Genomic DNA, 72,089 nt, shown 5'->3' with positions numbered 1-72,089 from the left:
TAAGAGGAAAGAGTCGGAGATGGAAATGGAAATGGAGTCGAAGTCGGATATGGATTGCTAAAAACCACTTTTAACAATTGTTAAAATATTTATCAAGTGCTAATTGAATGTACTTAGCATATTGTGCCTAATAAATCTGGTCCCATTACGTAACCCAGTTTACATGCCGTGTTTGTAGGAGATTCAAAGTCAAATGAATAAGATGAATCAGTTCGGATCTCGTATCAAAAAACTCTTCCTACATACCTACCCACAAGGCATTACAGCCGTGCATTGAGAATATTTCACTTGTTATTCATGGGAGATGTTCTCAATACACAGCGATAGTGTCCTGTGAATAAGGATGTGGTAGAACTTGTGGATATATAGGAGATCCGGAGTGAAAATGAATGTCTACTTTAATTTGCCAAGTAATAGCTGGTATAGGGTAGGAGTAAATCCTGTTTGGCTGGTAGGGTAGGAGTAAATTCCGTTTAGGTAGAGGTTTGGGAAGGCCTGAGCTTGCAACTTTATTTGGTTGTAACCAATGATTCATATTTGATGGTGTTGATGCTCGGATTGGCCGAGGACAACATTGTCAATTCGCTCCTAAGTCTGATTAAGACCGAGGTACCCGAGGTCTTAGGATTGAGGTAATCAAGGACTAGTGACCAAGGTGGTGAAGATCCGAGGTCCGTTGCGTCTTGTGTCTGAGGTGGTCGAGGACCAAGGGGTCGATTCTACAAGAGAGAAAGTGTCAGAGGCCTCAGGTGAAGACCCAAGGCGAGGACTCCGACGGTCAAGTTAGTACCGAGGCGTGGAATAGATGAGGTCTGAGGTGCGAGCACCCAGATGAGGTCATTGGAGAGCAATAGATCTCAAGTGCTAGTGAGAGAGCTCCAGTATTTGATCCTTTACCTAGAGGGGGGTCACCTCATATTTATTCTTGGAACTGCCTGGAGGTAGGTGAGCTCGGATGGTGGGGATTGAGTCCATACCCGGGGAGCATGGCCATCCTAGGCCGCCAGGTGACTCCGCACTATTGGCTCCCTGAAATCCACCAAGCGGGCAACGCGTGTCCGCTGATTAGTGAGCTCTGACCCGCACCGCCAGACACGTGTGAGTCCTATGATTGGACAGGGCCATCTGCCCTACATCATTTGCCCCCCACAACTGAGGCTATAGTGAAGGTCCGAGCTAGGAGGGCCTCAGCTTCGGCCGAAGGGAGTGCGTTGGTCTATGTCAGGAAGCGTTGATGGGCCTCCTGTGCACGTCGTGGCCAGTAGTGGCATCGGCTTGGCTTGCCTTCGTTCTTTGCTGGTGACTACCGAGGCTTTGTGGGACCTCGGCTTCGGCTCTGGGGCTACCATTGCGTGTGGACGAGGGGGAGACTTGCCCCCAGCCTTGTGTGAATGCTGGGTATGTCCTCCGATGCCTTGCCGGTGAGATGGAGATTCCGTTGAGGCCTCGGCCCCAGCTGGGGGTGCCGAGGAAGAAATGCTAGGGTGCCCAAGCTGGTAACTTTGCTGTTTTGTGAAGAAATTTCTTTTCCGCAATGTTGAGGGCCGTGAAGGAAGTGGATCCCGATGTTGGGTTTGGATCGCGTGGGTTGTGGGTCCCCAAATTGGTGAGTTGGGGGCCGTGTCCACGACAGGTTACGGAGTCACTTCCATAGAAGGGATGGAATGCGGGTGAACCGGGTCGTGCCCCTACTGAGTTAGTGCAATTGGGTGGACTAACGAGTTGTAGTGAGGAGGCAAGTTGGTTCACCCGACGTCGTTTCGTCTTCCCAAGGCAGGTGATGCGTGTCAGTCAGCGGACGGGGTAGTAGAGGTGGTTGCTCGATAATCGTTGAATCTAGCATGATCTGGGTCATCCATTCTCCTTTAAAAAGGGGCCTTAGTCGCGCATTTTCCCACCATTTGCTTTCAAGTGCCTGCGCTTCCAAGAGTCTTTTGCTCTCCAGAGTCTTCGACTTTATCTCTTGCCTTTAGAACTCCTCGTCCTCATCTTAGGTATGCCTCGCCATGTCTTATTCCGATTCCGACCCTGAGTGCTATGAACTCTCAGACCCCTCAGAAGCAAGCTCTGATAGAGGCGCATCGGTCACCAAGATCCCAGCCCCGTGTCGAGTTGTCGAGGTGCTGAGGGAGAGGGCTGCCCCCGGGAACGTTGAGTGCAACTGAGGGGGTGAGGACTCACTCTATGCAAGCATTGAGTCTGTGGCACCAAGGGAGGCCGAAGGGTCCCCCTTAGTGGCAGAGAGGGAACCAGTTGCCGAGGTCAGCCCGAGGATGGTGGCCAAATACACTGCTCGAGGGGTGAACGTAGAGCGCCTTCCCCGCTCGGAGTGTGAGAGTGTCCTTGACTATGACTAGGTTATGTCCCTGGCTAAGAAGTATCATTATCCCTCAATCTTATCATTTGAGGGTCCCCGACATTGGTGATCAGCCATGGACGCCAGAAGAGGGGGAGATCTGTGTGTACCAACATTTTCTTGACTTCGGCCTCAGGTTTCCCCTTCATCCGTTGATCAATAAAACTATTGAAATGGTACGGGGTCACTCTTAGCTAATTAGCCCCCAACGCCCTCAGAACCATCATCATGCTGGTGGTGGCTCGACTTTGAGACGTAGACCTGACGTCAAAGATGTTCCGAGCCATGTCTGTGTCGAGGAAGAACTCCTCCGAGGCCGGCGTTCAACCCTCGCCGAGGACGACTCGTAGACAACCCCTCGTCCATCCATGGCTGGAAGGAAAAGTTTTTCTTCGTCTCCTGTCCTAAGGGTTGGCCGTTCAAGTCGGGCTAGGGGGAGATGTATTTAGCTACCAAGAAGCCCATGCCAATGCTTTAGGATGATGAAGCCGCCATAGTAACCCACCTCCTTGAGTTGGGAATGCTTCGGGCCAAGCCTTTGGTGGAGGCCGAGCTCCCTTTGGTTTTTGTGGGGCTCAATTCTGCTTTTCTCGGTAGGAGAAGTCCCAGTGTTGGCTATTTCCCACGTCGGGTGTTGCTATACTTTAGGTACTGATCTTTTGTTTCTTTTTTGTAGAGATGACATTGGACGCCAATTGAATGCTGTTGGAGAGCGCCCTAGTACGGAAGAAGGGCCAAGCCAAGGGCACGTTGAGAGGGTAGACACAAGTGCCTCCTACAAGAGTGGAGAGGGGGTCTACACCTGCTAGGGGGACCCCTTCAGCCATAGGCCCCCGCTAGAGGAGGGGGCGATAGAGGAAAGAAGCCGGCCAAGGGAGAGTGGCAAGAAGAGGCCGTTTGAGGTGCCTCCTGCACCTTTGGCCAAGAAATTGGCGTAGAAGAGCCGTCTTGCTAAGGGTGATGAACAGAGAGGATCTCTAGTGGCTCCAAGGAAGACATCTGCCAAGGGGCCCGCCATCGGGCCTTCATCTGTCCCCCTCCTCATCAGAGCCATCCAAGGAGGGGCAGCATCTGAGCCTCCTCTTCTGCCCCAAGTGGAATGTCCGCGAAGGGGACTCGATTGATGCCGTAGGTGTTAGCAGAGCCCTCTCATCAAGGGGATGATTCCCCCAGGGAACCGCTTTGCGATGATGTAGATTGACCCCCTCGTCATCTAGGACAAAGGGATGGACTTCTTGGTTGAGGTGAGTTTCCTTCCCCTTTTGACTTGCTATTTGTTGGCTTTTGTTTGTCTTGCTAATGATGCGCTTGGTGCAGGTCTGCCATCACTACGTCGGCTTGGGAGACCGAGTCAGCCTCCTCCTCGACCGTGTGAAGTGGATCGAGAAGAAGAACAAGGAGCTCCAGGTGCAGGTGGCCTCCACAGAGAGTAACCGAGACAAGACCCTCTTGGCATTGAGCGAGGAGAAGCAACTTTGGAAAACATTGGAGGACGATCTAAAGGCCGAGTAGGCTTGGCTCACCCGGGCCCAGGACCAACTGATGAAGTCTAAGGAGGACCGAGCTAGTCTTGATGGGATTGCGCTTGAAGACCGGAGGGAGGCAGTAGATGCCAAGGCTCGAGCAACGGAGGCCGAGGCCAACTACCAGAATGTTTTCCTTGTTTGGTAGCAGACTCTAGAGTATTAGAGGTACCTGGTACTCTACGGGTCCAAGGCCTACCTGGAGGGGATCGAGGACATTAAGAAGGCACTTCTGAAGCTGGTGCCGGATTTCCAAATTGACAAGCTGAAGGTGCTTTTTGACTCCCTTCCCCCCGAGGATGCCCCCGAGGTTCCTGTTGATGCAGTTGGCGCTGGCGCCGAAGACTTCATTGTTTCTCCCACCGAGGGTGACATGTAGTTGGTCTTCTAGGGTTCCTTTTTGTTTTTTGTTTTTTCTTGTAAATGGGATCAACCTCCCCAATTGAGGCCGAAATTTTTGTAAATGCTAAACAAAATGAATATCAAATGGAGCCTTTTTGCATATCTCGTGCCTTTATATACTTCTTTCTTTCTCTTTTTTTTTACCGAGGGATCTATGCCCCTCCCCTTCAAAAGGTCACAAGTAGGCAAAAATAGATTGAGGTGGCCCGTTGCTTAGACACTCGCTTTAGGAAGTTAGAGGGCAATGGCTGAGGCCAAGAAGCTATACCACCAAGGTGTAGCTTGCCTGGCTTACTTTTATTCCCTTAAGCTTAAACTGGATATGGCTAAAGCTTACGACCGGCTGAATTGGGACTTCCTCTTCAAAGTCCTGAGACGGTTCGGTTTTAGTGAAACTTGGATTGACTTGATTAGAAACATGGTTGTGAATTGTTGGTTCTCAATTCTTTGGAATGGAGGAGTCACAGGGTTTTTTCAGTCCACCAGAGGCTTGTGGCAAGGGGATCCCCTTTCGCCGTATTTGTTTATCATTGCAAAAGAGGTACTCAGCAGAAACCTGTCCAAGCTGGGCAAAAAGTATCCTGTAGATGCTTATGTGACTCACAAGGGCTGCCCTCCTATCACCCACATTCTATATGCTGATGACACCATTATCTTCACAAGAGGGTCCAAGCAGGTGTTAGAGAAAGTAATGTCAATAATCCAAAGGTACAAGCAATGTTCGGGTCAATTGGTGAACAAGCCTCTCGCAACAGAATCCAAATCATAACTTCAGTCACGGGATACATGCATAAGCCTCTTCCCTTCACCTACCTTGGGATCCCAGTTGGTAAGGGCCGCATGAAGGCAGAAGCATTTGGTGAGATTGTGCAAAAAGTGGCAACAAATATTTCTAGCTAGAAAGGGAAAATGATTTCAACTAGAGGTAAGTTGGTCCTAATTAGACATGTGTTGAGCAGTATTCCGATATACTTGATGTCGGCAGTTGCAACTCCCAAGAAGGTTATCAAGCGCCTGGATCAGTTGATGAAAGGATTCCTTTGATCTAATTCAAAGACTAGCTTGGAGGAAAATTGTGAGACCTTTTTCTGAAAGTGGGCTGCACATTAAAAGCTTATCTGATGTCCAAAAAGCATTCAGGTTGAAAGCTTGGTGGCGAGTGCTATTTCAAAATTCCTTGTGGACTGAATTTTTCAGAGCCAAGGTGTTGAAGGGTGATCATTTCTATACAGCCATCCCTTCGTGCTATACTTCTCATACCTAGAAGGTGAACATGGAACTAAGAGGTGATTTAGTCCTTCTCTTGAGGTGGTTAGTGGGAAGGGGAGAAATCAGCTTCTGGTTGGATAATTGGACCATGGATGGTCCTTTAATTGAAAAAGCCATTCAGCTAGATGGTCTTAATTTGCAGTTGAGAGTTTGTGATGTTGTTGATGAAGCAGGAATTTGGAGTCTGGATCGGGTTAGGGGGTTTCTTGAGGATGAGGCTCTCCGACATATTCAGAGGTCAGGTGTGAAGCTCTCTAATGGCCAAGACAAGATAGTTTGGTTTCCTTAAATGAAAGCAGAGTTCTCTGTTAAAACAGCTTGGTCCTTTTATAGGGAGGCTCATCCTACGGTGGAATGGTACAAGGTAGTTTGGAATGCTCTGTTAAAACAGCTTGATCCCCAACTCCTTTTGTATCGAGATGTGTCTGCTGTCGTGATCATTCATAGGAGAATGTTAATCATTTGTTGGTGCATGGCTGTCTAGCTCGAAAAGTTTGACTTTTCTTTAGCAGATTGTTTAGGCTCCCCTTCAGGGGTAACGAGAGTATTAAGAAGCTTCTCTCTATTTGGTTTTCAGCACCCTCAAGAAAAAACCAATGGGCTGTTACAGTAGGGCTGATTGCTTGTTTTGCAGTCTAGGAAATCTGGAAGGAAAGAAATAGGCGCATAATGGAAAATAAATTTAGATGCTCTAATATGGTGATTTGGGTAATTGTGCAATGGATCCATGAGGTATCCTCTCCTCTAAATCTCACCCATAAAGTGAGTTTTACTCAACAACTCTCTTTACAGGGTTTGGGGTTGCGAATTCACCCAGTTAAGAATAGGTACATCAAGGTGGTGCATTTATTAGCAGTTCTAGAGGGTTACTTTAGGTTGAATGTTGATGGTGCTTCTAGAGGAAATCCTGGCCCATGTGGTGGAGGGGTATCATCATAGATGGAAGAAATGGTTATATTAGTGTTTTCTCTAACACTTATGGTTCAGACTTCAATTTAGTCACAAAGGCTATGGCTTTGCTGGATGGCTTACACCTGGCGGTTGCACTTAATTTAGAGAAGATAATGGTGGAATCAGACTCCAAACTTTTGATTGATATTCTCAGTGATACTTGTACAGTCCCTTGGAAACTTTGGTTTTGGTTGTCTCAAGTTCAGGAGATTAGAAATAGATTAGATTTCTTTTGTGTTCATATTTACAGAGGCTAACCAACCAACAAATGTGCTTGCGAAGCTTGGTTGCTTAGAGTCTTAGAAAACTATTTATGATTGCACAGCTACACTTCCTTCACACGTACACCACTTGATTACAGCAGATGGTTTAGGTCTTCCTTTGTTGAGAATTCGTTGATTTTAGGTTGCCTAGACGCTTAATGTTTATATGAGCCAGGCTCCCTTTTGTATAGAGCGAGGGGTAAGGCTTCACATCCCCCCTCCACGGTTTTCTGCATATTAATAAAATTTTGGTGGCCACCCCTCCACTGGGAGTAAATTTTGGGGCTAAAAAAAATATACTATTATCATTCTCCAATAAATACTTCATTCAGTGAAAGTTAAATTATAAAACTTTCAATTATTCAATATTGTTAAACTTAAAGAATTATAAAAGAAAATATTATTCTATTAATTAACTAAAAATCGTAATTATAACAAATTAGTTACTTAATAATAATAATAATAATAATAATAATAATAATAATAATAATAATAATAATAATAGTAGTAGTAGTAGTAGTAATACTTTAATATTACTGATTTCAAAACCAATACACACATAATAAGAATATACTATTAGTTAATAATAATACTAATATACTTATTATTATTACTGATTTCATAATTATTAATATATTATTAATCTATTAATAATACTGATTATTATTAAAAAATGTTAATAGAAAATTTTAATTACTTAAAATTATTTTCTGAAATTACCCGTTTTATTTCAGACAGATAATTAATTATTAATTTTAATTTCTTAAAATTATTATTTACTGAATAATATTAATTACTCTTTGATTTAATGACTTATTTTTGAATAATTGTTTTTTTATGTTCAATATTTTTTTTTTGCAAAAATCCAAATAATTTTCATTTGCAATGATAACCATTTAATTTTTCTCTTATTCAGTTTTCCAAAAGATAAAAAATTAATAAATTAATGATATTTACCTATTTTTATCAAATTATGTATTCATCAAGTTGTTGTCATTAATGATGACAATGGTGATGAGTCAACTTTTTGAAAGAGAAGGGTACTAATAATAATTAATGACTTCTAATTATTAATTTTAGCTATTAAATACTAATAATAATAACTCACTGATAATACTTTCTTATAATAATTATTGCTAATACTTAATTATTGATATTAACTAATTACTGAAAATTTTTCTCATTATTATTTCGGAATGATAATTAGTAATGACTTTCATAATGGTAATTAATAATTCAGAAATAATCATTTTATGTTTATATTAACTCATATTAATTATTTTGAAAATAAATATCTAATTTTAATTATTTATATTAGAATTATTATCATAAATTATAATTCGTGCATGTATATGAAATAATTAATTATATTATTATTATCAATAATTATAATTAATACTTATATTAATTAATATAATTATATTATTATTATCAATAATTATAATTAATTATTACTAATAATAATGATTTCTGATAAAAATTAATTAATGATAATTAATAATTATTTTAATAATGTTAATTATTAATTAGGATATAATTATTTTATATTTATATTAATTCATCATCATCATCATCATCATCATCATCATATAATTAATACTATTATTATTCTCCAATAAATATTTCATTTAATGAAAGTTAAATTATAAACATTCAATTATTCATTATTGTTAAACTAAAAGAATTGTAAAAGCAATTACTATTTCAGTAATTAACTAAAAGTCATAATTATAACAAATTAATTACTTCATAATAAAAATAAAAATAAATAATAAATAATAATAATTTAATATTACTTATTTCAAAATCAATACACACATAATAAGAATATAATATTAGTAAATAATAGTAATAATAATATACTTATTATTTTTACTGATTTCATAATTATAATATATTATTAATCTATATTACTCAATAAAGACATGAAATAAAAAAAAAATATTCAAAGTACCACTAAATGAATGAACTAAAAATCTATGAGTGTTCTTATTGACTTGAATTTGACACATCAACATTTCCAAAATTATAATTTCAACCTACATTTCCTATTTCCATCTCCCAATTCCCATAATTCAAGCATACCATTAGGTTATGTGTAGGTTTCTCTACCTTTTCCCTAAAGATAAATTCTAGCTAGTCTACATGCACCGTGGGGAGCTTAGACTTAAAATCAATAATCATGATTGGCCAAAAGAAGTGTTGCCACCTAACTTGGAGGTGACTTCCATACTCAGGATGGTCCCATTATTCTCCTTTCTTTCATGTTTCTTCTGTTGGATGGGCTTTGGAGTCCTGATTATATTATCAGTTGATTATAGCTATACATGATGATGATTTGATTGCAGTCATATATTTTTCATCTCTTACTTCAAATGATGGATGCTCTACAAATATTGTTTGGCATGGATTGTTTTTCTTAGCAGCTCTTTGAATGATTTTCTTCCTTCTTTGCCTTTTTGAATGGATATCATTTAAATGCTTTTTATCCATTCATATGTCCCTAAATAATAAGCAATATTGGTGATATTGTTTGTAAACATCCATCTAATTTTACTATTTTATAAATAGATTAATGATTTCAAAGTTATTGATACTTTTTTGGGGGTGGATTGCTAAACAGGACATTGATTTTTTATTGTTAAATAGTAAATTTCAAATTAAATGATATTGTAGTTGTCCCTTACTTAGTATGGGGTCATTGTCTAGATAAAACATGGTAAGTCTCTTAAATCAAATAAAGAACCTACCCTAAATTTCTATTATAAATAATTAAAAAATGAAATAATTCAAATTAAATCAAATAATTACTTGCTGAAAATTATTGGATTAAGTAAATAATAATAGCAATCACTTATTTATAGAAATTATTAATAATAATAACAATCATCAAGTACTTAATTAAGTAAATAATAAAAAATGAAATAACAATCATCAGTTATCATTACTTCGAAGATGTTTAGGGAGAATGACGGTTCAGCCCAGGGTCAAAATTTGTAGGCTCAAAGTACATTTGGGGTAGGTGCCAGCTCGGAATTGATGCCAATTCACAGGCGGGTATAAGTGCATAGAGTGTGGGTTTTGGACCTTTTGAATGCTTATAGCTCTGTAGTGGAAGTCAGAAATCTTCATTGAGCCTTCCGTACTTCTCGGATGTTTATTCAAAGCATTTCCCATAATAATTACCGAATATAGTAATTAAACCTTAAATAAGAATCAATATTTATTAACAATCATTAAAATTATTAAGCCAAATCATTAATGTTTATTCTTAAATGCAAAATATGAATTAACAAATCTATAATATGATAATTATACTCGGTTGGAAAAATTATTTTAAGTAAATATTTAAATAATTAAAAATTTAGTTATTATTATTACTATATAACAAAAAATTTAAATTAAATACCAAAATAAATTAATAATAATAATAAAAATGGTTAAATTAAAGTAATGAATAGTTCAAGTTGAATTTAATGACCCGTATAATTTTATGGGTTTGACATATAAGGGTCAATTTACATGAACCCATAAACTGTATAAATGTCTTAAAAAATGACAGTTTATAAATAGTAATAAAAAATTGTGATAAAATTCATTAATGTTTATTCATATATATATAACTTCCCCGTACTTAGTATAGGGTCATTCACTAGTTATCAACAATAGTACGCTTTAGTATGCATTGTTTCTGGTGTTCTGCAACCCGTTTTTCAAACTCAGTATAGAAGATAGCCTTTTCGGGTGTTAATGGACCCATTTTCGATCATACTGGTGGACATTGGTTTTTTTCCGTGCATCATGCATCATAAAGGCTCTATTAGATTTAATTATTAATCTTTATGAACTAGGGCCCTACTAGAAACCTCCCATTATACTTTCTCCAAAAAAAAAAAAAAACAAACAAACAAAAGAAAGAAAACCCATTGAAATGGAAAAAACCAATCTTCGAAAGTTAAAAACAAAACTGGGTAATGCAACAACCTTTGTGTATTAGTATGATGGTTCTGTAAATTTCTGAAATACATTATCTTTTTCCAAAAACACTATATTCTTGGTTTACATTAAGTCAAAATACGTTATTCTCAGCTTACACTACTTTTTTGGTAAACTGTTGAAACCTTTCCTCAAGTTTCTAATTGTTTCTGAAACCTCCCTAAAGTTTGTTAGTTGCAAGTAGACCCTTCGATAGAATCCTCTAAACAAAGGCATGAAAATGTCCAAAATACCCATGCAGTTACTTTGACTAAAATGTTTATTTTTCAAGTTTTACTTTGATTGAAATGTTTATTTTCCAAGTTTTTTCCACATAAGAATCAATCTCCCAAACCCTTCAATCTCTTGTATGAAATTGATAAATTGTCCTTCATATCAATCACTGCAATTTTAAATTCTTTTTTTGGTTTTCATAAAATTTGTATTGTTTTTTTTTCTGTAGAAACCAACCTCAATAGTAACTGCATGGGTATTTTAGACATTTTTATGCCTCTTTTTAGAAGATTCTAATAGAGGGGTCTATTTGCAACTGTCATAAAGTTTAGGGGTGGTGATTGCAATTACCAAACTTTAGGGGAGGTTTTAGCAATGTCCAAAACTTTAGGGGAGGGTCCAAAAATTTACCCTCTTTCTTTGGGGAAAATGATGAATTTTTTATTCATTTTTAATCCCATGCATCTATCATTATATTGAAATATAGGATTTTCCATGCATTGCACAGGCCCCCACTAGTAACTAAAGCATCGCTTTCCAACATTCATTAAGAGGTATTACCGGTATTGGTGAAGTTTTCTTTCCTCTGATCTCTAAATGTAGAGAATGTTATTTTGAATTCTAAAAATTGTCAAATGTCCATTTTAACTCCATATATGAGAATTTTTGTTGGTCTATTTAATTAATTAATTATTAATTAATACTAACATAAGAGTTAATAATTAATTAACAACTAATAAGTCATAATTAATTAAAATTCAATTTATACTAATGCTAATTATTATAATAATTAATTCAAAATTTTACATTAATAATTATTATAATAATTAATTAATATTAATTCATAGTTAATTATTAATTAATATTAATAATGATTAGTTATTATAATAAGAAGAATTAATTAATTCTTATTTAAATCTTAATTATTATAATTAATAATTAAAAATAGTTATTATTGCATATGAGGCCCTTGAGTTATAAGGAAGGTGAAGTGTTTTGTGTTTTGGGGGTGTTATTGGAAAACAAAAAAAATGTAAGATTCCCCTTTAAGAGATAATAGATAAGAGGAAACGAACGGTCATTTTCCTCTTAAAGTTGGAAGATTCCTCTTAAGAGGTAAAAGTTAATAAAAAACGAATGGTCATTTTGCTCTTAAGGCTCAGGGAGTACAAATACAAATTTGTAGAGTGCAAAACTATGTATTTTATATTATTTTGTATGGATTTGTACTATACATATTTGTATTTGTACTCCTTCCAAACTGAGCCTAAAGTTGTAAGATTCCTCTTAAGAGATAAGAGTTAAAAGAAAACGAAAAGACCCTTACACAGTTACACTCACTATTAGCATGATATTATAAAAACACACAAATAAAGACAAAATGAGAAGTAATCCAAAAACTTCCTTAAAAGAATTTATAAAAAGGGAAGCAAATCTCGAAAACCAACAAAACAAAAGAAATTGAACAACAAGGGCTCATCTCCATTTTTTTTCCTTTACTCCGAGGAGAAATCAGATCTCTCCTTATCTGGTTCTCAGCTTAGCGACAAACCCTAACTCCCAAGATCACCAGATCAGGAGCCTCATTTTCATCTTCCATCCCCCATCTTAATCATTGCTTTAACTTTCAAGAACCAGATAACTAGAGCCTCACCTTCATCCCACACTTAAATTCTCTCACTTTACATGCCATTGAGTAGTTTCTCAAAATTTCTTTTTGTTTCTAAATTTAAGTGACCCATATCACTCAGTTTTCTTTTAAGGTGGGTAAGAATTTCTTTACACATTTTCCAACTCTTGTGAGGGCCTGCTAGGGAAGATCTCAGAAGAGCTAGAGAGACATGACTTGCATGGGTTCTAATCCAATCCAGCTTATCTCATCTCAACCATCTAGAAAGAACTTGTTGACCATATGAAGACATCAACATCTTAGGGTCCGTTTGATTCGCTTCCGGAATCAGAATCAGAATGATCTATTCCTATATCCTGTTTGGTTCAGACCAAAATCAGAATCAAAATTGAAAACAGCTGGAATTCGACCTCATTCCCAAGGGAGGGGGTGGGAATGGCCATACCCTCAAATGGGGAATGTCATTCCACCAGGAATGGGAATAGGATTTTGATTCCTCCCAACCAAATGGATAGAATCAAAAAGAACCATTCTGATTTTGATTCTAGACCCCTATTCCCACGAACTGAACGAGCCCTTCGACTCTTGTCCCAAATTCCCAATTAACCTCGAGAGGAACCCTGGCTAGTGAGCCAAAACTCAATCACATCCATCTCCGTATATCAAGCATCAAAATCACAAACACCAACCAATTTAAAATTTGTCATCATACGTCACCCATAACCTTGGAATTAGGGATGGCAATTTCCCCCATTTCCCCGATCCCCATGGGGATCCGCCCCGGGGCAAGGATGGGAATCCCCACTAATATATATGTATATATGTATGCATACATTATATATGTAAATATATAAACATATATCTATGTATTAATATTTTTAAAAATATGGTTGAATATATTTGAATATTTTTTAATACGATTGTAAATGTTAATTATTTTATTTTTATTTTTTTAAAATAAAATAAAAAACAAAAACAAAATGGTTAGCATTATAAAGAATCACAAGGAATGGGAATCCCCGTGGGGATGGGGATGGGGATAACCTTGTCCCCGTTAGCAGGGATGGGAACTCCCCATCCCCACCCCGCCCCGTTGCCATTCCTACTTGGAATCCTCCATTCTCTCCACATGTGTAGGTGTCAATAGGTGATTCACTATAACAGATAGTGCTTTCATGACCCATTCAGCGCCTTGATTCACTTAGATTGAAACAGTTTCATCAAGGTCCCTACCAACACATGAAACCAAGTTTCTGTCACATTTTCAGAAATAATGACACCATCAACAAAACTTCCGACTCAGGATCTCCTGCCCACGTCTACCACAATACACTACCCCTCGTGAATTGAGAACATCTCCCCCTGCATAATACTATGCAGGAGGATTAAATGTTCTCCATGTATGGCTTCGATGTTACGTGGGTAGACGTGGGCAGAGTTTGTGTGGGCGATTCAAAACTTCCTCCTTTAAGTATCAAAATGAACCATCTCTTGAAAATCTCCCAAACGTAACTTACGATTTTGGGATGAAATTTAGCAAGCAGACACAAATAGAAGCAAAAAACAAAAAAAAAATTCTTCTAAGGATCTTTTATTTCCTGCTTCTAATGCCAAAGGAACCAATCACAAAATCATTATTCTGGACATCAATTGAGAAGAAAAGGTTACACAAACTCAAATGGTATTGGAAAAGAAAAATAAGACCATGTGATGGGAATAAGGAAAAACCAATCAATCATGTTAATACTAAAAAAATAATGTTAGTATTTTTGGTCAGTGATGTATACAGATCCGTAAGTGAGTGCTGCCTGGCGTCTTCTATAGCACTATAGAGGAGAGATCTTGGAATATCGTTCTCATATCTGGTCTCTCAGAAGCAGGAAGAACACATCTTAGAGCCACCCGTAGGATATCCTGCAAACCTCTTGCTGTATTTTCAACATTATCATTATCTATAATCAGCCTGTCGAAGCACTCTTCTGAACGATTTTCAGCTGCCAAGAATCTAACCCAATCTGTCAGATCAACTGCTCCAGGGTGCCCAGAGACTATCTCTCCAGCACTTTTCGCAGTAACAAGCTCCAGCAAGATCACCCCAAAAGCATAGACGTCACTTTTCAATGATGGGCATGGCTTACTTGAATTAGCAAATTCAGGTGGACGATATCCAAGTGCGCCTGCATTCAGAACCTGCTCAGTTGTACCAGCTGGAGACATTATCCGGTGGAGACTATAATCAGTAAGCAGTGCATTCAGATTAGGAGATTCTAACAAAATGTTTCTTGATTTTATGTTGCCATGAGGGATTGCTCTTTCATTGTGAAGGTAGTTTAGACAGGAGGCAACATCTATGGCAACGTTGAGTCTCTGATTAAGAGATAAAGGTGGAAACTTTCTCAGCTCATTCTCTGCAAAAGGCATAAAAAGCCAGCAATAAGTTATCTGAAAAAAACAAATAAAAATTCAGGTAAGGAATACTAATCTCACATTAGGACATCTCTATAACCAACAATTTCTAAGACATAACAATCCTAGACAACTGTAATGTCACATTCTTAATTGTTATAAAAAAGAAGAAACTCTAATAAAATAGATCATAACCAACAATTTCCAAGACATAACAATCTCACATTAGGACATCTCTATAACCAACAATTTCTAAGACATAACAATCCTAGACAACTGTAATGTCGCATTCTTAATTGTTATAAAAAAGAAGAAGAAACTCTAATAAAATAGATCATAACCAACAATTTCTAGGACATAACAATCTCACATTAGGACATCTCTATAACCAACAATTTCTAAGACATAACAATCCTAGACAACTGTAATGTCACATTCTTAATTGTTATAAAAAAGAAGAAGAAACTCTAATAAAATAGATCACATGGTTATGATCATGATGTTGGTTTTAGTTCGACAAAGAAGACAGCCTTGGTGGGAAATGTCAGATCATGAAACAAAAAATAAATTAACTTGCTACAGTATTCTTGTTGACAAGGGCGTATAGGTGCTTGAAACTGCTACAAACATTAATAACTATGCTAATCACAATTCTTTTCCAACACAAGACATCAAAAATGAAAGAAAACTCCAAAATTTTAGTCACACCTGGAAAGTTCACTCAATCAAGATGTAAGAAAGACAACTCAAAGTGGAAACCAGGGTATTAGCAACTAGAATATGTAGAAAGAAGATGAAGAAGACAAGGGGGGAAATTCAAATAGCCATACATGCAGCCTATTCCTTTCTCTTTTCATAGTCAATACCCAACTCTCCCAAAAGTTATCTCAACCACAATAATTCTGACACTCCATATGCCATTGCCCTGTACTCTGCTTCAGCTGAGGATCTGGCAACTACAGACAATTTCTTCTTCATGAGACAATGTTCCCTGCCACCAAGGCACACTATCTTGAGATGGATCTCCTATCATCAATACATCCAACCCAATCAGCATCAATGTATGCCTCTAGCTTCATGTGTCCATGCTTGGAAAATAGAATACCTTTCCCTAGAGTACCTTTCAAGTAGCACAAAACTCTTTTGAAATTGCTAAATGTGTATCTCTGGGAGAATGCATAAACTAACTAATAATGCTTACTGCATAAGAAGTGTCTGGCCGAGTCATGCAAAGATAATAACAACTTCCTGAGAATTCTCTGGAACACCCCTATCAGTCAATAGTTCATCATCAATAACAAGAAAGCTTATGGTTTAGGTCCATAGGGGTAGAAGTCACTTTAGCACCAAGTTTACCAGTCTCTGCAAGGAGATCAAGAACATACTTGCATTGAGAAATGAAGATATCATCCTTAGATCTAGCAACTTCAATTCCCAAAAACTATCTGAGATCCCCCAGATCTTTTATCTCAAATTCAGTGTTAAGAAATCTTTTGAGCTTAATCACTTCTCGAGTGTCATTACCTGTAACCACAATGTCATCAACATAAACAATCATAAAAGTCACCAAAGAGTTACTTTTCTTCACAAACAAAGTATGGTCAGATTGAATCTGTGTATAACCAAAAGAAACAAGGGCAGCTCTGAATCTCTCAAACCAAGCTCTAGGGAACTGTTTGAGACCATAAAGAGACTTCTTCAATTTACACACATTCCCTTGCATTTGCTTTCTGTAGAGAACATTGATGTGGGCCCCACAGTTGTGGTCCCACTCTGTTCGTAGGGTAGAATGTATTTAGTCACAGCTGTGGTTATTTTGCTATTCTGTTATTTCTAGTTTCAGTTTTATATTGTTTGATTATTTGTTAGCAGTTATGATGTAAACACCAATGGCAGATATGTCCTTTCATGTAACTAGCATAACCTATATACATTAACTTAAAGTGGCGGCGGCAGAATATTGACATTCTGTTCTTCTCCTCAAAATCTGTGTTCTACTGCTCTTTCACCACTCTTTCTTCTACTTCTTCTTCACTTTCTCTTCTCATCGAACCTGAAATCTCTTAGTGGTCAAGACTGAATAGCAGTCTTGAAAACCTACATGGTATCAGAGCCAAGTTAGGGTTTTTCATGTGAGTCTAATACCAGCCGACCACATGAGAATTCCCTAGGACTGAAAGCTGAAAAGGAGTTCGTAGACTGATTCTTGGAAATCGCCAGAGGTGCTAGCAGCTGTTGGAAACTTGCTAGGGTTGCAGAGTATTGGTGGTCAGGAAGGATCAGAGAAGACTAGGGTTCAGGTAACCCTAGAAGGCAGCGAACTAATTTTTCCTTGTAAGTTGTTTATTTTTTAAGAGAAGTTCTATCAGAGAAGATAGGTTGGACCTATCTAGAGGGGAAGGCCGAACCATTCTAGTTCTTTCTCTCTTCGATTCACTAGGGTTTTACAGCAAACCCTGGCCGAACTGTGTTTCTCTCTACTCTAGGGTTTGAAAGTGATCTGCGGCAAGCCCTAGTGTTTGATTGAACCCTGTGATCTACCTAGAGCTACTCTTAAGTTTATTGGTAGGTCCGATCAGATTCTAGGGTTTCTTATCAACCCTACTGCAAGCTCATCTATACAGTTTGGACTATGCGACTGAATTGCTTCCTTTCAGAACTGATTAAAACCCTACTGTAAGCTCATCTATATAGTTTGGACTGTGCGACTGAATTGCTTCCTTTCAGAACTGATTAAAACCCTAACTTTCCCTAGCATATCAGTTTTTTTAAAGCTGTTCTCAGAGTTCTAAGGGAGTTAGAGATCTATGGAAAAGCTACTGCTGTGTTGGCTAGTTGGTTTCAGATCAGAATTATTTCGGTTTTGTGCACATACACTGAGAATACAGATCAGGCCTATACTGTTTTGATTGTGATTGGTGATTCAAGTGCTATTTTGAGACTTGACAGAAATGGAGTCTAAAATTCAGGCAGAAGGCAGTCTTGGGAACATCAGTTATGGTGGTATTTCTGAGATGGGTGGTCAGATTACGACCGTAAAGTTTGATGGATCAAACTATTTGGAATGGGCCCAATCAGCCATGATGGCTATTGGTGGAAGAGGTAAATTAGGGTACCTCCTGGGAGATATGAAAGAACCTTCCAAGGGAGACCCGACATATACCAAGTGGATGCAAGAAACTACTTGGTTATGACATGGCTGTGTAATTCTATGCAGTCTCATATTAGCTGGAATTATTTGTGGGCAAAGACAGCTAAGGAGATATGGGATGCTATGAAAGAAACTTACTCCCAACCCCTTAATGTTGCCAGAGCATATGAATTGAAATGTGAAGTGAACACCCTTAAACAAGGAGAGAAACCGGTGTCGGTCTACTTCTCTACCTTGAAGTCCCTGTGGCACGAGATTGATCACTTAGAGACTCTTGAGTGGGAGAGTCCCAAAGATGCTCGGACCCATAGAAAGCACATCGAGACAAACAGAGTGTTTGAGTTCCTGGCGGGACTGAACTCAGAATATGATATTGTGAGGCAGCAGATTTTGACTAGAGACAGTGTGACTCTCTCCCAGGCTTACTCATTTGTACACAGTGAAGAGACCAGAAGGAAGGTTATGATGCAACCCACATCAGCCTTTGTAGCGGCTACACCAAAATCAGGGGGTGATTCAGAGAAGGACAGGAGGAAGGAAGACAAGAAGGATGTAGTATGTGAACATTGTAAGAAACCCAAACATACAAAAGAGACATGTTGGAAACTACACCCCCACTTGGTTCCTGCGAAGTTAAGAAACAAGAAGGGCACTGCTCATGTAGCCATGAACACTGATTCAACATCCTCATCTGGCACAAAAGGAACATCTTTGGAGACCTTAGCTGCAGTTCGGGCTGCCCTAATACAGCTAGAAAAGGAGGTTGGAAATTCAGCTCAGCCTCCAATCAGCCCCTGTCACATCTGCCTTCGCCCATTCAGGTACTCGAGCTTCAGCCTATCATGCCTTAGCTCTAGGTACTACTGAACCTTGTTGGGTAATAGACTCAGGTGCATCTGATCACATGACTAGCTTGCCTTCATTGTTTACTACTTACCATTTGTCTTCTGGTAGGGATAAGGTATCTATTGCTGATGGCACCCTGGTTCCTATTTCTGGGAAGGGTGACATCAAGCTTTCAGATACTATCTCCCTATCATCTGTTTTGCATGTTCCTAATCTTGATACTAACCTTCTTTCAGTCAGTAGTATTACCAAGCATATGAACTGCTCAGTAACCTTCTTCCCTGACCGATGTGTTTTTCAGGTCTTGGAGACGCAGAAGGTGATTGGGACTAGCCATGAGACGAATGGGATCTATCTACTCGGGGAGAGGTTCCGTCAGGGAGAGTCAGTAGAGAAGTTGTCTTTTGTTTCTCAGAGTGTTGAGTCCGGTTATAACCGATTAGGTCATTTGTCTTTTCGATCTTTACAGAGTCTGTTTCCTACTTTATTTGAGTCTATTGAGTTGTCTCAGCTACAGTGTGAAAGTTGTGAGTTTGCTAAGCATTGTAGAAAGCCTTATTTATTGAGTAATAAAAGGAGTGATAATTCTTTTGATATTGTGCATACTGACGTTTGGGGGCCTTATCATATCCCTTCCATGGGTGGGTACAGATATTTTTTGTTATTTGTTGATGACCATACCCGTTTTTCTTGGGTTTATCTCATGCGTTCACGAGATGAGGTACCTTCCTTGACCCAAAATTTTCACCAAATGATCCTAACCCAGTTTGATGCCAAGATCAAAGTTCTCAGATCTGATAACGCAAAGGAATACTTTGCTAAATCATTGACCTCTTATCTTCTTCATCATGGGGTTATCCACCAGAGCTCTTGCCCTCATACACCTCAGCAGAATGGAGTTGCCGAGAGGAAGAATAGGCACATTTTGGAAGTGGCTAGAAGCCTCATGTTTACTTCCAATGTCCCTATTCGCTTCTGGGGGGATGCTATCCTCACGGCAGTATACCTTATTAATCGGGTCCCTTCCAGGGTCCTTGATATGCGATCTCCTTTTTCGCTTCTACACCCACGTGAGGACTTGTTTTCTATTCCCCTTAAGACATTCGGTTGCACTTGCTTTGTTCAGCTTCTCGGACCCCATCCCTCCAAGTTCGAACCCAAAGCCTCCAAATGCATCTTTCTTGGTTATGCACAAACTCAAAAGGGTTATTGCTGTTATGATCCCGTCTCCGGGAGGAAGTTTGTCTCCATGGATGTCACTTTCTTTGAGGGGACACCCTATTATCCTCGGGTTGCCCCTCAGGGGGAGAGTAGTGAGAGTGGGGGTTTGAGTTCTTGTCTTCAGGGGGAGAGCAGTGAGCGTGGGGCAGTTCCTTTACCTATTCCATTGGGTGATGAGAGCTGCAATGGTGAGGGTGGTCAGAGGGATCAGGAGTTGAGGGAAGGCTGCAATGGTGAGGGTGGTCAGAGGGATTAGGAGTTGAGGGTTTATCACAGGCGGTGGTGCAGGCAGGTTGATCCCGATCATCACCAGTCCAGACCAGCTCCAATCTCATCTGCAGCTCCAGGTCCAGATACTTCAGTCCCAGAGCCCATAGAGACTTCCCCTACAGATGATCTTGACCTTCCAATTGCAGTCCGTAAAGGGAAACGACATTGTACCACATCCACAGCCCACTATATTTCCCATTTTTTATCCTATGATCGCCTATCTCCTACCTACAGGTCCTACCTTAGCTCCATTTCCAATGTCCCTATTCCAAGAACAGTGCAAGAAGCCCTACCCGTCCCTGAATGGAAAGATGCAATGCAAGTTGAGATGGATGCCCTGTTGAAAAACAACACCTGGGAGGTAGTTGATTTGCCAAAAGGAAAGAAACCAGTTGGATGCAGATGGGTATTTACGGTGAAGCATAATGCAGATGGATCTATTGAGAGGTATAAAGCTCGGTTAGTTGCAAGAGGGTTTACACAGACTTATGGCATAGATTACTTGGAGACATTTGCACCGGTAGCCAAGATGACTATTATTCGAGTTCTATTGTCCCTTGCAGCAAGTCACACTTGGCCTTTATACCAAATGGACGTGAAAAATGCCTTTCTGAATGGAGATCTGCAGGAAGAAGTTTACATGCGTTTGCCTCCTGGATTCTATGATGCAGAAATAGGTAAGAAGGTCTGCCGGCTCAACAAGGCTTTGTATGGTTTGAAACAGTTACCTAGGGCTTGGTTCGATAGATTCAGACTAGCACTTGTGAAGTTTGGATATGTACAGGCCCAGTCAGATCATACCCTATTCATCAAGAGGGTGGAGTCCTCTTTGACACTACTGCCTGTATATGTTGATGATATTGTGGTCACAGGGAATGATAGCCATGAGATTGAGTCTCTTAAACAGCTTATTCACCAAGAATTTGAGGTGAAGGACCTTGGTGTACTCCGGTATTTTTTGGGTATTGAGGTTGCTAGATCCAAACAGGGGATCTTTATATCTCAGAGGAAATATGTCCTAGACCTGTTGGCAGAAACTGGAAAGTTAGGTGTCAAGCCTGCAGATACACCAATTGAACAGAATCACAGGATTAGTGCCGAGAGTGGGGAGCTTCTTGAAGACAAAGTTATGTTCCAGCAACTGGTAGGAAAGCTCCTATATCTTTGCCTCACTCGGCCAGATATTACTTATGTTGTTAGTGTTGTCAGCCAGTACATGCATTCTCCTAGAACCACACATCTTCTTGCGGCAGAAAGAATCCTAGCCTACTTGAAGAGATGCCCAGGTAAGGGTATACTTTTCAAGAACAACAATCACATGAAGGTGGAGGTCTATACTGATGCAGATTGGGCTGGGAGTGTTGATGACAGAAGGTCTACCTCAGGATATTGTGCCCTTGTGGGAGGAAACCTTGTCTCCTGGAGAAGTAAGAAACAAAGTGTTGTCTCCTGGTCAAGTGCGGAAGCAGAATACAGGTCCATGGCCAATAGAGTGGCTGAAATCCTATGGCTAAGATCTCTACTTGAGGAGTTGGGTATTGAGTATGAGAAGCCCCTGATGTTGTACTGTGATAATCAAGCCACCATTAATATAGCACATAATCCAATACAGCATGACAGAACCAAATACATTGAAGTTGACCGCCATTTTGTGCGAGAGAGGGTCTCATCTCAAGAAGTATGCCTCCCTTACATCACATCCAGTATGCAACTAGCAGACATCCTCACTAAAGCCGTATCAAGGAAGAAGCTAGAGGCGGATCTATCCAAGTTGGGAATGATGAACATATACTCCCAACTTGAGGGGGAGTGTAGAGAACAGTGATGTGGGCCCCACAGCTGTGGTCCCACTCTGTTCGTAGGGTAGAATGTATTTAGTCACAGCTGTAGTTATTTTTCTATTCTATTATTTCTAGTTTCAATTTTATATTGTTTGATTATTTGTTAGCAGTTATGATGTAAACACCAAGGGCAGATATGTCCTTTCATGTTACTAACATAACCTATATACATTAATTTAAAGTGGCGGCGACAGAATATTGACATTCTGTTCTTCTCCTCAAAATTTGTGTTCTACTACTCTTTCACCACTCTTTCTTCTACTTCTTCACTTTCTCTTCTCATCGAACCTGAAATCTCTTAGTGGTCAAGACTGAATAGCAGTCTTGAAAACCTACACTTTCCATACGCCCCCGGAGGTAAAAGACATATAGACCTCTTCATGCAGGTCTCCATTCAAGAAGGCATTTTTAATATCAAACTAGTGAAGGGGTCAATCAAAAGTAGCAGCTAGAAACAACAAAACTCGAACTGAAGTCATTTTAGCCACAAGAGCAAAAGTCTCAAGGTAATCAATACCAAACATATGAGTGTAACCCTTAAAAACCAATCGAGCCTTAAACCTCTCAATAGTGCCATCAGAATGACATTTGATGGGGAATACCCATTTACAACCCACTGGTTTCTTCCCTTCAGGCAAGTGCACAATATCCCAAGTATAGTTCTTATGCAAAGCATCTTGCTCAGTCATCACAACATCCCTTCATTCAGATTTAGACAAGGCTTCTGGTACAGACCTGAGAATCACATGGGTAGAAACAGAGGTAAAAAAAGAATAATAGGTAGGGATAGTAGGTTGTAGGACAAATGTTTAGAGATACAATGTGTTGTATGCTTCCGCTTGCCTTTGCGAAGGGCAATAGGAAGGTCAAGGTCTAGGAAGGTAGTAGGTGGGTCAGAGGAAGGCTAACCTGTTGCCTCAGTAGTGATGGGAGGTGCAAGAAGCTCTAATAAAGGAGTGGAAACAACTTTCCTATGCCTGAATCTTTGTCTTTGGCACCACCTTTGGAGAATAGGATGTGAGGAAAATATAGGAGGATGATCTGGGGGAGGGGGAGCAGGAACATGTGAGGTAGACACAGTGGAAGGAGGGGAAACAAAAGAATATGACTCAATAAAAGACTTAAAAGAACTGGAAGAGGAATAATTGGAGACATAGCAAATGGTTCCTCAAAATGCTCCCCTCAAGAAGAATACCAAAGAAAGGAATATGACTCAGCAAAAGTGGCATCTCTAGACACAAAGCGGGTGACACAAACTAGATCAAAACAGCAATATCCCTTCTGTGTGGAGACATATCCTAGAAAAATACACTTATGTGCCTTAGGCTCAAATTTGTGACTCTGATGATTATGAACATGTGCATAGAAGGTGCACCCAAAAACTCGAAGAGGATGAGAAAAGAGATTCTCATCCGGAAAGAGAAGGCTAAACGAGGTCTTGAAACCCAAAAACCGGGAAGGCATTGTTAGACAGTTGTATGCCCTTATCTTCAATCAGAATTATGTACATTATGAATTTATTGTAAATGAATAAAGTACTCATTTGATTCATGTTCCTGTGGTGTGTTTCTGTGTAATAACATCAAACTGGACACTTAATGAGACGTGTGTTAGTTTAGAATGTTCACAGCCATTGGGTAAGTCTGGGGAGATTTATCCTGCCAAGGCTGACACTGGTGTGCGGCCAACTGTTGGGGTGGCTTGTCTCAGCTACCAGGGTAGACCCGAAGCACATGCAGTGTAGGATTAATAGAACCTTTGAATCAGACCAGATTTCCAGTATTGCCCTGGACCTTGGAGATAGATGGGCAAAACTGGAAAGTTACACCTAACCCCTAGACTCGATTATGATACTACACTAGGTGTCGGATTTGGCTGTCTTTGATGTACCAATCAGTGAGATCCTTAGTGGGGGTCAAAACCTGGGTATGTTGGGACAGTCCAAAAATTCATCTGAGTGGGTGATCATAGTGACAGGATCAGCCCCTTTGTCAGACAAAGGTAATGATTGGGGATGCACTCTCTCTGATGGAAACCAAGACTGCCGGCAGCCGATTTCAATTGTTGAGATTTTGTTTTGCAAAATATATTTTATATATATATATATATATATATATATGTTATGGTTTCAAAATGATTTGCAAAAGGTTTTAATTCCCGGGGTCCATGTAAGCGGAGAGTGCAACACTGTTCCTTGCAGTCGAGGGAGAGGTCCTCCCTTGTCGGACAGTGTTTGATCATTATGGGCTGAGAGGTTAAGTGTAAGACCATTGAGGATAATACCTGATGGGCTAATCTTGCATCTGCCCACAGTCCCTGGGTGTTACAAGGTGGCTTGGCCCAATGACCACTTAGGGTAAGTGTTGGGCCCATAGAGCCCATAAGATGGGTTTCAGGGGGTGCACTGTCCATAACAGTGTATTCGGCCAGGCCTTGTAACAAAGGCTGAGCTGAACCCATGTGGCTGATGTGTAGATCAATGTTTGGGTCCCACGCCATACAAAGAAGCCCAACTAGGCAGCAGTTTGGAAGGCTAAGTGAGTACATAACCTTAAATGGGCCTTAAGCCCATTTTGAACTGGGCTGATTTGATCAGTCAATTAAAAGGGGCGAATTCTAATATGGATCAGCTAATAGGATTGGGCCTAGACCCTATCCACTTAGAGAGTCCAAGATCTAAATGAGATTTAGAGATTTAGATTTGAAAGCCTCCTAATTAGATTAGGAGATGGCTGATCTGATCTGCAGATAAGATAAGGGTTATCCCTTATCACTTAAAGGGACTTTTAATCCAAATATGATTTGGATTAGCAACTCCTAATGGGATTAGAAGCTGATTCCTTTAAGATTATGAAAGGAGAAAGGGGCGGCAACTGTTAGTGGTTGATATTCAATTTTCTTCAAAGCTGAAAATCACAAGAAGAGAGATTTCTGCACCCTACGAATTCTCTCTTGCCGCCTCCTTCCTGCCGCCGCCATCACCTTCAGTTTGATCTTCAGTTCTTGGGAGAAATCAAGATCTGATCTTGATTCCAATCTTTTGGGAAAAGATTGGTTGGAGCTGTATTCACAAGCCATCCAGTTGATTTTTGCGAAGGGTCAAGTTCTTTTGGAAGAACATTGCTGATTCTGCTTCATCCTGCACTGCGCCATCTTCAGTGGGAGCAGATTTTGGATCCTTCCTTGGGCGTTAACACCTCCATTGGGAGATATTGTTTCTCCGTATCAGGTACATCCTCCCTCCTACTCCTTTTGGTTCAGATCTGGTTTGGTTCTTGATTCAAGATTGATCATTGAAAAACATGTTTTTCTAAATATAGGGAATTCGATTCCCTGCAAAGATGGGAGAAATTTTTGAAATTCGCCCAATCCATTCCACAAGACTTGGGCGTCCATGTGATCGATATCTCATCCCTTCAGTGGTATCAGAGCCTTGGTTCAAATCTTGAATCAATTTAATTCAGATCTGAAGCTGCGCAAATGGGCAGAAGGTGTTCTACCCGATTTGCACAGATATGGGTTTTGGGAAATTTGTTCCCAAAATTAATGGGCGAATAATCTAAAATTAATTTTATATAAATATGATTATTGTTTAGAATAGTTCTTTATGATTTTCTTGATTTATGGGCTGTTCGTACAAGAGGAGATCGAATTCTTGGTTTGCGCAGGGAACCTGCAAGATTTGCAGTTTCTTGATTTATTCATTACATTTGGTCTGTAAATAATTTTTTTTTATTTTTAGACTCAATGTATTAGGTATTCGATCTGATGTCATTATAATAGAAATTAGGTTTTCTATTTATTTTATTTTTTGGATCGAAGATGGCGGCGCAAGGAAGGAGATTTCGCAGATGGGACATTCGCTACCTGCGATTTGTAGTTTATGAAACTGCATTCTGTGATCTAACCTCTGCTTTGCAGGATGGATTGTACGAACAGCCCTGGATTGACTGATTCTTGTTTTCTTTTATCAGTTCTTTAATTTCAGATTATTTTCTTGAATTAAAGATTTAATTAAAAATCAAACCCTAGACCCATTTGAACCAAGATTTGTTCAAATTGTTTGGACCAAATCTGGGGTTCGATTAAGGCCGTATATCATCCCTAATTTTTGTTTAATGGGCTTAAGGATTGATAATTAATTGGATATTTAATTCGGCCCAACCTGTAAGGCCCAGTTTTAAATTGTTAAAACTGCCAAAAGCCCACTTCAAAAGAACAAGCTATATGGGCCGAACTGGGTAACCCTAATTCAGCCCATATACCTAGATGATATTAATTGTTAATATTATGGACTAAAATGGGCTTCAAATGGGCTTTTACAGATAATTTAATTGATTGGATCAATTCCTCCCTGCATGTGATGTATGGATGTGTAATGTGCTACGTTCATGGGCCATAAGTGCTTAGCCCATGCAGATTCGATAGTGGCTCTTGCGCACACCATGGCTGAATGCACATCATTGCCATGGTTCCCTCTTGGTCATTGGATGACCTTTCTCAATGGTGGGCCCCACACCTCCTGAAGAGGTTACGTGCGGAACCCTAGCCGATTTAGGCCCACCGAAATCTGGCTTTATGAAAGTCAGTGGGAGCCACTTTGGTTTGACCTAAAATAAACTAGGGCGTAATTCTTGTTCCCTCCAGTAAATATGAGTGCACGTGATAGGGAGATTCATGTGATGAACACTTTAAAGGCCTTCCATCGTTAGCATGAGGATGGGTCCTTCAGTAAGGAGGAAACACACCAGAAAATGGGCTATCCATTTGCTGTTGGGCTTGTCTAAGTGTTTCATAAGATGATAGGGGTGTCATAGACCGATGTGAGTGAGGCTTCACCAGAAAATGGGAACTCTCTCACGGTACCTTGGCGTTCACGAATATGATGGGTGAGCACTCACTGGACAGAAAGGTTTACCTGAAAACGGCTCTGAACCTTGTCTGACAGAGGCCAAAGGGAAAACTCCTATGATGAGTGGATATGATCCTTCACAGAAAGGTGGTGGGGTTTTGCAGCTAAAACAGTTGGCTCCATGCACCCTACGTGGTTTCCCACATTTCCAGAGACAAGTCGCTGTCTCCGTCCCTGAGCAGGAGGGAAAACTCAGAGATGAACAAATGGGAATGGAACATAGATTAAAATCCATGTCTATGATTTGAACATGAATTAAGTAAGGTTGTGGACTGATATTTGTTGTTTTATCAGAAAATGGCAAACGGACAATTTGCAAAGCTTCTTGACGACAACAAGCTTAAGGGCCCAAACTATGCCGACTGGTACCGTAACCTAATGCTGGTTTTAACATCTGAAAAATTGGACAAGGTGGTCAAGTCTCCTGCCCCGGAACGTCCGGGTGATAGGGCTTCTAAAGCCCGTAGGAGAGAATTCCAAGATTGGGAGGATAAAAACTCCCTAGCCCGTTGCTATGTCGTTGCTTCTTTGGACAACTCAATACAGAGGCAGTTCGATCAGATCGAACTCGCTAAGGACATATTGGACAGTCTGAAAACAATGTACGAAGAGCAGAACCGTTCTACTCGGCAGAAGGTCTTGAAAATGTTCATGACCGCTCAGATGTCCAAGGGGCAGAAAGTTCACGACCATTGTCTTCGGATGATGGGATACATTAACGAGCTGGAAGCCCTTGGATCCGGGCTAGATCTTGGCACTCAAGTAGATGCCATTCTGAACTCCTTGCCCTCTTCCTTCAATGGGTTCATATTAAACTACAATATGAACAAGCTGAATGTCAGCGTCCAAGAGCTGAGCAATATGTTGCAAAGGGCCGAAGACTTACTTAAGAAGGATGAGCCTGTGGTGATGCTTGTTGAAGCTAACAAAACGGGCAAGAAAAAGAGGAAGGCAAAGAAGCCTCAGAAGAAGACTACCAAGCCCAAGAAGCAGAAGAAGGACAGGACAGTAGATGCATGTCACTTCTGCAAACAAGCCGGCCACTGGAAGAGGAACTGTCCTCAGTACCTAGAATCCAAGAAAGGTAATTTCGAATCTTGTGTCATAGAAACTAACTTATTGGTGGCTTCTGCGTCCTGGTGTATTGACTCCGGGGCTTCAACTCATGCGTGTAACTCACTGCAGGGGTTCAAGGTAAGCAGAAGGCTAAATGATGGAGAAGTGATGCTCCTTGGGGACTTCTGCAAGCGTTGTAGCTACGGCAATAGGCACCGTAGAATTAAAATTTAGAGAAGGAAATAATGTACTTAAAGATTGTCTTTTTGTGCAAAATCTAAGAAGAAATTTGATTTCTGTCTCAAAACTATGTGCGGATGGATATTCTGTCTTTTTCAGTAATGCGATTACTATTAAAAGAAACAATAAATTCATCGCATATGGGGAACTGGAGAACGGTCTCTATGTTCTACATCCTTCTCTAGAAACTAACATAGCCGAAACGTCGGTCGAAATCCCCAAGAAAAGAGCACGTGATACAGTTAATCCCACGTGCCTGTGGCATTACCGACTTGGCCATATCGGTATTGACCGAATCACAAGACTGGTAAAGGATGGTCCTTTGGATTTTCTAACTATAGAAGATCTTCCCACTTGTGAGCCTTGCCTTCAGGGTAAGATGACAAAAAGGCCATTTATCGGTAAGCCTGAAAGATGTACAGGCACGTTTGACCTTATACATACTGATGTATGTGGTCCCCTGAGTGTTAGGACCCATAACCAACACGTGTATTTCATTACATTCACCGATGACTATTCTCGGTATGGTTACGTGTACCTAATGAGACATAAGTCTGAATCCTTTGAAAAGTTCAAAGAGTTCAGACAAGGTCGAGAAACAGTTAGGGAGAGAAATTAAGTCTCTTCGATCAGATCGAGGCGGCGAATATCTCTCTAACGAATTCAGGGACTAGTTAAAGGTAAACGGGATAGTATCACAGTTAGCTCCTCCTGCTACACCACAACTTAACGGTGTTTCAGATAGGAGGAATAGGACCCTATTAGATATGGTCCGATCACTCCTCATCCATTCAGAGTTACCCACATCCTTTTGGGGATACGCATTAGAGATTGCGATATACGTGCTGAACCGGGTTCCAACCAAATCGGTTCCTAAGACTCCCTATGAGCTTTGGACCAGAAAGAAACCAAGTGACGACACTTGATGATTTGGGGTTGTCCGGCTCACATTAAAAGAACGAATCCGGACAAATTGGAATCCAAGACCAGTCGTTGCCTATTCGTAGGCTACCCAAAGGGCTCAGTGGGCTACCTATTCTATGGTCCAAGTGAGCAGAAGGTGTTCTGCAGTCGGAATGCACAATTCTTGGAAAATGACTACATCCTAGACAATCTTCGTCAGGAAATTGTTCTTGATGAAGAGATCTCAAATGCAGTGGGAGGTGTCCCACAAGTTCCAGGTAGTGACCAACCTAGAAGATCTACCCGGGTGTCCAGGCCACCGGTCCGTTTTGGTTACGATCAAGATAGTTACCTGGTCGAAACCTTGACTAGTGAAGAGGATCCCGTAACTTATACGGAAGCTATGTTGGACATAGACTCCCTTAAATGGGTAAATGCCACGAGAACTGAGATGGACTCAATGAAGACCAATGGAGTCTGGACTCTAGTGGATCCGCCCTCTGGGGTAAAAGCAATTGGTTGCAAATGGATCTACAAGAGGAAGAAGGGCCCCGATGGCAGGGTTGAGACCTACAAAGCTCGTCTGGTGGCGAAAAGATACACTCAGAAAGAAGGCATCGATTATGAGGAAACTTTTTCGCCCGTGGCCATGCTTAAATCCATTAGGATCCTGCTAGCTGTAGCAGCTTACTATGACTATGAGATTTGGCAGATGGATGTCAAAACTGCATTCCTGAATGGAGATCTTACTGAAGATATCTATATGCAGCAACCGCAAGGTTTTGTAGCTGCGGGTCAGGAACACATGGTCTGTAAGTTGAATAGATCCATATATGGACTCAAGCAAGCTTCTAGAAGTTGGAACATCCGATTTGACTCTACGGTCAAAAAGTTTGATTTTGAGCAAAATCCGGATGAACCCTGTGTTTACAGGAAGACCAGTGGTGACAAGGTTACGTTTCTGGTTCTGTATGTAGATGACATTCTGCTCATTGGGAATGATGTAGGAATGTTAACTACGATAAAAGTATGGTTATCACAGCAATTCTCCATGAAAGACCTTGGAGAAGCCTCCTATATACTAGGTCTTCGACTCTATAGAGATAGATCGAAGCGGATAATAGGATTATCCCAATCTGCTTATATTGACAAAATAGTCAAGAGATACAGCATGGAAAACTCCAAGAAAAGAAATGTTCCTTTCAGGCATGGAGACAATCTCTCCAAGAAGATGTCTCCAAAGACCTCTGAGGAGATCGAGAGCATGAAAGATGTTCCCTATGCCTTAGCCGTAGGGAGCATCATGTATGCCATGTTGTGCACTCGTCCTGACATCGCCCAGGCAGTGAGTGTAGTAAGCAAATTCTAGGCCAACCCAGGGCAGGAGCATTAGACTGTTGTGAAATGCATACTTAAGTACCTTCGAAGGACAAAAGAGTTTTGTCTGGTATTCGATGGTAGTTCACTACAGATCCAAGGGTATACAGATGCAGATTTCCAGTCGGATCCAGATGATAGAAAGTCTACATCTGGATATGTTTTCACGATAGAATCGTGTGTTGTTTGCTGGAAAAGCAGCAAACAGGGGTCCACAGCAGACTCCACAACCGAGGCCGAATACATTGCTGCAAGTGAAGCTGCCAAGGAAGCCGTGTGGATGAAGAAGTTCGTTCACGAATTGGAAGTAGTTTCGTCCAGCACATCACCCATCCCATTGTTGTGTGACAACAATGGAGCGATTGCTCAGGCTAAGGAGCCACGAGCCCACTCGAAGTCGAAGCACATCGAGAGGAAGTACCACGTACTCCGGGAGATTGTTGGTAGAGGGGATATCTTGATTCAGAAGGTAGCATCAGCAGAGAATGTAGCAGACCCATTGACTAAGCCACTTACATAGAAAATGTTCGAGAAACACATGGAAAGTATGGGACTCCGGCTTATACCAGATTGGACCTAAGTGCAAGTGGGAGTTGTTAGACAGTTGTATGCCCTTAGCTTCAATCAGAATTATGTACATTATGAATTTATTGTAAATGAATAAAGTACTCATTTGATTCATGTTCCTGTGGTGTGTTTCTGTGTAATAACATCAAACTGGACACTTAATGAGACTTGTGTTAGTTTAGAATGTTCACAGCCATTGGGTAATCATTTTATGATTACCTGAAATCATAGAATGATTTGCAAAAGCATGAGTACCTGAGTGAGCAAATGCGGATGATAAGGTGTTGCCTGAAGGGTTGGATGCTGAAACAGTGGTATCCAAGTGATAAGTAACCTCCCGTACCTTTCAAACTCTGCCTTTACTGCTGCCAACTGCTCCATAGCTGATCTTTCTTCACTTTCCTTGTTTCCACCCTCAGACACTGTGGCAACATTAGCATTCTTAGGCTTCCCAGTCTGACTATTTTTCTTAAAGTTGTTATTGTTGTTCTAAAACCTGTCCAGGAGAAGATCTTGATGAAGTTTCCAACAAGTGTCCTTAGTATGCTTCAACTTCTTGCAATATTCACATATCACTTCCTTCTTCTCAAACGGCCCCTTTGGCTTTATTCCAGCATGTGCAAAGTGTTCTATAGCTGGTCCCTGTAACTGTACTTGCCGCCTACTCTCTTCACTACTTACCATGGCATATGCTTGAGCTAGAGTGACCTCATCTTTGGCTAGGATGTTCTACCTAGTAATGACAAAATCAGGGTTGAGTCCTATGAGAAACTCAAACACCATGTTTCGTTCCACCAGTTTTCTAAATGTCTCTACATCTTTAGTACTCTCCCACACAACCGTCTTCGTAACATCAATTTCCTGCTATAGTGATTTCAACATGGAGTAGTAAATTGCTACACTCTTCTCCCCCTGTCTTGGAATTTTCACATCACTCTTCAACTTATAGCTATAGGCTCTTGCAACATTTAACTTCTATGAATAAGTATCTGTAACATTATCCCAAATCTCCTTGGCTGAGGTCATCCAAAGGTAATGCTGATTTATATGGGCCTGCATAGAGTTGACCAACCACCCAATCACTATGTAGTTCTCCTGCATCCATTTCTCATATGCAGGGTCTGTCTCTGTTGGTTTTACCTTACTACCTGTGAGATACCCTAGATTACCACTACAGCAAACATAAATCCATATAGATTGTGCCCAAGCTAGATAATTGGTTCCATCTAGTTTAATTGTGGTCACACCAATTAAAAAGGAATCTACCGGACCAACCCCGGATACATGCATTTGTTTTATTTCACTTCCAGATTGCTCCATTGATCAAACGAAAATCAAAAAACTAGCTTTTTAGTCTTTATGGACCTGAGGTCAGTATAGTACCTAGAGATTAAAAAACTAGGGTTTCACCGCACCCGACTGTCGGGGAGGAGAAAAGAAGCAATTGCTCCTACCAGAGCTTCCCAACCTCCTTCAAATCTCAACCGCACACTTCTAGGGATCAAAATACACCTCCCAAGCCCTGAGGACCACACCCAATCCTTCTCCGTAACCTGTAACTTGAAAACTCTCTAGTCAACTAGGGTTTTGGAAGAAAAAATACAGCTTCAATTTCTAGCAATTTTTGCCCAAATTCTAACTCTCCAAACCCCCTCTACCAACTAGGCAAATAGTCTTCTGACTGATCAGCAACTTATCTCTCCAATACACTCTTCTAATCGAAGGGTGTATGGGAAAAAAAGAAAAAGAAAAGTGGAGGAAAAACTGCTCTGATACCAAGATGTGAGTCTGTCCTTCAAATCTGATATAAAACTGACAAAAGAAATAAGGGAATGTGAGAGAGAAAGAAAGGTTACAGCAGGATGGAAGAAGAAGAAGATGGAGAAGAAGAGAAAGAAGAAGAGAGTTCGATAGTTCTCTCTCTCCCTTCACTAATCTTTTATTAAACTTAATTAATTATGCTAATTACAAGTCTGCCCTTTATGTGGGCGGCCAGCAAAGCAATAACTTAAAAGAACTTAAAAAGAGGTTAACAGGCCCATTAGCACATAAAACAGATAATATTACTTAAATATAAAAGAAATATTAGGGCCCATTTGGCCCAGTATCTCTACAATCTCAGTACCAATATATGTCGGGTGACCAATTTGAAAATATCGTGACATTTTAAACATGTGAGAATTTACATTGAAGGTCATGGGAAGCTAGGGTACATCACTAAAGATACTATGGAGCTAGCTCTAACATATCCCATTTCATGCTAAATGGACCTAGGAGAACTATATGGTGATGCCATAGTTTGTAAACTTGATGCAACTTCACATTAACAAGAATTATTTGTAGCTTAAATCCCAAAGAAAATTCAGGATAGCATGGTTGAAACCTAGTCCCAAGCATTAAATGTAGCCAAGGCATATCAACTTAGGAATGAGGTAAATAATTTGAAGCAAGGGAAGATACCATTGCATTATATTTCTCTATGCTCAAGTCTATATGGTAAGAAACTGATCATCTGGAAACTATAGAATAGGAGAGTTCCAAGGATGTCATGACATAAAAGAAATTGGTGTGCTTTGGCTTTCTACAATAATTGCAAGGGTCTTGGGTTTCATGGAAGTGTGGCCCAGATAGGCAGAAGATGTTGCTTGCAACATCACATTATCCCCTACTTGCAACATCACATTATACCCTACTAAACAACACATTCTCACTATAGATTAAGTCACCCTATCGTAGGCCTACTCAATTGCACATAATGAGGAAAGTAGGGGATAATGTGATGTTGCAAGCAACATCTCCTGCCTATCTGGGCCACACTTCCATGAAACCCAAGACTCTTGCAATTATTGTAGAAAGCCAAAGCACACCAAAGATACATGCTGAAAATTACACTTGAATTTGAATAGAAAGGTACAAAAATCCCAAGAATCCAATTACCAACATGGCAACTGCTAGTGATGAGTTAGGAACCTCACCTATCTCACCATTGTACCTATGCCCCCTACTCTTCTTTTTATAGAGACACTTCCTACTACCAGAGCAGAATTTGAATAGGTACAAAAAAATACTTTGCTTAGCTAGAGAATGTAGATGGAGCTTCTTTAGGCATGGGTCCTTCTACCTCAGCACTTACCAACTCAAGTATATAGCTCACTACAAACCATGCCTCTTTCTCAGTAATCTAGACTCTCCTTGGATCATACTATGAAGATTCTAATCACATGTCCAATCTCTCCCCCCTTTTCAATTATTAACTCAGCTCAAGGAAAGACAAAGTCTCCATTGTCAATGGTTCTATGGCTTCTATATCTAGGAAAGGGAACCTTGAAGCATAAGAGCTTAACCCTCTCATTTGCTTTCCATGTTCCTAAGCTTAACACAAACTTTTATCTAGCTCCAAATCCAGTGAAAAAGGTGTTGGCACTCTTGCTGCCTATGACGTAGCAGCTAATGACGATGGATAAGGTGGCAATGGTGTTGCAAACTAGCTTTGAACCAAAGAAAAAGTTGATCCTATTTCTACTCCATTCGATCCAGTCTTTCCTTCTACTTTCCCTCCATCTGATTGAGTCAATTTTCTAATCCATATAATTTCCGACCAAATTGGCCCAGTTATCATCAAGCTCCTCATCATCAATGGATGGGATTTCTACTTCTGGCACCAGGGAAACTAGCTGAGTTGCCTTCTTTGGCCCCAATGGTAGTTGTCTTTCATCTACTCATGATGGAGGTGCTCTCCATCATGACATTCCTCCTCCAAGACAAAACTATAACCAGAGATTCTCGATGTAAGCCACTGGGACAAGGATAGTCTGTAAGTTCTAAGGTTGGGATCAAAATGCCAAGGATGGAAGAGAGCTAAGGGAAATAAAATGGAGAAAGGATAAGGATCGAAGGGAAATGAAAGGGAAAAGGGCTAAGAGGAAGGATCTCATCCCTTATTTATAGAGTAAGGGTTCCATGCAATGTGCATGGCTTCGAGTGTTCTAGAAACTCCTTCCCTTTAACAAATATGTGGGGAGCAAATCCTGCCTTTTCCTCCTTCGTGGGCATGTGTCCCATAGAAAGGACAACAAGGTTGCTAGACCACGTTCCTAGGAACCCCTCCAGATGCCATGCATGTCCATATGAACGTCAGGTACACTCAAGCACAATCTCCCCAACACTGGTCTTACGTCTCTCCTTAGGTGCACTCTCAGATATTTGTTTCTACATGTGGATCTTGCATGAGACCCTATAGCGTAGAACTGTAGTAGCAAGGCTTCGTTTAGCGAGATTGCTCATTCTTTCCGACATCGGATCTCGCTTGGTCCAGCGAGGTCGCACTAGTCTTGTCTTACGAGATCATCTGCTTTTTCCGATATTGGATCTCACTCAATTTAGTGAGATCACGTTTTCCCTATCTTACTGATGGGTCACTGTGATCCCAAGGAGTTCTCATAGTTTTCAACGCGTCTAGGCGATTCTAGGTGACACTGGGGCCCCTAGTTTCCTACACAGGTGCCTAGGCGACACCTAGGCAAGCGCCTAAGTAACTAACTTTTGGTTAGTTCCCTAGTTTTATATACCATTCAGCATGTATATTAATTGAAAAAAATAGACTAGTGCGACCTCGCTGGTGGTCGCCATCTTCATCCCATCTCCCTCTTCCAATCAACTCTTTTCTCGAGCTTTCTTCCTTCTTCCTCTCAAACTCTTCAAAAGATTTTAAGGCAAGATCCTCACCTCCCCAGAAAAACAAACCCAAGCTTTTACCAATTTCTACATCCTTTCTAGCCGCTGCCTTGAACAAGACAAAACCGGTTTTCTCCACCTCCTTTTCAAGACTTTTATCAAGTTCTCTAACGACAGAATTGGAATACTTTTCAGGGGTGCCAGCAAGGTGACCATTCCCCAGCTGCTTACCCGGGTTAGAGGCAATCTGAGAGTTCTCAATATCCAGATCTTGCTTTGAAATTTTAGAGGTCTTACTTCCTTCTTCTGTACACCCTTTTGTAGTTCTTTGTAGGCCCAGACCCAACCAAACCAAGCTTCAAACGGGAAAAAATTTTGGTTACATGCACAGTAAGAGAGAATCTTACTCCAGAGGCTCCTCAACACTTTTTGGATGTCACAAATTCAGTCCCAATCAAATCTTTCTTATCCTCCCCCTCCTACCCAAATCCACGCCTAATTTCCCAATTACCACATCCTCGAAGACACGAAGATCAGCAATGTTGTCTTTGATCTAGGATGGTGAACAAAATTCCTCACCAACAAAAAAAAATAGTATTAACTTTATATGATAAATATTCAAGATGGGAAGTAAAATAGAAAAATCAAGAATGGAATTTCTGTTTTATTTAATTAGAGAGAGAGAGAGAATAGAAAAAAAGAGAACCTCTTTATACTTCTATTCTTTCTTTCCTCTTTCTTTTTCTCTCCTCAAAACCCTTTGATCTTAAATTTCAACAGTAAAACATCAAAACAAAGTATAAATGATAATACAAAATGTATTAGCATGCATATAAGGCACCCGCCTTCTCATTTTTGTTGCCTAGGCGGGTGCCTAGTTGCTATAAGTCAAGGCATTTGGGCAAGGTGCCTAGCCAAGGTCACCTAGTCACCTGGCAACGCCTAGGCGGGTGCCTTGACAACTATGGGAGTTCTTGCTTGGATTAGCGAGACTGAATTGCCTCTCTCATCATGGAACATCTGTGTCAAATGCCTATCCACTCTCTCACACAAGCATTAAGTTTTGGGAGGATAATTCACCAGGTTTGAGGAAGTTTTCTAACTCAAGTCAAAGGTTGTATAGGCTGAGTGAGAAGAAGATTACTATCTCTCAGTGTTACAAAGTTAGGATGGGGTTGTGGAGTGATGTCTAAATTTAGAAGACCTCTTCTTGATTAAAAAGTGGTCTCTGTGCTACTGCTATCTAAACTTCAAGAGATGGAGATTCATCTGGAGAGGTCAGATGCTAGGTGATGGAAGGAGTATAGAAATGGCAGCTTCATGGTGTAATCTTCAATTAAAATTAAAGGTGTGTGGGGAAACAGTATTCCCACTCAAAGCTATTTGAGAAGCATAGGATTAAAATTGACTAGCAAGTGTCATATTTGCTAAGCAAGCTAATGAAGAAAATGTGTTTCAATTGTATGTCGGTTGCAACTTTATGGATTTCATTTGGGAATATTTCTTTCAACTTTTCAATATTTAATTCTAGTCACCATGATCTTCTTCATGAAATATTTGCACTTTGGCCAGTCATTAATGGGAATAGAAAAGAAAAAATTCTTTGGAGCTGTGTTCCTTTCATAAATATTGACTTGAGAGACATGGAAAGAAAGAACAGAAGAAAATTTGAAGGAAAAGAAAGAAGTATGAAGATTTGTGCAAGAATAGGAATCAAACTGATGAAGTGAGTGTTACAAGAATTTAAAGAAGCTTCCAAAGAGTTCTCTAGATCTGATTTTTGGGCTTCTTTAGAAATAGAATGTGTACATATTGGTTGTTAAGCTTTGTATTTTCTTTTTATTATACATGGATGGGAGATGCTCATCACTAAATACCCTTATACTTTTTTTATTTTTAATAAAATTTTCTTTTACTTACTTTCAAAAATAGTGAACACAAAGGCATGGTAGAAAGAAGACAAAAGCAGTAATGGAAGAAATGAACAATAGGGTGTTTGTTACAAGAAATCACATCCTTACAAATCATCATCATCAACATCAGAGCCTTGTCCCAACCATGTGGGGCCAGCCATATGAATCCTATTTCGCCATTCTGTTCTGTTAAGTGCCATATCCATCATCAAATTATGGGTCAACCCTAGAAAACCCATGCTCATTTGACACTACACTTGGATTAAGGTGTAGTGTGTCAAATGCCCTAGCATGAGAACAAAAAGACAAATCAGTATCCATGATCATGAGAGTTTACCAAAAGTTTAGTGTCAACTGCCAATCTGGGCTTGGGACCAGCAGTGGAGGACAATCTTACATCCTTACAAAGAGCAATACATAATCCAATATCACCAGGAATGGGTTCATAGGTACTTGATTGAGGAAGAGGAAGCTAATGTGAGGGTCTGCCTCATGGGATATTGATGTCACCAAAGGCACTGTTTCCAGTTCCATATATGAACCAAGTGGTTGATTCTTATGGTGACAAGCATTGAACTGGAGTTTGGGCTACAAAGGCTACAAAGACTGAGTGACGGGAAAGATTTCTGGGAGATTAAAAACTCCTTAAAGAGCTTATTTGATGGTAAAGAGCATAAGCCATAAGGCAAAGAAGACAAATACAAATGATGCTGGAGGAATCCTTGCCAAGAGCCAATAGTAAAGGGAATCCAAGGTTAAGAGAAATTAAAATCAGGACTGGAGGATATCCTAGTTGACCAACCAGACCAGATTTCTTTGCACAAATGACATTTTGGTCTTCCATCTCAAAGACCTGAAATCTAGAATTTCAAGTCTAGATTCCACCAGGTGTGAGAGAATTGAAAGGAAAGTCAAATCTGAGGTTCATGTTTCCTAGTTTCCAGCATAGCCAAAGAGAGCAATATCACCCCTTGAGGTCTCTAGGGAAAACCCAGAAAAATGATTAAATCACTTTTAAAATACTCCTCACTAAATGGTGAAAGTCACTCCCTAAAAGATTGCTTATCAAGTTCAAGCTCCCATGACCAAGTATGAACAGTGAAAACCCATGAACAGTAACTCGTGGCTTGAAACTTGATTGTCACTTCTCCTTGGTTCACTGAATAATTCCCACACTAAACCTGCTCTGGTACCATGCAAACCTAGGGTTTCATATGGTAATACATGAAGAAAGAAAAACAAGCATATGAGGTGTATTCAAATGAATAGTCCCACCTCTAAAGGGCAAGTTTTATTAAGGAATAGAATATGTACAATTACAAGAATGCCCTTTGAGATTATTTACATCATAATATAAGCTATAAAAGGGCTATATTAATACATTAGAAAAAGAAAGAAACAAAATAAAACACTAGAAAACAGTGTACAAGACTGTCCACATCCACGACTGAAGGCAAATGTCCTATTACAATTTAGCATCACTGCAGCACTAGGCAGATCAACAGTGATCCACATAAGAAATCAGGAAAGAGCAGTGGCATACATATGCAATACTGCTACTACCATTGCTTCACCCCTGTACTGCATTTTCTACCAGTCAAAACAACAACTCTTAACTCCAACTTCTCCCACCTAACAGTTCCAGATCAATCTTCATTCAGAAACTCTTCCCAGCACTGGTAGCAAACAATAGGGCATGACCACTTACAGTCTATTAGGCCAAAACAGCATATCTGCAGGCCTATAAATCACTACATCCACTGCAACAGTCCATGATCAGAGGGCTTCTTCAGCAGCACTGCATGAAACCCTATATTCTTTGATCACCTACTTTAAACACTCAAGAATGAATTGTCTTATGACCAAGAAAGAACAAGGAGAAGAAAAAAAGGCCGACCAGATCAGGGTTGTCCAGTCACTTCAACAGCAGTCTATTTCCCTCGATTAGAGCTTTAGGTTGAAGAAGATATTCAATCTTCTCTATTACAGATGGTGCTCCTGTTAGACAGTGTATGCCCTTAGCTCCAATCAGCTTGATATACATTATGACATTTATTGTAAATTGTTAGCGTAGGGGTATTTCTATCCTTATACCCAGATTAAGGTTGCTGACCGGTAATGTTGTGTTAGAACCAGTGCTCCTTCCTTAAATAAGGACACACATGTCTTTTCAATTATTTTAATAATAAAAAATAACTGTCTGGCCGAATGGGAGTTATGTTCTTTAGACTTCCAGTTCGAACCAGACTTTCTCCTTTTCTCTTTCTCTCTTTCTTCCACCTTTCTACCTCTTTCTACATAATCGATCTCAGACAAATAGAACTCCAAGGCAGGCTGAACCATAACATGGTATCAAAGCCACTTGAATCTGCCTAGATTTCTATTCTCTGTGCACCCTATCTAGGGTTTCTCCTGATTTTTCTGCATTCAACTGGAGATAAGGGAAATGACTGAAAAGGAGTGATCGCCCTCTTCCCTTGGAGGTTTCTATGCCTCCAGTCGGGTCTTGTGTGGTTGGTTGCTGTGGTTTCTAAGATCGCCCTCCCCTAATCAATGAAGAATAGAGGGTCGATCTGTGTGGTGCAGTGGTTGTCTTGTGTGGGCTGATTTCCTGCTCGTGTGGTTGTTCCTTCAGTGATAAGGTAAGAGATTTCTGTGCATGATATCTGTTATGGATCAAATAGGAAGTGTGTTTCAGATCATATGCTGGGGTTTCAGACAGTAGCATGCTAGGGTTTATGCTGTTTTTGTGTATTTCAAAGGAAGAGTTGTGATCATATAGTGGTGAGATTTCAGGTAGCCGTAGGAGTAGGGTTTGTGGTGTAAAGAGCACACTTTTCAGCAACAACAAGTGCTGAAATCAGTGTGACGAGTGTGATCTAGTCGTGTGCAGTGTGCAGAATTCAGTGGTAATAGAATTCAGCAAGTGTGCAAAATCGGTGATAACAGAATGGGAGATAACAGTGATTGTAAACCTAATGTGATGGTACCTACAGACTACCTGAATGTTCAGATGACCTCCATTAAACTAAATGGAGAGAATTATGTGCCTTGGGCTAAATCCGTCGAAGTCTTTCTGAAGGCAAAGAATAAGGTAAAACACATAAGAGAGGAGAAACCCTCCATTGAGTCTCACGAGTATGAAGACTAGGAGCAAGAGGATGCTCAGATCATCACATGGTTGTGGAATAGTATGGAACCCAGGATTAGTGTAAACTTCATGTTTCTTGACTTTGCCAAAGATGTGTGGAACCATGCGAAGAAATTGTATTCGGGACAGGACAATACAACCATAGTGTATCAGCTGTATCAGGAGTACTTTAATCTGCAACAGGGCAATCAGAGTCTTGAGGAGTACTATGCCAGCATGAGAAACATACGTAATGAGTTGAATGTCTATCACCCTCTCACTTCTGATGTCAAGATTCAGCAACAACAGAAAGAACAGCTTGATGTGACTAGATTTTTTGTGGGACTGAAGTCTGAATATGAACCAGTACGGGCTCAGATATTAGGAGGATCAGCTCTCCCTTCTTTAGAAGAGGTATTTGCTCGACTCCGGAGGATTTCTATCGGATCTACTGAGAACTCTAATATCTCCGATAGATCTGCCTTTGTTGTATCGAGAGGCCGTGGTGCTAGAGGTGGAGCTCAGGGAGCTCAGTCTGGCCGTGGTGGTAGTAGTGGTCCTGTGTATGGCCAAAGTGGCAATGGTGGGCCTACTTATAATCGTGGTGGTGGTCGTACTGGGGGCAGAGATTCAGGGGGAGCCCGTGGTAGAGGACGTGGCTCAGGCCCGAGGAAGTGCACTCGTTGTGGTATGGATGGACATACCATTAACTATTGTTATGATCTACATGGTCCACCCTTAACCTGGGCCAATCATGCCGCGACTAGTGACTCCAGTTCCAGCTTTAGACAGGAGAATCATTCATCTGATCAGATACCTCCTACATCCACAGATGATCCCGTGAAGGAGATGGTGAGTGTTCCCCGTGATGAATATGAGAGGTTTATCCAATCACAGCAGAACACGGCGACTTTCGCTCACTCAAGTATGGCTTGTTTGGCATCCACACCCAATCCCTGGATCATTGATTCTGGAGCCTCCGATCACATGACTGGAACTCCAGGTGTGTTTTCTTCCTTATCTCATTGCTCAACATCACAATCTGTCACCCTTGCTAATGGTTCCACATCCTCAATTTGTGGTGTTGGTAATGTTGACCTAGACCCTGTATCCCTCTCCTCGGTTTTGTATGTTCCTAAATTGCCTTTTAATCTTATGTCTGTTAGTAAGCTGACCAAATCACTTAACTGCTCCATTACCTTTTATCCTTCTATGTGTGTTTTTCAAGATCTCAAGACGGGGATGAAGATTGGTGGAGGGCATGAAGCTGTGGAACTGTATCTTGACGGTGGTGGCAGAACTTCAACAGCTCTCCAGTCATCCCTTTCTCCTCTCAAGTGGCACTGCCGATTTGGTCATCCGTCGCTAAAAGTTTTGAAGTCTTTGGTTCCGTCTTTGAGTCAACTTTCTGTTTTGGATTGTGAGTCGTGTTAGTTTGGGAAACACCATCGTGTTCCCTTTAGTTCTAGGGTTGATAACCGTGTGTCGAGTCCTTTTTCTTTAATTCATTCCGATGTTTGGGGTCCTTATAAAGTGATGTCATATAATGGATATAGATATTTTGTCATTTTTGTAGATGATTTTTCAAGGATGACGTGGTTCTATCTAATGAAAGAAAGAAGTGAATTGTTTACCATTTTTCAGAAATTTTATGCTGAGATTTGTAATCAATTTGGTACCCACATTAAAGTATTCCGTTCTGATAATGGCCGTGAATATTTATCCTCTTCATTTCAAGAATACCTGGACCAACACAGCATTATACATCAGACCTCATGTACCTACACCCCACAACAAAACGGGGTGGCTAAGAGAAGGAATCGCCATCTCCTGGAAAGAGCACGATCCCTAATGCATCACATGAATGTTCCCAAACCCTTTTGGAGTGATGCAGTGCTTACCTCTTGCTTTCTGATTAATCGGATGCCCACGTTCATCCTTTATGGTCATTCTCCGTTCACGGTCTTGTTTCCCGCTTTGTTTTCGTTTCCTCTTACGCCTAGGGTATTTGGGTGTGTCTGCTTCGTCCATAATCTAGGTCCCAAGAATGACAAGTTCGATGCCCGTTCTCTCAAGTGCATCTTCCTTGGCTATTCTCGGACCCAGAAAGGGTATCGGTGTTACCATCCTAGTTCTCGACGGTCCTTTGTGTGTGTTGATGTTACCTTCTTTGAGTCTACTCCGTTCTTTTTGGGGTCCGATTATGCTTCTTCCTCCTCATCACCTCCTCTTCCACTTCCCGTTGCCGACCCTCTTCCCCTTGTTCCAGCCGTGACCAAACCCTTGCCTCCGGTGCCACCACCTGTTGAACGCCCACCTATCTGTCATGTGTATATGCATCGCCCACGCATACCGGCTACATCTCCGTCGACAGATCCGGCACCAGACCCGCACTCAGCATCTAAGCTTGATCTCCCCATTGCCTTGCGGAAAGGTAAACGTACTTGCACCCTTCATCATATTTCTAATTATGTCTCACTTACTCACCTTTCCGCCTCCCATCGCCAATTTGTCACCTTGTTATCATCAGTTGTTGTTCCTAAGGATGTCCAGGAAGCCCTTGCCTCTCCAAGGTGGTGCCGAGCGATGGAAGAAGAACTCTCTGCCCTCCATCATAATCATACTTTGGACCTCACCGCTCTTCCTCCTGGGAAGCAAGTTGTTGGTTGTAAATAGGTTTATACGGTTAAGTATCTTCCTGATGGTAGTGTTGAACGCCTGAAAGCGCGATTGGTTGCAAAAGGGTACTCCCAAACCTATGGTATTGACTACACAGTGACCTTCTCACCGGCTGCTAAGATAGGGTCAGTTCGTGTTGTGATCTCTCTTGCAGCCATGTATGATTGGCTGATATATCAGCTTGATATCAAGAATGCCTTCTTGCATGGTGACTTACTCGAGGAGGTCTACATGGAGCAACCTCTAGGGTTTGTTGCTCAGGGAGAGGATGGTAAGGTGTGCAGACTAAGGAAGGCTATATATGGGCTTAAGCAGTCTCCTCGAGCATGGTTTGGTAGGTTCAGTGAGGTAGTAAAGAAGTTTGGTATGAAACAGTGCAAAGTTGATCATTCTGTATTTAGTCATGACTCTCCGGGAGGAAAAATACTGTTGTAGATGATATTGTTATTACTGGGAGTGATAACATGGGCATTGACAGGCTGAAGACTTATCTGCAGGATCATTTTCAGACAAAGGATCTTGGTAAACTGAAATATTTCTTGGGGATAGAGGTAGCAAAATCCAAGTATGGTATTAATCTGTGGCAGAGGAAATATGTGCTTAATTTGCTGGAAGAAACAGGCTTGTTGGGTGCTAAACCAACTAGTTTACCTATGGACACAAATACCAGGCTAAGCAGTGATATGGGTGAAGTGTTTGAAGACCCTGGCAGATACCGACGACTTGTGGGTCAACTGAACTACCTAACCATTACTAGACCAGACAACTCATTTGCGGTTAGTGTGGTAAGCCAATTCATGCAGAAACCTTTGATTCCTCATTGGAATGCAGTTCTGAGAATTGTGAGGTATTTAAAAGGGGCTCCGGGTCGCGGTCCGATATATAAGAGTAGCGGAAAACTTGAAATAGAAGGGTATGCTGATGCTGGCTAGGCCGGTTCTATGTCTGATAGGCAGTCTACCACAAGCTATTGCACTTTCCTGGGAAGTAACCTAATGATATGGAAAAGTAAGAAGCAGACGGTCATGGCAAGAAGTAGTGCAGAAGCAGAATATAGGGATATGGCGCACACTGCTTGTGAATTAGTGTGGCTAAGGAACCTTCTATAGGAAGTAGGGTACAACATCAATACTTCAATGAAGTTCTATTGTGACAATCAGGTTGCAGTTCATATTTCCTCTAATCCGGTGTTTCATGAAAGAACCAAGCACATTGAAGTTGACTGTCACTTTGTAAGGGAGAAGGTGCTGAATGGAGAGCTAGACACTACATATGTTAATACTGGAAACCAATGGGCTGACTTATTTACAAAAGGCTTGAGTCGGGGAAGAGTGGACTACATATGTAACAAGCTGGAAGTATATGATATATACTCACCAACTTGAGGGGGAGTGTTAGCATAGGGGTATTTCTGTCCTTATACCCAGATTAAGGACAGTCAACTTCCAGTTCGAACCAGTGCTCCTTCCTTAAATGAGGACACATATGTCTTTTTCAATTATTTTAATAATAAAAAAGCACTGTCTGGCCGAATGGGAGTTATGTTCTTTAGACTTCCAGTTCGAACCAGACTTTCTCCTTTTCTCTTTCTCTCTTTCTTCCACCTTTCTACCTCTTTCTACATAATCGATCTCAGACAAATAGAACTCCAAGGCAGGCTGAATCATAACATAACTGAATAAAGTACATATTTGATTCATGTTATGTTGGTGTGTTTCTGTGTAATACCCTTAAACTGGACACTTATGAGACTCGTGTTAGTTTAGAATCTTCATAGTCGTTGGATAGATCTGGGAAGATTTATCCTGCCAAGGCTAACACTGATGTGCCGCCAAGTTGGTTGGGGTGGCTTGTCTCAGCTGCCAGGGTGAGACCTGAGGTACATGTAGTGTGGGTTTTCTTGAAACCTTGAACCGGACCAAATTCCAGTATTGCCCTGAACCTTGGAGATAGATGGGTAAAATTGGAATGTTACACCTGACCCCTAGACTCGATTATGGTACTGCACTAGGTGTCGGATTGAGCTGTCTTTGATATGCCAATCAGTGAGATCCTTAGAGGGGGTCAAAACCTGGGTATGTCATGGTGACAGGATCAGCCCCTTTGTCAGACAAAGTGAATGATCGGAGAATGTACTCTCTCTGATGGAAACCTAAACTGTCGACAGTTGATTTCAAACTTGTTGAAATTTGTTTTTGCAAAATATATTTTATATAGAGATATACATATATATTACGGTTTCACAAAATGTTTGCAAAAAGGTTTTAATTCTCGGGATCCATGTGAGTAGAGAGTGCAACAATGTACTTTGCAGTCGAGGGAGAGGTCCTCTCTTATCGGGCAGTGTTTGATCATTATGGGCTGAGAGGTTAAGTGTAAGACCATTTAGGGATAATAAACCTGATGGGTTAATCTCACATCTGCCCACAGTCCTTGGGCCTTCATAAGATGGCTGGACCCAATGACCATTTAATGTAAATGTTGGGCCCATTAAGAGCCCATACTGATGGACTCAGGGGTTCACTGTATTCAGCAATGAATTCGGCTAGGCCTTCTAACAGAGGCTAGGCTGAACCCATATGGCTTATGTGGAAATCAATGATAGAGTCTCACGCCATACAAAGAGAGCCAAGCTAGCCAGCATTAAAAGGAAGTGAGCTTGAAAGCTTGATGGGCCTAAAGCCCATTTCGAACTAGGTTAACCGGATTAATTAAATAGGGGGCTAATCTGGGTATGGATCAGCAGATAAGGATAAGAGGATAACTCTTATCCACTTAAAGAGTCCATATCCAAATAAAGATTTGGATAAGGAAACTTCTAATTTGATTAAGAGTAGTTGATCTTGATCTACAGATAAGATAAGGGATTATCCTTATCACTTAAAGAGTTTGAATCCAAATAAAGATTTGGATCAAGAAACTCCTAATCAGATTAGGAGATTGACTCTTTACGGGTTATATATAAAGAGGAGGACAAACTGGAAAATAGACACACAGTCCTACTACTTTTTGCATTCATTTCTCTCTCCCTCTGCTCTTGCCGCCTTACCCTATTCGATCTCCACCTCTTGGAGTGATTAAGATTGGATCTTGATATTGTTTCTTGGTGGAAGAAACAATCTTGAAGCTGTGCTCACATCCTTACACAATTCTTGCTGAAGAATTGGGGTTCTTGCTGAAGAATCCACTTGTTGATCCTGCCTCACCCTAACTGTGTCATCTTTAGTGGATGAAGGATTTGGTACCCTCTTTGGGCGTGAACACCTACGTTGGGAGGAACTTTTTGCGTGGATTCCGTATTAGGTATTCCTCTCCCTAATCTTGGTTTCAGATTTGGTCCGGTTTGTTTCAAGAACAAACCTTGAAAAATGCAGTTTTTCTAAATCAGGGAATAGGATTCCCAGATAGGAGAAAGAAATTTTTGAAATTTCGCCCAGCCACCAATACATGGTTCGGCCATCCATATGATCGATCTCCCATCCTTTCAGCTCCTATACGAAGTTATTTTTCATAAAAAGATCGAGAGAAAAGAAAAGACAGAAAGAAGAAAAAATGAAAGGAAAGGTCAATGATTAGGGAAGTGGATGTGCCCAGAGTTTAAAAAGACAATAAAAGGACAATATTACCCTTGCACCAAAAGATACAAGTAGTAATAGTACTCATGAGAAGAAGCACCAAAAGCATTAAAGAAATTTTATTTAAAAATTATAGAAAATCAAGCAAGCCACAAATTACCATGAATTGGAAGAAAAAAAAATAGAAGCATAAAAACTTGAATTTCATGTTAATTAAAGGCCAGATAGAGTGGTAGCCATTCCTATTTTTTTCTTATTAGACTTTGAGCCACTAACAAACATCTCCATCAATCATACTCTACTAAATCTCAGCCTTTGAATGATGCAAGCATGGAAGCAAGGAAAGTACCCATGGGAAAAGACATTAATTTTCTCAAGATTCCACATCCAATGGCAATGCCATAATTTGGGGGTTTATGGATTTTATTATTTTTGAGTCTTTTCAAATTTATTTTCTATTTTGTGATTTTCTTAGCAATAGGATTTGTCATCTTAAAGGGTCCAATGGCTTTATAGTGTCTTACTAGAGTGTTATTAGAATTTTGAAAAGTTGAAGAAGAGATCACGTCATTTTTTTCTTTCAACCTGTTTCTTGATGGTCAGAATTTATTCATTTTGCATGATTTTAGTGTCATTGGATAGGTAATTGAGTTATCTATCCAACAAGACCGATATCTTGTAAACTAAACCTGTTTTAATGGAACCATGGTTAGTGGCGGGATTTGCATTTTTATAATTCTTTGGGTCAATCTTAGAATTGCTTAGGATAAGTACAGAGTTGTTTTAAGAGTCAAAGTCATTATTTAAGTGTCCCTACAGATTACCTATTGGGAAACCTTTGTTTTGAAGTAATTAGAAGTTGTGTTGGGTCACTTTTTTAGTCTAAATTAGAGTTGCAAAAGGAAATCAAGTTCTTTTGTTTAATCTATAAATAGAACCATTATGATAGAGCTAAGCTGATTTAATAATAACAGTTTAATTTTAAGTTACTTAGGGGTAATGGTATGTAATCCTCTTTGACTCCCTTATCTCTTTATTTATTTCTAAAGCTGTTCCAACTTTAAAAAGAAAGGGAAAGAAGAAGAAAAAGAAAGAAAGAAAAGAGGAGAAGAAAAGAGGGAAAACCAGCAAGGAGAAATCTAACTCAACTCTCCTTACTGTTGACTCAACTTATATTAACATTCTACTAAATCTGAAATGACAACAATGCCCCTAGATAAGTTACAGCAGATATAAGAGAGGAAAAAACAAGAAAAAGACAAGAACGCCCCTATCAATTAATTCTAACAAAAGCTACAGTCTTTCTTGTCTTTTTCTCATAATTCAGATCCTTGATTTCCCGTTTTTACCCATGGCATTCATCTCAATAGGTATAGTCTTTCTTGTTTTTCTTTTTTTCTTTCCATTGCATATTGTTGCCACCTAACTAGGGGCATCCTAGTAATTTTATTTTTTATTTTTCACATTTAATATAAAAGGCAGTGGGCCATAAAAGACAGCCCACAATTGTTTGTTCTTTCTCCAGCCTCCTCTTCTTCCCTTCACTCTCCTCTGTTGTTTTCTTCCTTTAATTCTTAAGCTAGTTAAGTTTATCATTCCATTTTTGAAAGAAGATAACCAAAATTCATTGAATAAAATACAGAGAAGATGTGAATCTGAAAACAGCACAACTAAAGACACAGATTACATAGGCAGATCTCTGTTGCTATACAGAACATCTCTCAGAGTCAGCCAGAGCATTTAAATCTCTGGGAATCCAAACTAATGTCAGTCGTTGAGTCAAAAATGTCTCTAGCCTCGTTTAGGATATGAGACAGCCTCCAAGGACCACCCTCTTTCCCTTTTAACCAGTTTATAGTGTTTACAGAGTCTCCTTCAATGGCCATTCTTGAGAAACCCAAATTTCTAGCAATTCGGATTCCAGTAAGAGCAACTAGCACCTCTTCCTTGGTTGAATCAGCAGTCCCAATGGGGCCACTAAAAACCCAACAGATATTTCCATCACCTGTCCTGAACACACCACCGATGCCAGCATTGCCAAGGTTGCCAAGAGCACTGACATCAAAGTCTAAAGTTATCACCCCCACTTGTCTAGAGATTGGGCCAGAGTGGCTGGTCAAAATCAATGGTAAGGAAAATAAGTTCACTAAACTTCTTCGCAAATCTCCCATTGAAATTCCTTGAAACTCCACAGCATTTTCCACCTATAAATTACATAAAAAAGTAATGTGGGTGTTGAAATCTGTTAGTCTCCTTATTTAATTCTTTGTTATATTTCTGTTCTTTAGTGCCGCAGGGGGCATTCTTGTAATCTTACTCTTTTATTATTAGTTGGGATGCCCTAATATAAATACTAATGACTGGCGCCACCAATCATAACTTTTGATCCCAGAATTCTCTTCGTCTCTCTTCTCTTTTCTCTCTTCCTTTCTTCTCCCTTTCTATTCCTGTTTCTCTGATATGTCTAACCCAGAAAACAGTGGGAATCAACTCCTCAAGGGATTTTGCCTTGTTCTCAAAATATATGGTTGTTTCTTTCTTCCCACACACTTCACAACACTGCATGCAAAGCAATAATCCAGTAAGTCTTACCCTTTTTGCCAAGACCTTTGCCATACCATTGCCAAATGAACCCCATAATGTGTGCAGAAGCAACCCAGCTATAGCCAATAAGATTAAGGAAATGTACAATATTTTTTTAGTTTCCTGACAATGGAGAAGGATATGATCCACAGTTTCTCACTCACTGAGACATAGAGCACAAAAATGGAGGGAAATGCATAATCTGCCCTGGTTCTTTGTAGAGAGATTGGGCAAAATGGGCCTTAGTTTGGTGGCCAAATGGACCTTGCTTTTAGTTCAGTTGTTTATTGTTTTATTTCTGCTGTAATGGGCTGTCTTTATGGGCCCCTTAAGACTTTTAATTTTTATGTTTATTGGGTCAGCCACCTAACCAGGAGCACCCATGTAATTTCTTCTTTAATTTAATCCAGCACATATATAAAGGAGCTAAGGGAGTGAGAGGGACGATTTTCTCTTCTCTTTTCTTCCTCTTTTTCCAACTTCTTTCTCTTGAACAGATCTTTCTCTCTTCTTCCTTCTTATTTTTCTTGTTAAACAAGTAAAAAATTCTTGGACTGGTTTTCTTCTTGGCATCAGAGAAAGTTCCCACTTCCTGCTTCTCTTCTTTTACGCCCATACACGGTGTGTATGGAGAAGTAAGCTGCTGATTGATTGAAGATTGATGCTTCCCAATCAGGGTGATCTGTGGAGAAGATTTATCACTTAGATCCAATATTTTAAAAATCATGTGATTCACGATTTGAATCGTACGATTCAAATCGAATCAGGGCTAAAACGATACAAATCGTATATATAAATCGGTTTTTGAATAAATCATACGATTTGTAAGCAAATTGCTAGTGTAAATCGTAAATCACAATTCTTGGAAGATTCATACGATTCGAGTCTGAAAGCTTAAATTAAGATTAAATGACCATTTAAACCTCTTCCTTTTTAAAGTCTCTCTTTTACATAGAGGGGCAGAATCGCCATTTTAGTTATAAAACATAGAATATCCACTTTGATCAATCAAACATGACTTACCATTGAAGGAAAAGACTTGGCGGGAGACTGGAAGAGAAGAAACCCTCCTCCATTGTTTCGGTGAAGCTCCAAACCTCCTCTACTGTCTGCATTGAAAGGTGAGAGATTTTGTTTTTTTTTTTTTTTATTTCTACTGTTTTTATATTATCTGTACATGGTTTATATTGTTTTCTTTCTCTTCTTCCTCCTCCTCTTCCTCCTTTCTTCTTGTCTTCTTTCTTACTACTTTATTTCAGTCGGTTTTTTGGCATGAAAACAAGGGCTCTGCCCTATTTATTTCAGTCAGTGTTTTGGCATAAAAACAGGGGTTCCGCCCCATTTGTTTCAATTGTTTTTTGGCATGAAAACAGGGGCTCCATCCCATGTTTTTAATTCATTTTTGCATGAAAGCTATGGGTACCTATTTCATAATATTTCCCCCTTGTTTCATAATATTTTATCTTAATTTTTTTTTTTTTTGCATAAAAACAGGGGCTCCGCCCTTTTACTTTTCAACCTTTTTCCATGCATAAACAGGGGCTTTTCCCCAATGTTTTTACTTGTTTTCTTGCATGAAAATAGGGCTTTAGCCCTGATATATTCCCTCACCCTTTTTCTAATCACAAAACAGGGGTTCATCCCCATTTTTCATTCTTTTTTACACATGAAATAAAACTAAGTTATACAAAAACAGAGATGTATTTGCACTTTGTAGGTTAAAACAGGTTGCTTTCTATTGTGCAAAAATAGCTTCCTTTTTTTTTTCTTTTTGCTAATGTTAAAACATGTTCCATTCTATTATTTTCACTCTTATTTTTTATGAAAAAACAGGGATATATTCTATTTTTTCACTCTTTTCTAACATGAAAACAGGGTTCATTTGTTTTCTTTCTTTCATTTTTCATATTAAAACAGTGACTTTGCCCCATTCTTTCTTCTCTTCATTTTTCCCTCGTTTATATTTTCCTTCCTCCTTGAAATTAGATTATGATTTACTTATTTTTTGGAAAAGGTATAGTAAATTTATTCAACACAAACAAACTGCAATTCAGACCCAAAAAGGCAGTCTAAAAAGCAGCCGAGATTACAACTTCCACCAGGAACAAGATTGAAATAATACAGGCAAGCTAATATTCCTGAACTCCCCAGAAATGGAAATCCAAGAAATCAGCTTACCCACAGCTTTCTGAATTACATCATCCAAATCCAAGAAATTAGATTATGACTTATGAAGCACTTAGACTTTAAAATTTGATTTTTTAGAATGGAATTAAAACTAATCCATAGTTCTATACACATGATATTTCTTTATATTCATTAATTTCAGAAAAATTAATTTCTTTAGTTGTATAACTTTCATTTGTAGTGTGTCTCACTATTGTATAAATTGTATGGATAATTATTAATTAATGACTTGATGTGCGTAGTTCTCTACTTCGTAGAACACTTGAAAGTTGAAAGTTAAAATTTAAAACAATATAAACAAGACTCTATACTATATAGTTAAGGTTCCTTTTAAAAAATTATGGTTCATCCATATTTCATATCAAGATAATTAAAGATATGGCTTTTTATTGACACTAGTGTAACTACAAGTCTGTCATTACTATATAGTTATAAGATGTTTATGGGTTAAAAAGCTTGTGCAAAGTCATTTTTTCTATTTTTTAAGAGATTTAGGTATATTTTAGAGTTTTTAACAGCTTTTGAAAAAACAAGAAAATATCTTATGATTTACGATACGATTCGATTCAAGCCCCTTTACGATTTACGATATGATTACGATTTTTAGAACATTGCTTAGATTGAGGCCCAAGGTAGGTTCTTGGATATTTTTCCCAAAAACCCTAGCTGACTAGAGAAATTGGACTAAGGGGTTTAGAGATAGTTTAAAGCTGGCACTTGGGGCTTAAAAGGGAGTTTACTGACCCATTTGGAGATCAACTCTAGCGGGAGAAGTTTCTAGAGTCCCTGATAGGAGAGGCCACAAGTTCTCTCTCTCACCCATTTTCTATCATTTTGCCGGGTGCTCTGAAACCCTAGTTTTCTGCTACGAAAAGGACTAGATTAGTGTTTTTTTATCAATAGTATCGTATTTTGATATTTGTTTTCCTTCATTTGATCAATGGATCATACTGGAGGTGAGACAAAATACCTTACAGACTCTAGATGCGGTCAAGGATCCATAGAGAATCTTTGTGGGGTAGTGACTACTGTGAAACTAGATGGGTGCATGATAATTGATAATTACACTGTTGTGGGATGGTTGGTGAACTCTATGCAACCCCATATCAGTCAACACTGCTTGTGGTTAGAGACTACTAGGGAGGTATGGGATATTGTTAAGGAGACCTACTCATTGAAGTTAAATGTTGCCAGGGCCTACAAATTGAAGAATGATGTGAATAACTTGAGACAGAGGGAGAAGCCATTAACTATGTATTTTTCGATATTGAAGTCTATGTGACAGGAAATTGATTTGATAGAGACAATTCAATGGGGATGCACAAAAGATGCTGAAACTCATAGAATGTTTTAGCTAAGGAGAGGAATCGGGTTTTTAAGTTCCTAACCAGGCTCAATCCTGAGTATGTTAGTCAGACAGAATGTTTTAGCTAAGGATGAGGTAACCCTTTCTCAGAGCCTCAAGCTTATACTATGGTCAATAGTGAGGAGAGCAGGAGACAGGTTCAGATTATGAAAGCAGAAGGGTGGTATTGAGAAAAATGAGGTTTGTGTGAATACTGCAAGAAGTCAAAGCACACAAAAGATACCTGTTGGAAGTTACATCCAAAGCTCCTACCTCCAGATGGTGAGAAGGGGCAATGTGATGATGTTTAGGATTAAATAATATATGATGTAAAAAAAAACATATATAAGGCTTGAAGGGCCAGATTTGACAGCTGGCCCACTTCACATAAATTTAAATTTTAAGTTATTCTGGTTATAGGGGGAGTTAAGCAACCACCCCACATATGAAGAGTGGGGAGGTTGCTCTAACCTCCCTACCCATAATTGCCTCCTCTATAAAAGGGAGAGAGGACAGGAAAAATGGGCAGAAGATGAAAAAAAAAATAAGAGAAGAGATAGAGAAAAGAGAAAAGAGAAAGAGAAAAAGGACAAAAGAGAGAGGAAGAGAGAAAATAAAGGAGGGAACTTGTAGTTCTGCTGATTGAAGTGGTTAAGGACAAGTATACACAGGTACAGATCTTATTTTTCTTTTATCTCTTGTCTTCTATCCCTTTAAATTTTATTTACTTTCAGTCCTTATCTTTAGGACTCAAAATCCTATCTCAATTTATAATATCTGGCGGATTCTATGTGATAAAACAGGAAAAAAAAGAAAGAGATTAATACTTGGGAACCATTGTTATGTTCAATGGATCCTATCCACCTCAAAAGAACATTCAATGGATTAATCCAATGTTAAAATGGATAAAAAAAATCAATTGACAAATCTCTGGCTCCCACTGTCAGTAGATCTTATCCACCTAAAAAGGGGACAAATGTATTACTATTGCAGCCTATATTGCCACTTGTAAAGGGAAAACCTCTGGGACCCACTGTCAGTGGATCTTATCCACCTGAAAAGGGGACAGAGATGCTGGTTTGCTACCTGTATACAAACTAAAATATATAAGTTAAGACTCAGTGGATCCTATTCACTTCAATCATAAATATATATATATATAATAAAATTTGACCCCACCATTGAAAGCTGTAAACTGTCATGAGTTGGTGGGTCCCCATCAAATTACCTTGCAACAACAGATTAGTGTTGCAATCGGTGGATCCTGTCCGCCACATTCAAAGCTAGATAAAAATTAATTGGTGGGTCATCACCCACTATTGAAATCAACATAGTGGACCCACTGTTATAATTGTTGGTTTTGGTGGGTCCCACCCACTATAAACCCAAATAAGATTTAATTATTAGATTGTAATATTCGGTGGATTTTATCCACCTCAAAGGAATATTAGCAGTGAATAATCCACTGTTACAGAATTCTGAATTGTTTTTGGCTTGGTGGGTCCCACCCACCATAAACAAAAGCAAAGCTTAATAATGAGTTAATATTGTAGTGGGCTATATCTATAACAAGTTTTAAGTAACTTGGCTTGGTGGAACCCATGCAACATAGTGGGTCCCACTGTTAGAACATCTAAGTTTAAAGTGGGCCATGCCCACTATTTAAACAGTACATATCAGTGGGGCCCACTATTTAAATATTCAAGTGCGCAATCAGCATAGTGGGTCCCACTTGTCAGCGGGGCCCAATGTTAAAATATTTAAGTTTAAAACATTAAAGTGGGTCCCACTTGTAGAACACTTGAAAGTTGAAAGTTAAAATTTAAAACAATATAAACAAGACTCTATACTACATAGTTATGGTTCCTTTTAAAAAATTATGGTTCATTCATATTTCATATCAAGATAATTATAGATATTACTTTTTATTGACACTAGTGTAACTATAAGTCTGTTGTGACTATATAGTTATAAGATGTTTATGGGTTAGAAAGCTTGAGCAAAGTCATTTTTTCTTTTTTCTTTTTTTGAGAGATTTAGGTATATTTTAGAGTTCTTAACAGCTTTTGAAAAAAATAAGAAAAAATATTACGATTTACTATACAATTTGATTCAAACCCCTTTACAATTTACGATACGATTACGATTTTCAGAACATTGCTAGCCTCCACTCAAACTAAACAGAAACCAATACTCCACTCCCATATACAAAAAAACTCCAAATGACAAGAGAAAATCCTTTTGACCCATCAGCATCAAAAGTTGAAAACTATCAGCAACCTCAACCACCCCCAATCTTCAACCTGAATTTTTCATGCACCTGACAGACTACACACTTCCAAAATCAGTAACCCCTATCTAATTTTCATAGAACGAAGAAACCCTACTTCCAAGAATTGAACACCAAATTAATACCATCCTTATCTTTATCCACACCCTCTACTACTTTATTGGCTTGATTATAATCCAACACAATGTTCTTCTTATCAACACTTGTAATTTTCTTCACGTTTTTCTGAGAACCAATGCCAAATAATCCCCCTTTCAACCTGGGAAAAACTTTTGAAGCTTGGAGAACTCTTTGATTTTTTTGACCTTTAAAGCATCTGACAGCATTAGACATCTTCTCTACCTCCCTAAGATCTTTATCCTTGGAACTATCAGCAAAAACTTCCAAAACTTGGATAGCTCTTTGATTTTTTTGACCTCACCTACTGGCCTCCATTTAGTTTTTGCCCATCATTGAACATCTTCTGGATCAGAGCTGACAAATCTACCAGTGAGGCATAAACCTAACAACTCGAATCTTTCTCTAAGCTTACCAATATCTGTTATGACCACCCCTATTTTGTGATCCTCATCCTCCACAGATCTTATTCATGTGTTTACTATTAACCTGTCTCCATTCATTATTATTCCATCGGTGTATAGTCACTAGGAAGAATCTGCTATCAGACAAAAGGGGGAAACTAAATGCAGGAGAATTAACCCCAACTAAAATATTGAGAATTAACCCCAACTAAAATATTCATATTTTGAAGAGCATTTATTGCCCTAGATTTTTTTTTGAAGGATAAAAGAGAAATTCATTAAAAACTGAAAAAATAGTACAATGCAAGACAGTTGGTTGTCAAGCTGACATACCAACAAAATTCCAGACAAACTCAAACTACAAATAACTCATTGTTACAAGGTTGCAAATCTAGTGAACTCCAGAAGTTCTCTAACAGATCTGTTCTGTTCACTTGATCAAAATCTGGAAGATGAAGAACCCAGATGATCAATGCTCTTTAACCTGTCCTCAAATACTCTTCTATTTCTCTCATTCCAAAGTGACCAGCAGACTGGAAATGCGATACAGCTCCACAGAATCCTGACTTTCTTGCTTCCTTAAAGTTTTGGCCATTTAGAGAATAGTTCTTCTGGAGAAGAAGGTTGAAACATCCTTTGTCTAAACAGAAAGAAATAGAAAATCCAAATAAAATTTGCCACAATACAGGAAAAGAACAAATGAAGGACTGTCTCCTCCTCCATGTGATCCTTAGTGAGAATGCTGTCATGGGCTACCAACCAGGCAAAGGTTTTTTTTTTTTTTTTTGATCAGCAAAGAAGAATTTTATTTGAAATTAGATTTAAAATTTTACAACTTTGTGTATGGGATTCGAACTCCCACACTATTACATATTTCTGTCCCTCTTTACATTGCAGCCCAAAACAATTGTTGCCTTAAAGCCCCTTGTTTAGCAAGATAATCAGCTAGCCCATTTGCACTCCTTCTAACCCATTTGAATTCAGCCTCTACCTCCCTTGCGACCTTTTCCACTTCCCTTATCACTTGTTTGAAAGTCCACAGAGTAGTTCTATTGTTTTTAGCCCGAGAGATGATCACCTTGTAGCATTGCCATTAACTCAGCTTTTAGAGAGTTGCCCATGCCAAATCAGAACCAGGCAAAGGTTTCAACTCTTGGCTCTTGGGGGTACCGGATTACCCCACACTCCTTTTATCTGACCCGACTATAGGCTCTCTCTTACTAATGCCTTGTATAATGACTTAACTGAGAACTTTCCATCTTTGCTCTCTTTCCACCACAAACCACCTCTTGTAACTACTGCAATGTTTATTCCTTCTAGCTTTTCCAGCAGCATAATACACTCTTCCACTGATCAATTGTAACTTGTTGATCAGTCAACCTATATAACTTTGGGCAAACCCCACACAGTTTTCCTACTTCAGTCCATTCATCTCCCCAAAACCTAATTCTAGATCCATCCCCAACTTTGAATCTCACCAATCCCCTAACTCCTGATTAAACCTCATGATTCCTTTCCAAACACTTGCCCCATAAGAGCTCCTTACTTCTCTTGGTTCCCACCCAAGCCTCACCACCCCATATTTCCCAACCACCATCCTCCTCCATAAGCCTTCCTTTTCTCTCTCTTGCCCAAACCTCCACGGACACTTCCCTAGCAATGCTTTGTTAAGCAATTTTATCCTTCTCAGACCTAAACCTCCCCACCACCCCCCCACCTCGCCTTTGGTTTGCAAACCTTTTCCCATTTTACCAGATGGAACTTCTTGGAACCCCCACCCCTTCCCATAAAAACTCCCTTTGAACCTTCTCAATCCTAGCCACCTCCTTAGGAACCTTCTCAATCACCCTAGATAACAAGGCTCAATGAGAATCTACATTTCAATAATATTTATGCATGGTGTTAGAGCTAGCCGAATAAGGGTAGATTAGTCAATTTATTTTTGTTAAGTTATGTGCTTATGTGGCAGTCTTAATAGAGACTTCCTGTCCCATACTTAAGTGGGAGCAGTTTAGTCTTTATACCACTAATTAGAGGCTAATCCATATTAAATAGGGTTTAAAACTATCTGGTTCGACTGTTCTCTTCTTCTTCTCTTCTCCTGGTTCGGACTACTGTAGCTACAGAAATAACATGGTATCAGAGCAGACCTGAAAAAGGCAACTTATGGGTTGAAACCACCTGGGTTTGTTGCTCAGGGGGAGGATGGTAAGGTGTGCAGACTGAAAAAGGCAATTTATGGGTTGAAACAATCGCCTCATGCTTGGTTTGGGAAGTTTAGTGAAGTGGTGAAGAATTTTGGAATGAAACAATGCCAAGTTGACCACTCAGTGTTCAGCTATGATTCAGAAACCGGAAAGATTTTATTAGTGGTCTATGTGGATGATATTGTCATAACTGGTAGTGACAAATTGGGGATCAATAAACTAAAGGTCTTTTTGCAAAATCACTTTCAAACAAAAGACCTTGGAACATTGAAGTATTTCTTGGGTATAGAAGTTGCTAGATCAAGACAAAGTGTAAACCTGTGTCAAAGAAAATATGTTCTTGATCTGCTGGATGAAACAGGACTGTTAGGTGCAAAACCGGCTAAAACTCCCATGGAACCAAATGCTAAGTTGAGTAGTGACACAGGGGAAATATTTGATGATCCTGGAAGGTATAGACGGCTAGTGGGGAAGCTGAAATATTTGACTATCACGAGACCAGACATCTCCTTTGCAGTCAATGTGGTGAGTCAATTTATGCAGAACCCTCGGATACCTCACTGGGATGCAGTTCTTAGAATTGTAAGGTACCTGAAGGGAGCTCCAGGCCGTGGGATATTGTACAGACCAGGAGGAAAACTTGAAGTAATTGGGTAAACAGATGCAGATTGGGCAGGCTCTGTGTCTGATAGAAGATCTACTACAGGTTATTGCACATTTCTTGGAGGAAATCTTGTGACATGGAGGAATAAGAAGCAGACGGTTGTGGCAAGGAGTAGTGCTGAAGCCGAAGACAGAGCCATGGCACACACTACATGTGAATTAGTATGGTTGAAGAATCTCCTACAAGAAATCGGGTTCTCCATGGATAGACCTATGAAATTGTACTGTGACAATCAAGTTGCACTCCACATCTCATCCAACCCTGTTTTTCATGAGAGAACAAAGCACATAGAGATTGATTGCCACTTTGTGAGGGAGAAGGTCCTTACTGGAGAGATAAGCACAGAACATGTGGGCTCAGGTGATCAGTGGGCAGATTTGTTTACAAAAGGCTTAAACTTAGGGAGAGTGAAATATATATGTAACAAGCTGGGATTATATGACATATATTCTCCAGCTTGAGGGGGAGTATTAGAGCTAGCCGAATAAGGGTAGATTAGTCAATTTATTTCTGTTAAGTTATGTGCTTATGTAGTAGTCTTAATCGAGACTTCATGTCCCATACTTAACTGGGAGCAGTTTAATCTTTATACCACTAATTAGAGGCTAATCCATATTAAGGGTCGACTGATAGGGTTTAAAACTATCTGGTTCGACTGTTCTCTTCATCTTCTTCTTCTTCTCTTCTCCTGGTTCGGACTACTGTAGCTACAGAAATAACACATATGATTGATCTACAGGCATTATCAGTCATCCCTCCTAAGCATCTTTTATCAGTAACAAGACAAGCAACTTTTTTTTATCAGCAACTGAAAATTCATTCATTAATCTAAAAGAGATAGAGTACAACAGGGCTAGGGACTTCCCCAGCCATCCCTTTACAAGAACAATCCAATTTACAATTCAGCCCAGAAATATGTTCCCTATGAACCCCTTGCTTTGCCAAACAATCTGCCAGTCCATTTGCTGTTTTTCTAACCCATTTAAACATGGCTCCCACTTCTTTAGTAACTGTGTCTATCTCTCTTAATGACTGCCTATAAAACTCCAAGCTCCCAAAGCCTCACTCCTTAGCCAAGAAATGACAAGCTTTGAGACCCCTTCTACCCAACATATTTAATCTCTCCTAAGAATTCTGTCTACCATGACCACCACAACCTCTATCGCAACATTTTTGTCATCTATTTCTATCTTTCTTTAACAGCCAAAAAATAAATAAGAATGCATGATTAAAAAAAAATTGTCAGCGTGCTGTTGCTGATTTAATAGGGAGAGCTAATGAATTGAGGAAACAGATTTGCAGCATGAATGAAGGCCTTACGGTATTTGGGACAGGGGGTGTAAAAACAAAATAGAATCCTACACAACAATGAAAAGAGGGAGAAGCACATCAGATACAACATGCAGTCATTAAGGCCATGTCTTTCAGTGCAAGGAAGAAAAATCTACAAAAGGTCACTCTTGTCATGTGAAATATATGGAGTTAATAGTATAAATACTTGTCAAATTTGATTTTAACCATGGACAAAATGAGGATATATCCAAGTTTTATCCAATTATAACACACATGGTATTTAGAACTCAATTTTGACCCAAAAAGGGTTAGACAGAAATATGAATTTTACTGTCTTGTAGGATTTGGACTTCAACTGGCTCAATATCCAATTAGAACCCATTATTCCATTACTCAGTGGTTCCAGAAAGGATATCTATTTTCGATCTATATATATAATTGCAATTGACTTTCCTAACTAATTACCACACTGGTTTTTCTGTTCATTGGACAGAAACATCATGGTTCAGATGGTTATGATTGGGCTCATCATGCTGTGGTCCTGCCTACCATGAATGAATACACAACAGAAGAAACCCTTTGAGCCTGATAAATAATCATTTTAATCACCTAGGATCCTTAAATTTTTTTAAGAGTCACATACATTTTGAGCTGCATAACATGAACAAAAGACAGAATTATCAAAAAAAAATACATGAACAAAAGACAGGAACAAAAGGATCTTACCAAAAAGATAGTCAGCCAAGCATGATGCATTGATGTAATTTGATATTAATAGCTTCTCATGATCCTTAGGACCCCAATAATAACCTTGTAAAGAAACTATATTTGGATGTCTGATATTACCAAGCTTCTTTGCTTCCCTTGAAAATTCTTTCTTGCCTTTTGATATCCCTTCCTTGAGCCATTTCACAGCCAATACGCTACCTCTGTCAAGTGTAGCTTTGTATGATATCCCATGACAACTTCTACCAATTACCTCTGCTGGTGCACGAGAAAGCTCTTCCAATGTGAACCCCGGTGAGCCTTCAAAAAGGTGTAAATCTCCAGCCAATTTATCAGGAGAATAGACCCTGAGCACAATAGGATTCTCAGAGAGATGTAGATCATTAGAACAGGGTGAAGAAGATGAAAATATTGAAATAGGAGAAGATATTGCTTTATCCTTCACTAGAGACCCAGGAATTTGTAACTCTGTGGACTTTCCTATAATTGATGAAGTGCCACCATGCTCATGTACTGAATCCATTTCTGAAGAAGCTAAACGATCTTGAGAAAGGCCCAATGAAGCTCGAGATGGGTCAACACTTTTGTGAATCCCAAATACATGATGACCAGGAGAACCCCCCTCTGGAATACCTTTCTTCTCAACAGTTTCATTAGAATTGTTCCTCCATCCTTCACATCTTTGTCTGCAGGCCTTGTGGTAAACAATTAAGGACAAAAGAGCTAAAATAGCAGCCATGCCAACAAAACCTGCAATTAGAGCAGTTTTAACTACAGATTTTGTATGGATTCCATGCTTCCCCCTTAGAGTAACCTCAGGAGCATCTTTTGGGGAAGGATGAGGGAGAATCAGTAAGGAATTTCCAGGATGAAAAGCAGAGTCTGGAAACCTCCTCAAATTTACAGGTACAACACCAGAGAGATTATTATAGGACACATTGAATTCTTTTAACCCATCTGGAAGGTTCTCAGGGATGCTACCTTCAAAATGATTCATAGATATATCAAGATACACCAAATCATGGAAATCACTGAACTCCGATGGCAAATTGCCACTTAATGAGTTATCTGACAGATCAAGAAAAACCAGGGTCATATTTTGATTGGAACCTAGAGAAGGAACATTGTGTAGTGCTTGAAGTGGGATGGGCCCACTTAAGCTGTTTCCTGAAAGGTTGAGAGCAGTCAATTTCAATGATGTAAATAAGCTAGGAAGTAGGGGCCCATTAAGCTTGTTGTGGCTAAAATCGATCACATTTAGCTGTGGGTATGTTCCTAATACAAGTGGGAGAACCCCCTCTATTGAGTTGTTAGATACCTTAAAAGAATTCAACCTCAAGAATTGAGAAGTTCTGTTAGGAAAGGTTCCTGTCAATAAGTTTGAACTTAGATGAATAACTTCGACATAATTTCCCCAACTCTGAATTCTTGATAATTGTCCTGAGAGCATATTATTACTCAAATCTACAATTGCACAGTTTCCTACCTTTGCAGGCAAGGAGCCTGACAACTTATTTGAAGAAAGATTAAGATACTTCAAAGTTGCAGAGGTGACAGTTCCTAGTGGACCTGCAATAAATAAAAGAAAATCAGATGACAGAAGTATGGGTAAGCACCTTCATAATCTAAAGATCAAAATTGACTTTAATATATCATACAAAATCAACGTACACCACTTTAATTTTCCTCTTCAAACCTAAAATTTACTCCCATTGAAGGCTTCGTCCAGCATTCATTTTATTAAGGGCAGCCTAGTGAACGAGGCTCCCACCAATACAGGGTCTGGGGAGGGACAGTGTGTGCAACCTTACCCCTGCACATACAGAGAGGCTGTTCACAAGATTTGAACCCTGGTCACCAAGGTCACAATGGAGCAACCAATCGTTGTGCCAAGACCCACCCTCCCAGCATTCATTTTATTAATATTGTAAAATGAAAACCTATGTAGGGGGACATAAATACCTTACCCCTCTAAGAATCTATACAAGTTGATTTCCAGCTCATAATAGATACAAGAAAACATCTAGAAATCAACAAAAAAATCAAGTTGGTTGGGAGCACCATACATCAGAGGGGGTTGCTCAGAGGTTAAAATGTTCTCATAACATCCTGTTACAATGTATGCTGACAGAAAGTAATGGTTTGATGTAGTGAAATAGAGGTTCACAGGAATGTTTTCAAGTCATAAAGTCAGGGCTTATATGAACATTTTGTTATCTTGTGCACCAATGGCAACTAATGTTTGTTGTACCACAGTTTCATACAAATGTTTTGTATTTCTGTTAGCAGACTGAATTTGGTTTGTAGTCTCTCATTTCCCACTTTCTTTATTCTCTCTCTGTCAACCTTTTTTCTCTTTATTTTACAAAAGCCTTCCCATTACTGACAGATAAGGGAAACACACATTTTCCAAGATAAAGGAACATGCTAGATCGTGGTAATGACCATTTCTCCTTGCCTTGGTTTCATGTTTAATACCAAGACCAAACACATGAAGCCTTTATTATTTTATCAAGAGAAAAGTACACTAATTTTGATAGTAACTTTTCAAAATAAACTTAGTCAATTAATAGATATTTCATAAAGATTTGGCAACAAATGAGCATTTTCTTACAAATAAGAACTTCGGATGCACTTACAAGGAGTAAAAGATACACTGAAACTGCACATAATTTACTAAGGAATTTTTGGTATTCATAATAATGTGATTCCCCTAAGGAGTTTCAAATGGCAAAGTTTTTCAGTTAAGAAAAAGAAAAGAAAGTATATTTTGATATTTTCTCTTCACAAAGCAAGAAATCAGCTTGTGAACGTTTAGAAAAGCAAGTAATCAAAGAAATTAAATATATTGACTCAGGCCAACTAAATAGACTTTTTAACTTGCTATATGCTAATACAAGTCAATAGAAAACCAAGCTGGAAAAGAAGTATATTTTGATATTTTCTCTTGCCTTGAGAAGAATGTATATTAGAGTTCATCAGAAAAATATATATATATATATATATAAATGGCTGAATTTGGTTCCATATAGAATGAAGGGAAATGAATGGTTTCCTAGGAAAGCACCATTCAATAGGGAAATGAAACATGTTCTTAATTTTCCTGGTGTTTTGCTCAACTTGGAAATATGAGTGTCGCAATATATGAATCAAGAACAACAACCTTTGTTTAGAAAATGCTTTATGGAATATAATGAATGCCATTTTTCTATAAACAATATTCATTTTCCACAGCCATTGTGTATGCGACTGAACACTGTAAAACAGCAAAAAGGATCCTATATGTAAATAATAACTAATGTGTAAGAATTAATTCACCTTCCAGTTGATTAAGGCTGAGATCAAGTTCTGTTAAGAGTGTTGAGCTTTCTTGCAATAGGTGTACTGGTAAAGACCCTGACAATTGATTGCTTCTAAGTCGCAGAATCTGAAGAGAAACTACAAAACTGAAGGAAGGAATCTGACCGGTAAGCTGGTTATAACTAGCATCAAACACCTCCAGATTGTCAAAATAAGGCATCCCATCATGGGCAAAGAGCTCCCCAACCAGTGAGTTATAGCTAAGGTTCAAATATTGAACTGTAGAAACAAAAGTGGAGTTCCCAGGACCCAAATCCAAGGACCCAGAGAACATATTACTACTGAGATCCACATACACCACATTCTGTAGTTGCATAAGAAGACTACTAACATCACCAGTGAAGCCATTGGAATGCAAATCTAGAAACTTCAAGTTCTCAAGTTTTCTAAAACCAGATGGAATTGTGCCACTAAAATTGTTGGAAGACAAATTCAGAAGAACTAAATTTTGCAAATTCATCACATCTGATGGAATTGATCCATGAAATGCATTGTGTGAAAGATCCAACCATGCCAAAGATTTGATCGACCCAATTTCCATAACAGTTCCCATTAACTGGTTGTTTGAAATTGACAAGTTACGAAGCATTTCAAGATTGGCTAGAGCAGAAAATTGGAAATTTCCCTCCAATCCCAAATCATCCAGCGTAATTGATGTGACATGGCCCCCTGTACAGCTAATCCCATACCAATTTTGCAGACACCCATCAGACGATAGGGAGTTACCTCTCCAAGAACTTAAAATATTCTGGGGGTCTTTCTCAATTCCTTTCTTAAACTCCAATAGGGCATCTGATTCTGACTTTCCAAATGCAACTTCCACCAGAAACAAGAAAATCAAAACGATGGACTGCATTCCCTTCTCTCAACCCTTACTTGAAAAAGAAGCAATTGAATAGCATGCACATTAAAATAACTAAAATTTGGTCTTCAAAAATTAAAGAAAGGACAAAAAAAGTCACTATTGCAGCTCCTGCAAAAACGAAATGGAAATCTTGAAATGTACCAAAACTTCAAACAATATATATATATATATATATATATATATAAATCTCAATCCTTAACACTATCCAAGAAGAAAAAGAGAAGAAAACCCAACTAAAACATAACTACCAGGAGTTCCCACTACTTCAGTAATGGAAGACAATAATCTTAACAAAAGGATACATGCAAAATGAAATTAAAATACTAACCCTAATCAAGAACAACAAAGAATTAAAAAAATCGAGAAAGATAACATAATTTGCACGAACCCTGAACCTCTAACAATGAGCTGAACATGGCATTTACTTCAGGTTCAAACTTTAAAGCCCACACAACCAAGAACAAAACAACAACAACTAGAAACACGAACCTATCAAAGAACCAAAAAGAAAAGCTTACAAAATCTTCTTTTTTCTCCTTTTCTTTTGCGAATCACCCACACTGGCAATTACACAAAATGCCAGAAATGAGAGAACCAAAAAGTCTCAAATTCAAAAACCGACCCAATTCAGAGCAGAATTGAGAAGGAGAAACCCATAAAATACCCTGCATTTTTTAGTGTTGACTAAACTGAATCTCGAAATGTCGATACAATAGAAAATAGTTTTCAACTGTTCTCCCTTTCCCTCTCACGAAAAAGATAATTTACAGAGATAATTTTTCGGGAAAACCTGAAAAGGTTGCAGAAAGACAGTCTGTGAAAAGGGCATGTATAGGTGGAAGTTTCAGAGATCAGAGAGCAACAACTCCACTCCACTCCACTCTCTCACTCTCACTCTCCATCTCTCTCCACTGTTTTCGGTTCAGTTTTTCTGCACTACTGGCTTGGTACTTTATTTATCAAAAAAATCTTTTTCTTATTTTTTTAACTATTTTTCAATAAGCTTCTATAGACATAGTTGTCACTAGTGCAATTACTAGATTCACATTCAAATAAGCCAAAAATGACGTTAGAGACACCCTTATCAGCTGTCTACATCGACGAGGAGATTTTTGTCTTTTTATAAGGAGATGTTCCCGGGTTATCAAAATTGAGTTTAATTAATGGAAAATGATTATGGTTCAGAAAACACGTGCTTACGAAAAGGAGCTGTCCAATATATTCCTCATGTAAGCTCGAGCTCAAGCATACAAATTTGTTTTATTTTATGCTTTGCCAATGCATCGTACAGTATACACCAGGCTTTTCATTTTCAACTGGGTTTCTCCTCACACAGGGCGCCTCACAGGCACATCCTACCGTACATTGCGAACATTTCCCGTAAATAATAACATATAACGGAAGATGTTTCCAGTGAGATTTGCCTGTGAGGCGCCATAAGTGAGGAGCTGACGGTGGGGTCTCGTTTACTTAGGGTAAAATTATACGGACCCCTGTTTTTTGATAAAAATTCCTTGAATTTTTTATATTGCGATAAATATCCCCTCAACCGTTAAGTGAAATAACAGAATACGTGAAATTATTAAAATATCCCACTAAAATTTCTTTATTTTCTTTTACTTATCATCTTCTCTTTAAACCTAAATCACCCAAAAATATCTTTGATCGTCCCATAAAAAGAAAAGAAAAATCTAATTTTCTTGGGTGAAAAATCTCTAGCATAAAATCTAGGGAAAAGTATGGATAGGCCCATTTTATAAACATGAATCTCACAGGCCAGCCCATACAAAATCTAAACCAACCTCAACTATTGAAACAGTAGGACAAATTCCCACGCTAACTAGCATCTTGCTTTTCCCTATGATGTGGCAATCCAGCTTGGATTCCATGTCATAATATCTCTTATTTATATTTGTATTTTGAAATTTACCCTTGAGTTTCAAAGACTAAAATGACCCTACTAGGTCCCACTATCATTGATCTCTCCCACCCTCCCTATTCTTTCTCTCTTTCGTTGTCTCTCACACTCTCAACTCTCCTCTTCAACTGAACTTCTTCCTGCAAGTGCAAGTTCTCCCTAGCAGCGCTCCTCTTTCTCACTCTCATTCTTTCCTCCCTCGCTCTCCCTTAGTCTCGCTCTCCTTCTGTCTCGCCCTCACTCTCTCCCACTCTCCCTCTCTCAATCTCTCGCTTTCACTTTCTCTCATTCTTCCTCTGTCTCACTCTCCCTCTCGCTCTCATTTTCTCCCATTCTCCCTCCCTCCCTCCCTCCCTCTCTCTCTCTCTCTCGCTCTCCCCCCCTCTCTCTTCCGCTCTCCCTCCCTTCTCTCTTGCTCTCCCTCTGTCTCTTTGTCCCTCTCCCGCAACTTTGTGGTTGTGGTCGAATCCAGAGGCATCAGAACTTGTCAGTTGGAGGCCCATTTCTTGCTAGTACATAGTAGTCGAACTTGTCAGGTAGAATTCTTGCTTTTTTCAACTCTATTTCTTGGTTAGTACATACCAGTTGGAGGCCCCATCTTAATTGTTTTTGTTTCTTGTGCAGCATTGTCACTGCTTTATCATTTTGTTTGGCTTATCCATCAAACTAGGGTTTTGCCCAATACATTGAGGCCTTTCCTAACTAGAGGAAGTTATCAGTTTGAACACCGGTGTCACTAACAGGTATTTGACAATTTCTTTGTATGATAGTTTAATTTGTTTTAGTTAGTCAAGAAATCCTTTCAAATAAATTTGATCTTTGGTTCTCTTTGCATTTCTATCATAGTAAATAGGTTGTCGTTTTTATATAAAAAAAATTGTTAAGTTGTGTTTGATACTGATTCATGCTTGTTGATTGTGCATTGGAGAACTCGTTGTAATAAAGTGTACATTAGTTTACACATGAAAAAGCATATCAAAAAGGTGTTTGTAATGAAAGGTCAATCCATTTTGGTTATGGAAATGTCTCTCCAAAATTAAGATGATAGTTTAGTGGTAATCACTCATAACAAACAATAATCACATTGTTTTGTTGTAAACTCTAGGAGGGTGTTTGCCTTCTCAACATGCTCTTCAAATTCCTCCTATAAAGGGCCAAATCCAATTAATGAGAAACATAAATTTGTAAGTTGAATGTCCTCAAATCAAAGTATATGATACAAACATGTTTTGAATAGAGGAAAAGAAATTTATAATAAAAATAAATTTATAACAAATAAGTAGAACCATGGAACAAAGCAAATCAGTGGAAAAAAACTAAACAAATAAAAGTTTGAAAACAAAATAGAATTTAACTCCATCACACAATTCGTAACTTAGTATCCCACCAAAACCACAACTAAAGAGGGTGAAGCAAAATGAAGATAAGTTATAGATTGAGATTGAAGATACACTAGCAGGAAAATCCAAAAAATTGAGATATGTGACTTATGAACTACCAAGGTTAAGAATCTCCTCAACCCAAACCTTACCTTTCTCACCAAATCCACATCTATTCTGTAGAAAGCATAGAATATAAATAGTTAGAAATATTTCTCCCATATAGGATACAAAGAACTATATAAGGGAGAGTACTACATTGTATTACACTGAATCCTGGTTTTTATATTCCAAACATTAAGTTTAAAGGGATGGGAGATCCATCATATGGATGGCCGAACCATGCAAGGTGGTTGGGCAAAATTTCAAAAATTTTATTTCTTCCACCCAAGAATCGTATTCCCTATAATTTAGAAAACTGCATTTTCAAGTTCCATTCTTGAATCAAAATCGGACCAGATCTGAAACCAAAAGGAAAGGAAGGGATATACCTGATACGAAGTAATAGTAATTCCCAACGTAGGTGTTCATGCCCAAAGAGAAGACCAAAACTCACCTCCACTGAAGATGACACAGTGTATGGTGAGGCAAGATCAGCAGGATGGTTCTTTAGCAAGAACCTGAATTCTTCAGTAAAAATCGAACAAGGGCTGATGAGCGCAACTTCAGATTGTTTGTTATAGCAAGAAACAATATCAAGAACCTTTCTTCATCAGCTCCACAGGTGAAAATCGAACTAGGTAGGGGCAGCAAGAACTAGGGAGAATTCTGCAGGTTGCTGAGTGTGTATAAACTAAGGAATTCGTCCATTATTTATAGCATTCTTTGGATCAGCCTCCTAATTCAATTAGGAGAGAGTTTCTTGATCCAAATCTGATATTTGGATCTAGAGTCTTAAATGGATAAGACTTATTTTATCCTTTAGCTAATTCTGATTAGGTTATAAATCAGATTTTGCCCCCTTTTAATTAACTAACTTAAGCCCAGTTCGAAATGGGCTTTAGGCCCATTAAGTCACATAACTCACTTACCCATTAACATGCTGTCTAACTTGGCTCTCTTTGTATGGTGTGGGGCCCTAGCATTGATCTACACATTAGCCACATGGGTTCAACCCAACCTTTATTACAAGGTCTGGCTGAATTCACTATAGGACACAGTGAACCCCTGAGTCCATCACCATGGGCACTTAATGGGCCCAAAATTTACACTAAATAGTCCTTGGGTCCAGCCATCTTATGAAGGCCCAAGGACTGTGAGCAGATGCAAGATTAGCCCATCAGGTATAACCCTCAAAGGTATCACACTTAACCTCTTAGCCCATAATAATCAAACATTGCCCGACAAGAGAGGACTTCTCCCTCGGCTGCAAGATACAGTGTTGCACTCTCTACTCACATGGATCTCGGGAATTAAAACCTTTTGCAGACATTTTGTCACTATGATCACCCACTCAGGTGAATTCTCAAATTGTTCTAACATACCCAGGTTTTGACCACCTCTAAGGATCTCACTGATTAGCATATCAAAGATAGTCCAATCCGACACCTAGCGCAATATCATAATCGAATATAGGGGTCAGGTGTAATATTCCAGTTTTGCCCATCTATCTCCAAGGTCCAGGGCAATACTGGAATTTGGTCTGGTTCAGGGTTTCAAGCAAATCCACACTGCATGTACCTTAGGTCTCACCCTGGCAATTGAGACAAGCCACCCCAACCAACTTGGCAGCACATCAATGTCAGCCTTGGTAGGATAAATCTCCCTAGATCTACCCAATGACTATGAAGATTCTAACTAACACGAGTCTTATAAGTGTCTAGTTTAAGGATATTACACAAAAACACACAAAATCACATGAATCAATTATGCACTTTATTCATTTACAATAAATGACATAATGTACATCAATCTGATTGGAGCTAAGGGCATACACTATCTAACAACTCCCATTTGCACTTAGGTCAAATCAGGTACAAACCGGAGTCCCAGACTGTCCATGTGTTTCTCAAACACTTTCTGTGTTAGTGGCTTAGTTAATGGGTCTGCCACATTCTCCGCTAATGCTACCTTTTAACATCAAACTCCTATAGATCCAGTGTTGTCACACAATAGTGGAATGGGTGATGTGCTGAATTCCAAATCCAGAATGAACAATTTCATCCATTAGGCAGCCTCACTTACGATAATGTGCTTGGCTTGGGTTGTGGACTATTATTTTTACTACTCAGGACCCCATCGTGAAGATGTAACCAGATGTAGACATTCTATCATCTGAGTCTGACTGTAAGTTGGTATCAATATAGCCGATGATCTATAGTGAACTACCATCAAATACCAGACAAAACTCCTTTTGTCCTTCGGAGGTATTTCAGTATGTTTTTCACAGTTGTCCAGTGCTCATGACCTGGGTTAGATTGAAACCTACTTACCACACTCACTACTTGAGCAATGTCGGGCCGAGTGCACAGCATGACATACATGATACTCCCTACGGCTGAAGCATAGGGAGTCTCTCTCATGCCCTCAATCTCCTCGGGTGTCTTAGGAGAAATGCCCTTGGAGAGATTGACTCTGTGCCTTAAAGGAACATTTCCTTTTTTGGAGTTCTCCATACTATATCTTTTGACAATCTTGTCAATGTAAGTAGACTGAGATAATCCTATTATCTTCTTCGATCTATCTCTATAAGGTCGAAGTCCCAATATGTAGGAGGCTTCTCCAAGATCTTTCATGGAGAATTGTTGCGAAAGCCACACTTTCACCATATTTAGCAATGTAACCTTATCCCCATTGGTCTTCCTATAAACACAAGGCTCATCCGGATTCTGTTTACAAACTATTTGATGGTAGAGGTAAACCGGATGTTCCAGCTCTTAGAAACTTGCTTAAGTCCATATATGGATCGATTAAGTTTACATACCATGTGTTCCTGACCTGCAGCAATGAATCCTTGCAATTGCTACATGTAGAAATCTTCAAAAAGATCTCCATTCAGGAACACAATTTTGACATCCATTTGCCAAATCTCGTAATCATGGTATGCTGCTACAGTTAGTAAAATCCTAATGGATTTAAGCATGGTCACGGGCGAAAAAAGTTTCCATATAGTCGATTCCCTCTTTCTAAGTGTACCCTTTTGCCACAAGACGAGCCTTGTAGGTCTCAACCTTACCATCGGGGACCTTCTTCCTCTTATAGATCCATTTGCAACCAATTGTTTTTACCCTAGGGGCGAATCTATTAGAGTGCAGATTCCATTGGTCTCCATTGAGTCCATCTCAGCTCTCATGGCATCTACTAACTTCAAGAATCTATGTTCAATACAGCTTCCGTATAAGTTACAGGATCCTCCGATGTTACCGGAAGCGTGTCGTTAACCACTTC

The 72,089-nt window shown here is 39.4% G+C and overlaps 1 protein-coding gene across 3 annotated transcripts; it reads right to left on the bottom strand.

Moving 5' to 3' along the window:
• Nucleotides 1–14,169: 14,169 nt before the first annotated feature.
• LOC104587802 (Leucine-rich repeat protein kinase family protein) lies at nucleotides 14,170–66,343 on the bottom strand. 3 transcript variants are annotated; one of them, XM_088898987.1, is made up of 4 exons: nucleotides 65,895–66,343; nucleotides 64,499–65,513; nucleotides 61,181–62,749; nucleotides 14,170–15,011 (listed from the first exon to the last, which is right to left on the bottom strand). In XM_088898987.1, exons 2-4 carry the CDS (start codon nucleotides 65,394–65,396, stop codon nucleotides 14,422–14,424), a joined length of 3,057 nt encoding a protein of 1,018 aa, XP_088755113.1. In that variant the 5' UTR covers nucleotides 65,397–65,513; nucleotides 65,895–66,343; the 3' UTR covers nucleotides 14,170–14,421. The 3 variants fall into 3 exon arrangements, with proteins under 3 accessions (XP_088755113.1, XP_088755114.1, XP_010243825.1); XM_088898988.1 differs by having other exon boundaries at nucleotides 66,196–66,339; XM_010245523.3 differs by having other exon boundaries at nucleotides 64,499–66,343.
• Nucleotides 66,344–72,089: the final 5,746 nt, after the last annotated feature.

The sequence above is a fragment of the Nelumbo nucifera genome, chromosome 2 (genome assembly GCF_055504915.1).
Source record: "Nelumbo nucifera cultivar China Antique chromosome 2, China Antique-T2T, whole genome shotgun sequence".
Classification (NCBI taxonomy): domain Eukaryota; kingdom Viridiplantae; phylum Streptophyta; class Magnoliopsida; order Proteales; family Nelumbonaceae; genus Nelumbo; species Nelumbo nucifera.
This window is presented reverse-complemented; position numbering and strand designations above follow the sequence as displayed.

Coding starts and splice junctions, on each gene's coding strand:
- LOC104587802 (XM_010245523.3), bottom strand. CDS start 65,396: ATGCAGTCCATCGTTTTGATTTTCTTGTTTCTGGTGGAAGTTGCATTT. Junction 62,750..64,498: donor CAGCCTTAATCAACTGGAAG/GTGAATTAATTC, acceptor TATTTATTGCAG/GTCCACTAGGAACTGTCACC. Junction 15,012..61,180: donor CTTGGCTGACTATCTTTTTG/GTAAGATCCTTT, acceptor TGCCTTTTGCAG/AGAATGAGCTGAGAAAGTTT.